The 55189-nt window shown below is 37.3% G+C and overlaps 2 protein-coding genes across 2 annotated transcripts; one reads left to right on the forward strand and one right to left on the reverse strand.

The window, feature by feature from the left end:
- Nucleotides 1-1307: 1307 nt before the first annotated feature.
- Nucleotides 1308-4194, reverse strand: LOC113229480 (coiled-coil domain-containing protein 130 homolog). Its single transcript, XM_026463079.1, has 3 exons — nt 3868-4194; nt 2473-2733; nt 1308-2069 (listed from the first exon to the last, which is right to left on the reverse strand). Exons 1-3 carry the CDS (start codon nt 4177-4179, stop codon nt 1518-1520), a joined length of 1125 nt encoding a protein of 374 aa, XP_026318864.1. The 5' UTR covers nt 4180-4194; the 3' UTR covers nt 1308-1517.
- Nucleotides 4195-4864: 670 nt separating this feature from the next.
- On the forward strand, nt 4865-35625 carry LOC113229490 (WD and tetratricopeptide repeats protein 1). The gene is made up of 14 exons (XM_026463094.1): nt 4865-5164; nt 9844-9955; nt 20171-20349; nt 21815-22016; nt 23709-23823; nt 25910-26019; nt 26801-27001; nt 28743-28870; nt 29874-30021; nt 30228-30324; nt 31079-31244; nt 32652-32820; nt 33833-33990; nt 34068-35625. The coding sequence occupies exons 1-14, from the start codon at nt 4968-4970 to the stop codon at nt 34069-34071; spliced, it is 1986 nt and encodes a 661-aa protein (XP_026318879.1). The 5' UTR covers nt 4865-4967; the 3' UTR covers nt 34072-35625.
- The last annotated feature ends 19564 nt before the right edge of the window (nt 35626-55189 follow it).

Raw genomic sequence — 55189 nt, forward strand, 5'->3', positions numbered from 1 at the left:
CAGAAGACTACTAGGAGGGGGCAGAAGACTACTAGGAGGGGGCAGAATACCACCGGAATGGTGTGCATTTGGTCCAGAAAGCTGTACTGCTGCGATCCCGGAACCATTTCTGCCATCTCCTGGAGGTGTCACCTCTATCACCTTCTGGGGGTGGTTCGTAGTTGCCTGTTCTGTCTTCTTCAACTTCTCATCCCTAAGGCGTCTTTTTTTGTTCTTTCGAGCTGGGCGTCCTCTGCTCCCGTTGGGAGTTGGAGCCACGCAAGAGCCACTTCGTCCTTCCATATGGATGGGTGCTGTGGTTCTAGGCTTACGGCTCACCAGAGTCCACGCGGCATCGAGGGCTACGTTTGTGGGGTTCTGCAACGTAGAACTAGATATGTGGGCGGGGGCCGCATAACCTTTAGTCCGGGCCACGTCCGCTTGTTTCGTATTTGAGGTAGTACTAGCACCAGCATCGATGCGTGGTTGGCCATTGGGTTTCCCCTTTGGCCTTCCACTCACCGTAGGGCGCAGTGTGTATGTGGGTGTTTGGGTGTTTGTTGGGGCACTTTTGGGTTTCCCCGCCAGTACCGCCGATTTTTTTTGAAGCGATCTATTGGTATCCATCACTTAATAATGTTTATTCATCCTCTTGGCTTCCCACCCGCCACGGAGCCCGCACCTTTGGGGATGTCCCATTCGGGACACCAGGATTACCAAGAGGATATAGGTGCAATGGTTAGGAGCTCACTGCGCGACATCAAGGGCTCGTAATGTGCAGCTGGCTGACTCGATCTTAGCCCGCCAGGTGTTCCACACATCCTTACCCCGTCAGCATGGCCGAGTCCGTCCCCACCTCACCTTGCCTGTGGCCCTCTGACGGGACACGATGCCATTTCTCTGTGATGGCTAGTCACAAAGCTACCGTTTAGCCTGAAATCCGGACCAAAGAGGGCGTGTTGCCTACGGGGTTTCCTTCCCCCGCTCCGGCTCAACCCCCCAGGACTCCTTCATCCATGCGTACGGCGCTCGACTGCGTAGGCATGAACGCAGGAGGGTGTGAATTAAGACCGCCCATTGGCCATGGTCCACCCCCGGTAACACATGGCCGGGCCGCGTTGATCTCTTCGCGCCCTCACTGATAAAACTGAGACTGAAGCTGAGAGTTGTCAGTGTTGGCCCCAGGGTGTACCGGCTCCGTCCTTGGGCGTTCTGTGACAACGTATTATCACAGACCGCTTAAGTACTTTGCACACTTGGAGGTGGAACAACCTTACACCCCATTACATACATACTTATCCTAAAATCGTAGCTACATAACAATAGATACATAACATTGAAAAACAAATCTTGTAGAACATCACTTAAAATATCAAACCTTTGTTGAAACTTTAAGGTAAAGTTATAATTGTAGTAGCATACTCGTAAGCACATTAGAACGAAATAGGTATACAATGTATGGTCAACATCTGTTAAACTATAACTTGAAGCTTGGACTTTAGAAATATGTCAATAAGATAAAGTAGGAAACAATACATTTATTCAGAACTCTCACCACTTGAGCCATAATCACAGACCAAAGACAATACTTTATCATATCTATCACATTTGAGTTCAAACAAGTTATCATCTTTACAGACATTGTTTTCAATTACATTATCTTTCCTCATACATTCACTATGTACTTTTACATCTATAGACTGCAAATCATCTGAATTTAAATTAGAATGTTTCACTTTAATTTCTTGGTCAACTTCAACATTTTTGCTTATGGTATCTAATTTTGGTTTCTTAATCATGATACCTAGGGAATTTCTACTTAATGGAGTAGTTTTGCTTAACGAATCCTCTTTTTTAAGACCTCCGAAACTCGTTAAAAGGCCGCTGGAACTTGGTAGGGCTGGGCTGTTGAGGATTTTATTTCGAGTGTAGTTTTGTTTTTCTTCTATGCTGCGGGAAGGACGGAGAGATAGAAGAGATGCCATATTGCGGTCCTCTTGTGACTCCGGGAGAAGGTTAATGTCGAGTGATGATTTTGCTAGCAGCAAACTATCATTCATTGAAGTTTCCTCTAATTCTTTTCTTCTCTTCTGTGGATTGAAAAAAAAAAAATACAAATCACAAAATTAAGAAAATGAACCAAAATCTTGATACTTCAATACCAGACATACACAAAAAATTTATCCTAAGCATAATTTTACTGATGTACCTTATAATTGGTATAAGGGAGACACAATCAACAATATTAAAAGACTTCCAGTACCCCAGTAGTGAGTATTATGGGTCCATGGGGTGAAGGAGACTACCGAATGTTACAAGTGTTGTGCAGCGTATGCTCAGCTCACCTCCTTTACCGCCTGTAACGCTCGCTTTTCAATGTTACATTACAAGAGCATGTTCGTGGTGAGGATCGCCCTTAGAATAATTTGTACATGTGCTAGTTCACTGTAGTGGGAAATTTTCCAATATTTTTTAATTGTTCAATCAACTTACTCTAAAATTCCTCCTCAAAGAGCAATTGGCCTCATAATCGTCCTTCCAAACAGTCTCGTTCCTGCCAACTAGTCTTCCCAACCTGGGTTTGTCCTGTTTTGCACTATCTTCATCCCCTGTTTTATGTTCAAGTCGGAACATGGCATCGTCAAACAGTTTTTTCTGCGTCTCTTTTGTTTCTGGAACTACTTGGCCATTTTCTGTTGGGTCCCAACGGTTTTCTTGCCTTCTTGCACCTGATACTATAACATAGTCTAGGTTCTGAAATATAATGAATAAAAGTTTATATGTTGAAGAGAAATTGTTCACAAATAAAATATTTCTTTTGCGCACAGGATAGCATTAGAAATAAAATGTAATAAATGAAATGAAGTCACATGATTTTTTATTGACATATTGCAAGCTACCACTATACTTCAACTGGATTGAATAAGGAGTTTAAATATTCAACAGGATTGGAATAAGGCACTGCTTATTGTAAATACTAAAGACAGGTTTTTTCCCCTGCAAATGGCAAACCATCAGTTGTTTAGGTTGGGCTGAACTAAAGGCTACACTATGAAAACAGGGGTCTACTCTTATTCTCCATCAGACAGCAGTCTGAAACAATTTCTTTCAAATAAGTAATTTTTGACCAAGTTAAAAGATAATGTCAAGTAAGAAGCTTCATTCGCACCATGCGTTTTTTAATTTGGTCAAGTATTATTTATTTGACAGTAATTGTTTTGGACGGATGTCAGACGGAGGATGAGAGTACAAGGTCAGGACTTAAAAATGTTGCGATTTTAATTTAATTTTGATTTTAGTGCTTGTTTCAAATAAATTAGTTCAAACATTTTTTGTACTTATAATTCTATAAGTAGTAGGTATTCACCTATGTATAGAATATATATGAGGCCATGAGAACCATAGTGGCCTAACTCATTTTTTTACAATATTGAGTTTATGATTTTTTCCAGTTCAAATTGATCATTTTGATAGAACCAGAAAAAAGTGATACAACGAATTTTCACTAGATGGCAGCATAATCATTGTTATAGATTTTAGTCTGTGATCTAAATTTGAGGTGCCATATTGGCCTAAGTAAGATAGGCCACTATGGCTTGTCCATTGAATTAGGCCACTATGGTTCTCATGGCCTCTTATACAATATATATACTTATATAGAATACCGAATACTTTCTGAGAAAATGTAATCCAAGACAATTGTAAAGATAGACGAGGAACTGAGGAGGGCAGCAACTGAATCTAGGCCACTTTCCCAAGCAATTTTCTCCTGTCATATGTTGTGTTCTGTTTTAATAGTGCCCCCAATGGAGCCGTCTGATTGTTGTTTGTTGCAGGGAGACAAAAACCGGGAACAAGTAGATGAAGAAATAAAGTAGACATACTTACCCCTGGATCAGTCTTGATCTCAAAATGATTATCACACAAGTGACACTTCATTCTAAACTGATACACCGGGGTACTGTAATACATTCCCACTTTTGTTTTCTCTGCATTGTACCTTACGCCCATGCCGATGTGGTTGTTACATCCATCACACCAGATGTTGTAGGGCATTTCAAATCTTATTATAAGAATGCCCATGTGGAGTTTTCGTGCTCTTTCGCGTAAAGCATGAGTTCCGAGAAATTTATTCAACCCTCCGACTTTAGGGTCGTAGTCCGGAGGGTAATAGAGGTTCTGGCCTTTACGTTCTCCCATTTTTGTTGCTGGAAAGCCTGAAATTAGAGCACAATCTTGGATTTAAATTGAATATTGCAGTTACGATTAATTTAAACAATGAATATGCAATTAAGATTGTAATTAAATTTTCTCAGGTGAGTTTAGGTTACTTACTTCTTTAGAATATATTAAAAGTCGTTTTTTACGATAAATTGGTTGAACAACGCTATCACAATTCCTTGTTTTAGGATTTTATCTCTGAATAAAATGAATAACTAAAACAAAATGTCAAACAAAGGAACCAGAAAGAACGATATGAATGAACATCTTGGAATGGAAAATTCTATTAGAGTTGAAATTGTCGGCTTGTCAAATTATCGATATATTTTTTTAGTACATTTATTGACCTATATATTGTGATATGTATACATCTCTGAAGAAAAATAAACTACCTTTATCTATGTTATCGTTTTATATGTACATACTTTTGTTAAAATTTAATCTTTCTAGTTATGAAAAAAAATCGATCTGTAAAATTAAGTGAATGAGCAATCATAGAGAAGAAAAATGTCTGGCACGACAGCTGTTTGACAGCTCCGCTTTATTTTCGAAAGAAAATTGCTTGGTGATCGCAGGAAAAGCTTTTTGTCCTTTCTTTATTAGAATTTCGGGTTGAACTTGCTTGAAAACGTATTTTTATGTTACTAAATTGTTGTTCACGGGTAGGGGATGGGTGTTCCAATGTGCACTATAAATAGATTTTGCAGTGTTTTACGTCTGTGATGCATAGATGAATTGTTTTTAAGTGTAGGTTTCTCGTGGTAAATATGGGTAGAAGAGAGGAGCCCGCTTGGGCTAAGGGCACTATAGGGCTGACAGCTGCTAGGGAGCGAGGTGATGTGACTAGGCAGTTCCAAACTCGCCTTACTGTGACGCGTAGTATGGTGGATAGGCTGGGATTGGAGAAAGAGCTTCATGGACATATGGGATGCGTCAACTGCTTGGAGTGGAACCACGATGGATCGTGAGTATTTTGTACCTTCTTTTAATGGTTCACTTTATGACCTGTGTATAGGTTTTGTTTTTAAGAGACACTAGGATAGGGATATTTGTTGAACATCCATTCGACGTTTATACTACAGCACATCAGATTGATTCGATGTTTTGACAAGAAGAAATTCTATGATATGATGCATCAATATTTTTGAATAAAAAACACTAACTCTGGTGTGCCTCTGTGTTTCAATTTGATATTTTAAGTCATTTAGTGTTTGTTTTAATTGTATTTATAATCCTAGCTTATTTCATTCTTCTGTAAGTGAATAATTGAATATGTATCAAACTTATTTGTCTATATTAGACAGTTTACCTTAGTTTTTTTTTCATCTATAAATGTATGTAATACTGATGCAATACTATTTTGTTAAGTTCCTGGCTTCTCTTGATCAGTACAACTAAACTTTCATAAAAGTATCATAAAATTAAATACATCACTACAGAGACAGCACCACTCTATTGGTATAGTGTTACTCTGCATTCACTATTAAGCTAAGAAAAACGAAAAAGTATTTGATGTTGAAAAAACATCAATGTTTTTAAGTGCTGCATTGAAAAACATCGATGCAAGGTTTCGATGTTTTACATCGAATGAAGGCATTGATGTATTTTCTGAGTGGACACCCCTACTCTAGAATTAGTTAAACTGCATTATTGAATTATTACTTATACATTAAGATATGACTTGTGCTTTATTGATAAGTAACAAGAATTTTTATAATATGTTGTGCTGTTAATACTTAGTAGAATGTATCTATATTGTAGATTTTGCCCAATCAACAAACTGCCTTCTAAATGTGTCATTTATAGCTAAATAAATGACAATGAAGATTTTACAGATATGAATAGGTCTTGATGTATGTAAAAGTCAAGTAATTGTTGTCATTGAGGATTCAAAATTTGGATTTTTCCATTTTTATTGTAAATTTTATAAAAGATTGCTTACTGAATACGCATTCTTGAACACTCATTAGAGCTTTAACAGGGCATTGTGGCTTTCATAAGGACATGTCCAATGTTAACAGTAACACTCCTCTGCACCTTCTTACCCAATGCTGCCCCTAAATGGGTGAACAAAACTCCGTATTGAGAAGGCATAGGCCACAGTCATGGACATCAAAACAGTTTAAGTCAGGAGAATCCTTCAATTTTTTAATGCTTGGCATTGACTTACAATTATATGGACGTCGGGTCCGTGCTAAAAAGTGTCAGCACTTGTAAGGCGCTAAAATCGTATACAGAGCGCCAAACTCCGCTTTAGTCTTGATTTGTTCGACTGACAGCGCTATACTGCGATGACATTACAATTTAAATTTCGAATAGGTTGACTTGGGACATTTTTTTCGTGGTTTTTGTATTAGACCCGTCGTCCATTTATTTGTAAGTCAATGATGCTTGGTCATGGTTTCAAATTGTAACTACGGGTGACCACAACAGATTGATGGTCGCAGTGATGAAGGGCTGCACACAAGTTCTGAATAATAGTATCTCAATTATAATAACTACAAACAGATAAACTTATGAATGCCTAACATACATTGTCTTGACTCTAGGACTTGGGCTATATAAAAAAATTGAATTGGGTCCCCATGGTGCTCGAAATGCTGAAAGCTTTGTCTCTTTGTTTGACTGTACTAAAGTGTTAGGCAAAGTAGCTGCCAGGCTTTGGGTATCCCAGTCAGTCCATTGATGAATGGACTGACTATGAATATTATTTTGTAGAAGAAAAAAAGCACTGGAGACCCACAGACCTGGGGTTTGAGATTAATAAAATTGCAAAATTTGTAGTCTGTACTGAGGAACAGTACCAAACTTTTGGCTTTATGCCTGCCAACACAATGGCAGAGCCGGCTTTTTCCTTGGAGTTTTGTGTAACATACATTCAAGCCTGATCTTTTTTGTTTTTGTGATTCCATCTGTGATTGGACCTTGAACCAAAAACAGACCAAATTAAAGAGTTCTTATCCTCAGTAATTATTACGTGAGGCGCATTGTAAGTTTCTGGAATGAATAAGAAAAAAATGCTATAAATGGTCAGAAATGAATTTATTGTTTCTCAAAATATTCTCCATTAGCGTTAATGCACTTTTTCATACGAATAAACCAATTTTGAAAGCATTTATGCCACTCCTCTGTGACAATCTATGAAACATATTTTTAATACTTCTCGACAGCCTCACCAGGTGATGAAAATCATTGACCACGTAACTGGTTCTTAATTTTTGGAAATAAATAAAAGTCACAAGGTGCCAGATTGGGACTGTTTGCGGGATGGCTCTTAAGGTCAACGTTGTTCACCATCAAAAATTCATTTGTCTGTTTGGCCGTGTGAGAACTGGCATTATCGTGGTGCAAGATGATACGGCGTTTACGGTTATGTTTACGGAGTTTGTCAATAACTTCGGGCAAACAAATGGACGTGTACCAATTACTATTCACGGTACAACGATTCTCCAAAGCAACAGTAGCCATGTGTCTAGTTTTATTAAAAAAAGAAGCAATCATCCGCTTAAAGGCACTTTGCTCGCGCGCCACTTTGGTTGGTTTCGGCTCATTTCGAAAGACCCATACGCTCAATCGAGCGTATGGGCTGCTTTGTTTTGGGATCGTAACTATAAATCCATGTTTCGTCATCTGTTACTATGTCCCACACCAATTTTGACGCCCCTTCGTTGAATCTGGTAAGCATGGCATTGCACCAAGTGACACGATCCGTTTTTTGGGATCCACCGAGAGCACAGCTTTTTCACACCCAAATGTTTGTGTAGGATTGATTGTATTTGACTCATGCCTATGCCTAAAGATGCCCGAATCTCATGATAAGTCACATGCCTGTCTGTTTTGATTATACGGCGCACAGCATCGATGTTCTTGTTGTTCACAGCAGTGAACGGGCGACCATCACGAAATTCGTCCCTGAGATTCACACGACCACGTTTGATTTGATTCTGCAAACCAGCTATAAATAGTCGTCTTGTGTGGTGCTTCATCGCCAAAAGCAGTTTGAAGCCGAGGGAAGCTCCGCTGAGCTGTTACATTACACTTAAAGTCGTAGAGAGAGAGCGTCATCTGTACCGCGTCGCGCAAGCTTGGCATCCTGAACAAGGTGCACCGATTTTTTACTCCAGAGCTGCGATACCTGTTGTATAAAGCTCAGGTCCGAAGCAGCATGGAGTACTGTTCGCACCTTTGGGACGGCTCTGCCAAGTACTTGCTCGATGCCCTAGATGGACTGCAGCGCTACGCCTTCCGTGTTGTCAACAATCCTCATGTAACTGAGCATGCGGAGTCGTTACAGCTTCGCAGAGGTATAGCGTCTCTTAGCGTATTCTATCGCCTGTACCACGGTGAGTGCTCTGAAGAGTTATTCAACCTTATCCCTTCTTCTCCTTTCCATCAGCGGACCACCCGTGCCGGACTGCGTTGCCACAGTTGGACGGTCAGTTCAATACCGTCCCGCACTAAAAAGTTTGGCAATTCGTTCTTATGCCGAACCATCAAATTGTGGAACCAACTCCCGGCGCATGTATTCCCTCCCCTCTATAACATCGGGTCCTTCAAACGTAGTGTGAAGAAGCATTTGGCCAGACCAGCAAAATGATAGTGACGGAGTGAAGATATTTGTGTTTTCCATCCGTTACTCTCATCTCTGGACTGTATTCGCACTTTCCATCAGGCGCGGTGCAGTCGTTTTGCCGAGTCACAATAAAAAAAAGAAAAAAAAAAAAAAGAAAAAAAAAATCATACTACGGAAATTTTCACGAGTTAAATCCATGGTGATGTAGACAACCAATTTCTAAAATGACGCCACAATGTAAAAACAAGTGACAGTCAGATGAAACAAACTGTATTCTACAGCCAAAGAGTTTCATTGTCAAATGTTGTAATTACTTTTTAAATATTATTTATGTAAGTGGCCAGTTCCGGAAAGTTATAGTGCTCCCTATGTACAGATTATTGTGTTCTACAGGGTCAGTTTCCTTGACATGTTCAAGTGGCTCAGGCAACCTGGATGCTGAACGTATCTAAGAATTTTGTCAGCATATTTAGTGACAATCTCAACTTATTTGATTACTTGCATCTCCTGTCTTATAGTTGATACTTCAAGTATTAGATTTCTGTTCTTTTTCATTGCTTCTAACTATTGTGCTTCTAACTATTGTGTATAGCTAGATAAGACACTCGTTACTTCTCGTTCATTACAGGTATCCACTTATATCATAGTTTCCCCAAAGTGGTTCCTAGCGCCCCCCCAGTGGGCGCTGAGGAGACCTAGGGGCGGTAGGGCCTCGGAAGCGACTGGGAACGTTGATGCTGTCCAGAGGCTGCTACCTACCGCATTTCAAGAAAATATCAGAATTATATATTTACACTACACTACATACATATGTAATTTTTTTCCTTTTTGACTTACATCCAACATGCAAACAAACAATAATAAATCATAGGGGATAATTATACAAATTAAACACAATATGTGAAAATTTTATTACATAAATAACAAAATATATAAAACTAATTTTAATCAACACATTGGTTTTATTTATGAACTTACGTTTATGATTTTTTAAAACAAAAATGTTCATAATTATCATTTCTGCCTTGCTTAGCTTTAAATGATAAACATAATTGTATTTTGGTCAACAGAGTCCTCGCATCCGCATCAGACGATCTCCGCGTGATCCTGTGGGACCCCTTCCGCTATAAGCTGTTGCATAACATAGCCACTGGACACACAGGGAACATATTTTCTGTCAAGGTGAGATAGTCACATATGTATATCTTCCTATAGCGCATGATTCCTCCAAAATCAAAGTTATCACAAAACTGAACTTGAATTAATCATCTTTGTAGATAAACAGGAGCTGTTCGTAGTTTAGGAATTCTGTCTAGTGTGTCAAACCAGGGGAAATGGCGTCCAGAGATTGCTGCGTATCACACGCAGCTGTACTTTGAACCAGGTTAATACTGCTTGGGTTCTCCTTTTTCGTTCCCTGCTAAAATATTAACAACAAAAAGGCTGTTCGTCCCTAGCAATGGCGTCCAGTGGCGTAATTGGGGATCATATAATTAAAATGTGGCCTTAATCCTCTCCTGTACAGATAGAGGATTCTACCACTAGTAAGAAATATTGGTATCTTTAAGACCAATATAAAATTTGAGCCAGAAACTTTTTCATGTGATATATCGTAAAAAGAATCTGTTACTAATTCAGTGGCAGCATACTGTTATGGAGGATGAATCCGTTTTATAAATGTTTGATGAACATCGGTTCAGCTATTCAAAGATCATCAGCACTTTTCCCAGATAGTGTAGAGATTTCATTCAAAAGATGAATATTTAACTTCAACGTGTCTGATCGACTTGAAATTTGGCATGCTATGTAAATCCGATGACACTACAATGATATGGTAACTGTGTTTTGATGCTGGCGCCAGGACAGTTTGCGGACCACCCAACTCCTCAACTACTCACAGCAAAGCTCTCGTGTTTGGACTCATTGGATTGATTTCGACGTGTAGTTGACTTACAGATAGTGACTAGGGTCTGATGATGGCATAGGAAGGTGGAAACAGAAATTAAGCTTTATTAAAGGTAGACCCACTGAGTTTACTCGGTGGATTTGTTTCGACGAGTACCTACTAGGTAGATAGATGATGACTGTACTGTCCTTCTAAAGTTTGCTGTTTCGTGTCAGGGTTTTTAAAATTTTCACCTTACACGGACCTTGGGAGCGTTGATCATCACCTTAACAGGCTACGACCAAATCACGTAGTTATATCCCTGTAACATCGCAATGATAACGTGGAAACAGTGGCAATCAAAGTGGCACAGTGATAACAGATACCATTTTACTAACAAAATTAGATACGCTTGCGCTCACCAGTGACTTAAATAAAACTATAGCTAAATGATTGTCCGTCGTTAAATATCCATATGGCATTAAATATCCATTCTTTAGAGAATATTATATAAGTATAATGGCGACGATTGGAGTAAATGCAAATGCAATTGCCTATGTTTAGATCAAAGGTTCCCAAAGTTTTTGTCTTGTCGATCACGTGGTGTTTTTTATCTTTTGCATAGACCGCAATGACCCCATACCTTTCTAATATCTATATTTTCACGAATTCGTCATCGAAAATGTGTTTTTGACGGCTGACTGACACTGCTACTCACTTTGATAAGTTTAACTGTAAAGTGAGAAATTTTATTTAAAAAAAAACCACTCCATTTGTCTAATACTGAACATCTTGTTTGTTGTGAAAGGTTCACCTAAATTAATTGTAAAAAGAAAGTATTAGGGGTTAAAGTATGAAATTGCCGTTTTATTGCAATAGGTTCTTTGAATTTTCATAGAATCTTCATGGTTTGAGGTTTTCGAATGAAACTTTTTTCAAATGGTTTCTGTGATTTTTTTTTTAAATTTGAAACATTTGAATATCGACTTTCAATTGTTTTTGTTATTCAATTTAGACAAGAAAGATGGATACTGCGAAAATTCGAGTGATTTTTGAATACGAGTTCCGACGCGGAACTAACGCGGCAGAAACAGCCCGCAATATCAATGCTGCATTTGGAGAGGGGTCTACTAATGAACGCACCGTGCGATTTTGGTTTAAACGCTTTCGTGATGGAAATTTCGACTTAAAGAACGATGAATTAAGAGAGATAGTGGAAGCCGATCCTAGTCAAACTACCCAGGAATTAGCGGCATGGTTTAACGTTACCTTACCCACAATATTGACTCACTTGCGTCAAATCAATAAAATAAAAAAATACGAAAAATGGGTGCCTCATGATTTGACTGATCTGCAGAAAGAAACGCGTGTTGAAACTTGTGTTGCCTTGTTGAACCGGTACAGAAATGAAGGAATATTGGATCGAATTGTAACATGTGATGAAAAGTGGATTCTTTATGATAACCGGAAAAGAAAAATGCAATGGCTGACCCCAGGTCAAATGCCACAACAGTGTCCTAAAGCAAAACTTAGCAATAAAAAGGTAATGGTAACTGTTTGGTGGTCTCAGCATGGTGTTATTCACTATAGTTTTCTCCGATCTGGTCAAGCAATAACGGCAGATGTCTATTGTGCCGAACTCCGAACCATGTTGACAAATCTAGCAGTAAAACAGCCCCGACTCATGAATCGATCTTCACCATTATTGCTCCACGACAACGCGAGACCTCACACAGCACGAGAAACCATTTTGACCCTTCAGGAACTGCAGTTAGAAACCATTCGTCATCCTCCGTATTCACCAGACCTTGCTCCAACGGACTACCATTTTTTTCGTGATTTGGACAATTATCTACGTGACAAGAAGTTTTCTTCCCAGGAGGCAGTACAAAATGCTTTCACACAGTTTGTGCAGTCTAGATCGTCGGAGTTCTATCGCAAAGGCATTAATAACCTTCCCATTAGATGGCAGCAATGTATAGATAATAATGGCAACTATTTTGATTAAATAAATTTGTTAAAAATTTAAAAAATAAACAACTTAGATTTTTAGTACAAATCGGCAATTTCATACTTTAACCCCTATTATTATGTATGTACGACCTGCCTAAATGGGTTCCACTCTCGTGGACCGACATATCTTTTTTCGATGACGTGAATCCCTTGTAGTTTAGAGTGAATCATCGCTTTAGATAATATCGTTTTTAGAGTTGTCAAATTATTCGACGTCCATAAACTACTCCATACGTTTTAGATGGCTAGCTTTTGCATCACGTGTAAATCTATCGATTCGAGAACCTTTCTGCCCCAAGGGCCATCAGTTCTACGAGCTATGTGCACTGCCACTTCAACTTGCGAATCCTTTGGGCTATGTCAAAGTCACCGGACTTTCGTTCTTCTAGGGATCTCCTCATTTCTGATTCGATCACGTAAAAGAAATACCGACCATTGCTCGCTCCATAGCTCGTTAAGTGACTTTTTTATGAGGTCCATAGTAAGCTACCACGTGTCAGAGCTGTAGGTCATCGCTGGCAACACGCGCTACTCGAAGACTTTTGTCTTCAAGGACTGCGGTATTGCGGACGAGAAGACGTCCTGGAGCTTCCCGATAGCTGCCCAACCGAGTCGGATTCGATGATTAACCTCTTCCTCGAAGTCGGCTCTGCCTAATTGGACGGTTTGTCCGAGGTAGACATACTCGTCAATAACTTCGAGAGTAGAGGTTCCCACTGTTACAGGGGTGGGTACAACATGGACATTCGACATAAGTTTCGTCTTGTCCATGTTCATTTTTAGACCCACCTGCTGGAAAACTCTATTGAGGTCAACGAGCATAGTGTCAAGCTCTTCCAACGATTATGCCATGACCACGATATCATCAGCAAATCGAAGGTGATTCAAATTCAAATTGTGAGATGTACTCGCTATTGATGTTGATGCCGAGTCCTTTGCAGACCAGTAACTTGAAGGCATCTTCCAATGCAGCGGTGAACAGTTTCGGAGAAATGACGTCTCCCTGTCGCACCCCTTTTTGCAATTGGATAGGCCTTGTGTACTGGTCCTGGAGTCGAACAGACAGTGGCGTTTCTGTACAAACATTTCAACGCTTCGATATATCGATAGTTAATGTGGCACTGTTGTATAGACTGCAGCAGCGCCCAAATCTCGGAGTCTACTCTCGATTTCCGTCCGACATCCATCCGAAACAATTACTGCCAAATAAGCAATACTTGACCAAATAAAAAGACGCGTGATGCGAATGAAGCTTCATACTGGATACTTGTCTTTTAATTTTGTCGAATATTACTTATTTGACAGTAATTGTTTCGGACGGAGATCGAGAGTAGATCCCCTCGACCGAATCAAAGGCTTTCTCATAGTCCACAAACGCTAAGCATAATGGCAGGTTAGGAATATATTTAGTAGAAGAGACTCCTTAAAGAGCTCGTCCAGGGAAGTACTGCCACCTTACCTGTTTCTGGATAAGGGTGTAGATGAAATTACATGCACTATTCAATATAGTACTATTCAATTTATGTCTCCGGTTGATGGGCGCAGGGGCGCTGCCCCACAGTCCTTGCGATTTATAGCTCTGAGTGACGCTGCAGCTTTTATGGACAGGCGTGTCGCGTACCAACACTTGTTCGTTCCATCATTTAGTATCATAAAAATACCAATATTTTTTTAATATCAAGTGAGCTAAATAGAACACATAATATAGTATACGATATACATTTTTGGAAAGGCTTTAATATCGTTTGTAAAAAAAACAATTTTGAAATAAAGCCAGTGTCTCTGCCACTTGACCTGAACAAAATTAACCGTATTAATACGGGAAGAATGTGTGCTCTTAAAAAAATGCTGTTGTGGCTCTTGTCTCCTACCACCTGTACGAGGGAAGATCTCGGCCACAGATAGCGCAGGCAGGTGGCAACGTACTATTCAAAGTCAATATAGTCTTAAATGAAGCATCGCTACGATATGAAGAAGAAGAAAATCAAGCTTCTAAATTAAATAATTAAAGACGTAATTGTATCTGTCTACAGCGGTCAATACGTACCCTGTGAAGCCTGGAAGCAATATTACTAAAGCTTTTAATTGTCATTCACACAGCTTAGAGCTTTATTTATTAACGTTTTTTTTCTTAGATATTGTATTAAATAATAAAGATTCTTTAATCGAAATCCACCCATCTCATCCATGACGTGATTAAATCCACACTGCCATGGCAACGAGTAATGGATTTACGCCCACGCGTCGTACCGTAATTGTCGATCGTGTTTATTGCAATGGACGATTGGTGAATTTTTCGCGTATCTTGTTATGTGGCAAGCCATATATATAGGATTATTTGTCAAATACCAACAATCTCGCAGGCCTATGTCACTAACATCATATGCAACGACCAATGTTCCACGACTCTTTATAAAACATAATAAATTTACCAAAAATAAACTTTTTAAGTTTTTATTGAATTATGTATAAAAAGTGTCATTTTTAACCGACTTCAAAAAAGGAGGAGGTTCTCAATTGGACTGTATGAGTTTTTTGTATGTATGTTACGCGATAACTCCGGTATTTGTGAACCGATTCTTTTTTTGTTGAAAAGGGGGTACTTCCATAGTGGTCCCATTTCATTTTGAAGAAAATCATCCACCTCGAAGGGTGGCTGCTCACGCATGAAGATTCATTTTTATAAATAGCGCCTAACTTTAATTTAGGAGCAATTACTTTAATGGTTGATTTTGCTATTTCTCCAATTCAAGGCGTTTTTCTCTCAATATACTTTGAGTAGTGAGAACCGATTTTTATTATCTCCAGTGTCAAGTCCTGTATAGTGGCGAACTAGGGGATATTTCAATAAAACTTAGCAAATTGACGTAATTCCACGTACTTTTGAGGTCGTTATTTTTTAGTACTCTGTACTGAGATTATTAGATCTTTATACGAGGCATGCCTTTTAAGTTTTCGAAGAAAGAACACTTCTAGAACCTTATAGTATCCATTATCAAAATATTCACCACGTCGTTACCACGTAGAAAATTTGTTAAAAGATACAATAAAATAATCAATTTAACTCAACTTGCTCAGAATAACTATCACATTTATAAGTCAAGTAATAAATCGAAGGCTACATGGCAGATTATAAATGAACAAAAAAATTTTACGCCTAAGGAACAATTCACTGAAATTGTGCATGATGGTAAACGTGTTACTAATCCTTCAAAGATTGCTCAACTTTTTAATGACTACTATATTAATATTACGAAATTAAAACATAACAAAAATCTAAACTTCAAATCTACTTGCAAACACAACAGTCCTTCCTCTTTTTTTTATGAAGCCCACTGATCCTGGATCTATTGCACAGATTATTAATCTACTTAAAAACACAACAAGCACGGGTTATGACGACATAAACACTAAAGTATTAAAAAATACATGTCTTACTATATCCCCAATTTTAAGCTACATAGCAAACCTTTGTTTTGAACAAGGAATTTACCCTACCGCACTAAAAACTACAATAATCAAGCCCATATATAAAAAAGACGATAGAAAAGAGTTAAAAAATTACAGACCAGTGGCCCTAATACCGGTACTCTCAAAGATTTTTGAAAAAGTGATACACAATAACCTGTACGATTATTTTGAAAGCAAAAACATATTTGCAAAAGAGCAAAAAGGATTTCGAAGAGGAAAATCAATAGATGTAGCTGTTTATGAGTTTTTGAGTAGGGTGTATTCAGGAATGGATAGAAAGAGGGAAGTCTTCGCCATGTTTTTAGACATGACAAAGGCTTTTGATTTTGTTGATCACAGAATACTTTTAGGAAAACTGGAGACCTACGGTGTTCGAGGTAACTCTTTGTCTGTACTTAAGTCCTACCTTAGTGATAGAATTCAATTAACAAGAGTAAATAGAATCTGCAATAAAAAAAAAAAAAATATAATAATAAATCTGCAATAGAAAAAATATATACATCCAGATCAAATACGCTTATTCATGGTGTCCCTCAAGGAAGTATCTTGGGGCCACTCTTATTTTTAATTTATATTAATGACATAATAAAATCCACACTTTATCCGATGGTACTATTTGCAGATGATTGTACTATACTGTACGAAGACAAATCTAAAATACTTGACAGTCTTAAAGAAGTAGTAGAGTGGCTTAATAATAACAACTTAAGTATAAACCTCAGTAAGACTAAAGTTATGAGCTTTCAACTAACAAAATCCCCCTTGAACCCATTTACTAATAATAACATTGACGTTGACATGACCACTACTACTAAATTTCTAGGCTTGTATATAGACAGTAACATAAAATGGCAATCCCAAATAGAATTTATATGTAAGAAGGTGAATCAGTTCTCATACGCGTTATTTATGTTAAGGAAGAAAGCTAGCCTCGAGGTGGTTCTAACAGCATATCACGGTTTCATAGCTTCAAAATTGCGCTACGGAATAATTTTCTGGGGTAATGCTATAAATGTGAAGAGAGTGTTCCTAGCACAAAAGAAGTGTATTAGAGCAATGTGTGGTCTAAAACGAACAGATAGCTGCAGACCTTATTTTAAGAAACATAAATTACTAACGCTAATGTCTCTTTATGTATTTAATACCGCAGTTTTCATCAGACGCAATCCAAACTTCTTTAATTGTGTTAAGAGTGCCCGTAGGAATAATAAACTTGACAGCGTAGGTGGCAGATCCTATGTAATAGTATTATTGCAATGAGTGCCAAGATTTATAATAAATTACCATCTGACATAAGGAACATTAAGGACATTGTAACATTTAAAAGAAATCTATTTGAATACCTTGTTAATGAAACATTTTACTCTATAAACGAATATTTCGGTAATAATTAAGTGATTTGACATTAAATAAAATTGAGTAATAATTAAGTAAAATAACTATGTTCATCATCCACTTATGTAGTTCGTATGCCTGAAGGTGCAACATAGAGGGTCGCTATAACTTATTTCATACCATGTATTTCAATGTACTGTATCCTATGTTGACGAATAAATGCATTTGATTTGATTTGATTCGTTTAATACAGTTTTCCATTCGCTCGAACCAGTTATTAAAACATTAGTTCCACTCCAAAGTAGGGGTGATCAATATGTTTGTCTTGAAAGCGCCCGACTGCTTGTTCACCGGATTGGCACCTTTGACCACAAAGAGTATTCTTAATGTTAGGAAATGTAAAGAAATCGTTAGGGCTTAGGTCAGGACTGTATGGAGGATGGTCAAGAATGTCTACGTTTTCCTGTACCAAATACTGAACAGTTTGACGAGCGCTGTGTGAGCTTGCGTTGTCATGGTGTAAGATAATGCGTCGCTTTTGGTTAGATTTCCGTAGTTCGACCATGACTTGTGGTAAACAAAATTTGGTATATCACTCTGCATTAATCGTTCTGCGATCTTCAAGTGCAATCGTCGCAATATGACTAGTTTTCGCAGCAAATGTGGCCACCATGTTCTTTGAAGTGCTTCGAGAGCGAATAGCTTTAGTCGGCTTTGGCTCGTCTGGGGAGACTCAGACTGTAGATTGTTATTTGGAATCAGGTTTGTAGGCGTAGATCCAAGATTCGTCACCACTGATGATATCGTATACGTGATTTGACTCTCCTCGGTTGAACCTTTGGAGAGTTTTCTTACACGATCTGACTCAGGCCGTCTTATTATTGTCGAAAAGCAAATGCGGGATCCAACGGCAAACTAGCTTTCTCACACCAAGCGCCTCATGCAAGATTTTCCGAATGGTTGTCCCTGAGATGCCTATTAACGGCTCTATCTCTCGATATGGCACATGACGATCTTCGAGAATTAGTTGTCTCACAGCAATGATGTTTTCTTCAGTGAAGGCGGATTTTGGATGTCCCTCACGAGATTTGTCATTAAGACTGGTATGTGCACGCTGGAATTCTAAATACCAGCGTTCGACAGTCCGCAGAGATGGGGCTTCATCATGGAATACAGATGTTAGCTCTTCAAAACACTAAAGCCGTGTTAGGGTTCTTTTAAAGTTGTAGAAAATTATTGCACTAACACTTTCCTTAGTAAGATTTTATTTTATCCTCCTATCCAATCCTAATTAACTTTCAATTGTTTTGAGATTCTAAATTCAAACAAATTTCCGAACAGTTTCACATAGGATTTTATTTGTCGTGTAGTTTTTAGTAACTTAATAATATAATAAATAAAACCTTGTCATTTTGTTTATTATTTGATTATTAAACTATAGCCTCTAAATCGATTCTCTCTTTGTTACAAATTATCTCAATAAGATGTTTAAATAGATTTTTTATTCGATTTTACAGATGTAGAGATCTACATCTCTATAAACTTCAAATCTCATATGTACCCGTACCCATGCTATGTGCAATTGACTTTAGTAAGTTGTTTAACTCAGCTGCCCTACCAGAACATGTTCTATTTATGCTAGTTTTCGACCTTCTATTCCTCGCCCCGTAAATTTCAAGTTTGTGTTATCTGTTTTTTTTTTAAATCCCCCACTTAGTATTAATATCTGATTTTATTAGTACGAACAAACTTAAATTATAAAACTTATTTACATATATTAATATATCTTTAACGGTGATGGTATATCGTGCTGTTTTGTACTGTTTCAGAAGCCGGAATAGACTAAAGAGCAGTGTTAATTAATTGAATAAAAAAAAGTGTAACTCCCTTGACTAATTTGACATTGGGAAAATTCTTCAAGAGAAGCCTGAAACTTAAAAATAGAATAAAAGTTGTTTAACAACACCTCTCGCGTGCTTTCTTTTGCTACCGCACAGAGTTATCACCGGTTAGAGCAGTCCATTTCAATATTTTTATAAAATCTGACAAATTATTAAAATTCATCGAGCAGTTGTTGTTTATGATGTTAGTTATATAGTCCTGCGAGGTTGTTCGTATTTTACATGTAACTCTACATATATGTGTATAAGTTTGATGGGGAGAAAAATTTCTTTAAGAAAACAAATTCAAATTTTTATTCACCTAGACAACAAAGAACATTGCCTATAGCTATAGGCTTGCTTAGAAGCCTATAGCCTATTTGAAAGAAATACAACCTTGAATAGGTATACATTATAATACAGAGTGCTTCTCACAATGATTATTTTTAAGACGATTCTGTAAAAACATGAATTTCAAAATAAACTTTTAGTTTTTATTTTCATGCAGTCATTGCTGCGTCAGATACACTAATTGGTATTATTAGGTCTTTACTAATCGGTTTTACTTTTAGAGTTTTCTGAATGTCTGATCGAGATAGTACCGTATTAACACTGGCGCCCAATGAGGGCCACAGCTTGAAGTGAGAAGTTCAGTTAGGAACAGAGGTTGCTGGTCATATTTCCACTATGATGATGTTGCATTTTTAAACATAGGTTGATGCTGCGGATTTCTATTAAATTATTTCTACTAATAATAACAATATTAGTGTTGCAACGTTTTGTGGTTAAATTGAATAAATGTTTTTCTTTCAGTTTTTAACCCCCGACGTGATCGCGACGTGCGCAGCCGACAACACAGTGCGCGCGCGCACCGTGTACGGCGACGCGGCGCTGCTCGAGTGCGCCTGCCACTGTGGCAGGGTTAAACGATTGGCCACAGCACCTGACAACCCGCATCTTATTTGGTCTGCAGCCGAAGATGGACTTATATTGTAAGTAATGTGAAGATATCGGATTTATTTAACAACTTCAGTAGTTTTGATGGCAAGAAATGAAATGAAATGACGTTTATTGCAACCAAGGTACAAAAATAGATGTTACATGAAATTTTTGAATAACATGGCAGGGCAAAGCAAAATATTCTTAAATTTAGTTAGACTTATGGGATATTATTTACTCGTAAAATCTATTTCCAATAATTTAGTTAATGTGTGTTATAAATTACTTGGTTACGAACAGGGTACTTAATATGTACGAAATTTAAATACAATGAGTTCTTTTGTAACAGCTCGTTATCTTGCTGTCTCAGACAGAATAGTACCTATGCTTTTTTTTATTAGATGTGCCTTCAGATTGGAGGTGAATAAACTGTTTTTGGCTATTTTTTTTTATATGGTTGGGTGTTTTATCATAAATTTGTATTGCTCTGTAGTATGGATCAAGAAAAGAATACATTAAGAATAAACCCCTCCGTTTCAAGAAACAAAAACAGCTGTTCTTTAGCAACAAAGTACCACTTTACATAGCGTGCACCCAACCTATCATGGCCCCTCGAGTGTCGTCTTCGCATAGGCAAACCCCGCTTTCATACTCCTTCTGCAGGCCAATCAAAGCAGATTCACGTGTAACAACTCCAAAGCAACAGTAGCCACGTGTCCAGTTTTATATATTTAAAAATGAGCAATCATCCGCTTAAAGGCACTTTGCACGCGCGCCACTTTGGTTGGTTTCGGCTCATCTCGTAAGACCCATACTCGATTGCTGCTTTGTTTTGGGATCGTAACTATAAATCCATGTTTCGCCACCTGTTACTATGTCCCACACCAAATTTGACGCCCCTTCGTTGAATCTGGTAAGCATGGCATTGCACCAAGTGACGCGATCCGTTTTTTGCGCCTCAGTGAAATTGTGTGGGATCCACCGAGAGCACAGCTTTTTCACACCCAAATGTTTGTGTAGTATTGATTGTATTTGACTCATGCCTATGCCTAAAGATGCCCGAATCTCATGGTAAGTCACATGCCTGTCCGTTTTGATCATACGGCGCACAGCATCGATGTTCTTGTTGTTCACAGCAGTGGACGGGCGACCATCACGAAATTCGTCACTGAGATTCACACGACCACGTTTAAATTCTGCAAACCAGCTATAAATACTCCTCTTGTATGGTACTTCATCGCCAAAAGTTTGAAGCCGAGCGAAGCTCCGCTGTGCTGTTACATTACATTTAAATTTGTAGAAAATCATACTACGAAAATTTTCATGAGTTAAATCCATGGTGATGTAGACAACCAATTTCTAAAATGACGCCACTAGTAACAGTCAGATGAAACGAACTGTATTCTACAGCCAAAGAGTTCCAGTTTCAAATGTTGTAATTACTTTTTAAATATTGTTTATGTATGTGGCCAGTTTCGAGTGCGCCCTATGTATTATTATAATGATATCTTATTACAGGCAACACGATCTCCGAATGGCACATCGCTGTAATTCAGATACGGCAAACGTTCTGGTGAACCTGCTCAACCACATGGGCCGCTACGCCGAGGCCAAGTGCGTGTCGGTCAATCCACGCCGCCCGTACCAGCTGGCGGTTGGCGCCAACGACTTTTACGTGCGCCTTTATGATACAAGGATGATAAAACTGGCCAAGTTACAGGTAAAGTGTTTGATGACATTCATGACCAATAATTAGTGATCTGTTCTGGCATTGTACGCTTACGTTAAAGAAGGTCCAAAGCCAGTTGATACTATTTAAAATGGATAGTCTGGGGTTTTTATAGAATACCAGGAAAGTTTACGGCTCGCGAGTTGCACACGTCCGTTACGTTGTGCGATCTGTTAGCACGTCTCTCGTGCGCCACATGTATTAGCATGTATTTAACTGCCCGCATGCATCCTGCGTACGGCGCGCGCGCAGCGTATATGCAGCGCGTTCGCGGCGTATTCGCCAGATCTACAGATCCACAAATCATTTACACATTCCAGGCAACCTAACCTAAATAAATTAATAAATAAATAAAACCTATAAATCATTTACACATTCGTCGGCAAAATTTAAATTTACAAAATTTACCTCGTAACTCCAATTTTGACTTACTTTTCAAGCGCAATATCGGGCAATTAATGCTTAAAATATGATTTGCAGACCTTTCTTTGCTTATAAAGGTTTAATCATAGATTGTCATAAAATTATTTGTAGTAATTCTGTGTTTTGTGCTTACTCAAAAGTTCTAAAAGCTTTAGTAGCAATAGAGCTCCTTCTGAAAGAGACCGTCCAGGGAAGCAATACCACCTTATCAGTTTCTGCCGCCAAACTAGTGCTTGTGTGAACTCTAGTGGGTTTGAATGGTAAGGATGCTGGCGAAATTAACAAGCACATGGGACTAGCAACTTATGTCCCAGGTTGACAGGCGCAGTGGCAGTGTCCTTCAGATCTTTGTGATTTAAAGCTCTGTGTGGCACTGCAACTGCTATGGACAGGTGTGTCGCTTAACACCGGGCGCATGACTTTTTCGTTCTCTCACTTGGTAGTATAAAAGAAAAAGTTTACATTAATGGAGGTTACGAAATTGACGAATTAAGCCGACGAACACGAAACGTATCGCCAAAACGATATGTTCCATAATTAATAGATTTAGGCGTTACTTTGCAGAAATTCACGTTAGTAAAAATGGACGTAAAATTCTTTGCTACTTCGCGAATCCAATGAAGGTTCAATCATGCATACTAACTACCCCTGTGTTGCTTATTTTATTCAAGCAGTTAATGAAATAAGGTTAATTTAATTTTCGAACTTAAATTACTTTTCTACTCCGCGAAGGTTAAATCGAGCACTTGTGTTAAATTTTTGGCATGCAATTAATTTTCTCACCGTCCCTCCGCACAAAATTAATAAAATTCACAACACAAGCGCGTTTAAAGTCACAAATATCACCACGAACAATATACCTTACTATTACTAGAGTTCCTTGTGAAAGAGCTCGTCCAGGGAAGTACTGCCACCTTACCTATTTCTGCCGCCAAACAGGAATGTGAGCACTGTGTTCCGGTTTTGAAGGGTAAGGTTGCTGGTGAAATTACAGTCACATGGAACTTGTCAACTTATGTCCCAGGTTGAGATTTAAAGCTCTGAGTGGCCACAGGCCACAGCAAGTGCCACGGACCGGCGTGTCGCTTAACACCAGGCGTACGACTGGTTCGTCCCGTCACTGGATATTATTTATTATTATAAAAAAACTAAATTTTTGTTCTTAGCTGAATATGCCTTCTTTAAAACAGTAAAGTAGTGTAATTGGAGACACTTTGCCATTGGCCAATTCTGTCTGCCATTAAAAAGCTCCCGCCGCAGGCGAGCGCGCCGCCGTCGCGGCAGTGGGAGCGGCAGAACCTGCGCTGCTCCCGCGCAGGACACGGCGACCCCGACAACAACATTCCGCAGCACTCCGTCACGTACTACGCGCCAGGTACGGTGGTCCCTTAGGATACGAATATCGACAGTAAAACGCTACGCAAAATTTCATTAATTTAAGATACTATGTTACTTTAAAGGAAGGTGTGGTTTTTTCACATTTCTTCGCTTCGACGAAATGTGAAAAACACTTCCACGAGGAAAGCAAAATAGTAAAATTCTTTGAATGTAGTATTATTTACTGTTAAAAATAAAATAATGTCTTTTCGAAGCAAAATATCCTATCTATAGTCTGTCTTTTTTAAAGACGAAGTAATATGGCATTTGCAGGGTTATTAGTTTTCGTGAAATTGTTAATAAATCATATGTCGTTGTTGTCGACAGTTTTATCGATAGATACGTAAGGAGGTAAAATTTTGTTAAAATTTTTTGAATTGTGAATGTTCTAATCGACCCCTCCTACGTAAAGTATCGTATGTTGAAATTGCCAAGTTTACAGGGAAGCGTCTTAAAATTGTCAGTTTTATTCGGCAAAGCTCGTTACTCAAATAGAGTGATCATCTAATACATCATCTAACCGATATCTAGGATTTTATAATACTCTATGTGAGGAGCGAGCTTTGTCGAATAAAACTGAGAAATGCTAAAGTCACGTGTTGTGCTTATTTCAGTGAATTCAGAATATTTAAAAGACTCCTCTGTAAACTTGGCAATTTCGACATACGATACTTTACGTCGGAGGGGTCGTAATGATCTAAAGATATTGCCGTCTTTATTCTTATTTTGACAGTTGCCCTACCAGTATCGAAATCAATTTTTATTCATATGTATTTTAATAAGAACTCGCGGATTTGATTATCTATATTCAATTAAAATGAAAAACTTTAAATATGTCTCTTTGTATTTTTAATAGCCATAGTTGTAAATACGGTGTGTGTACGTATATACGAACTTACTAACATTGACAGCTTAAATAACGACGAGTAAAGGGCCGATGATGATTCAATAAAACGAATTCGGCTATTTATTCCATAAGCGTGACAAATATTCAGTCGATAGTCGATAGAATATTTATCGACAGCAATCACTAGCTGCTTGCAGGCGGGCACTTTTAACGCTTTTGCCCAATGAACTGTCATTTCGCTCCATCTTCAAAAAAGTCAGACTATACAATATTTAAAATACTTTCCCTACGTATCGCATAGCCGTGGGACAAACTGTATATCTCAGAGTATGGGGTCTGGTCATTGACTTACAATTATATGGACGTCGGGTCCGCGCTAAAAAGTGTCCGAACTTATAGGGCGTTAAAATCGTATACAGAGCGCCATTCATGCTTTAGTCTTCGTTTGTTCGACTGACAGCGAAGCAAACAAAATTAGACAGTACTGCGATGACATTACAATTTAAATTCAACGTTTTAGCTTTTTCAGGAATATGAAATAATATAAAATATCCTTTACATGTCACTACGTTTAAATAGGTTGACTTGGGACATTTTTTTCGTGGTTTTTGTATTAAACCCGTCGTCCATTTATTTGTAAGTCAATGGGTCTGGTAGTTTTTTCGTCCAGAAAGTCAGGAGCCGTCTCTTTTAGTGCAATTTTTTTTGCAATTTACTTGTGTATTTAGGTATAGATAAGGTCAGAAAGTACCCTTAACCGACGGCGGCGTTTATGAAAACATTGATATGTGTGTTGATGAGGCGAAATATATGTGAAATCAAATACAATTGTAACGCAAAAATGAAGAATTGGAAAAAAAACGCGATTTGAAAATGAAAAAAAAAAAAAAACTAAAACTATCTTATTGCAAATAATAATAATTACTTATCCACTTATAAATGAGAATAAAAATTTATTGGTTCCGTTCAATAATTATTTGAACTATCAAGTTGTGTTTTGTCAATCTTATAGTTTTTTGTTTACGACAGTATTTGATTTCATGTGCGATGTGTCGGAAAAGGCAAGTTCAGGACTGTAGTTTCTGCCTACCACTATAGAAAAAGGGGCGTGAAGTGTATGTATGTATGTTTTTAGTTTGTTTAGTTGGAACCCATTAAGAAACGCATCGCGAAGTCGTTCATATCAAAAGCGACTGTATGCAAAGGGAACAAGACAATTAACTTTTGCTCTAACCAGGTCACCTGTCTATGGAGCCAAATGAACACACGTTCCCGAAGAAAGCGACGACGTACGTCGCCTTCAGTCACGACGGAAACGAGCTGCTCGTCAACTTGGGGTCGGAACAGGTACTCTATACGCCTAAGTCTCCACCAGATTATACTTGATTTCTTCTAGGATCAAGAAAAACGTAAACAAAGCTGCAGAGATTGTAAACCTTTTTCTTCAATCCAAATTACAGTAAAGGAAAATATCATCAGAACTAATGACGTTAACAAATGACGTGATAATATTATACTATTATTGTTTTATAAAAGTTTCCGTTTAATATTTGGAAACTCTGTTTCTTTAAGTTTTTTATAGTGCAAGTCTTTGAAATACATTAAAACTTACTGTATTTTAAAATAATTTACATACTAACGGTAGATTTAAAAAAAAATAATTAAGGTAGTAAACATGTTTGAAAATTTCGTTTCACAGTACATATTTATTAAAATGCTTTGCTTACAAAATGACTGAACTAAATGGTGCCTCATGAAAGACTCAAAATTTCCATCTGCCTAATGTTAAAAGAAAACGAAGTGTAAATTTTTTATAGCGCGTATTGCATCCTTAGTAATAAAATTACGGAATTTGATAATTAACACTTAGGATTTTTTTCTATTTAATATGAAAAGTCATGTCGACACTGGAATGTTAAAACGTCTAACGTTTTACCTTTCCAGGGGTCGATACAATACAATAGAAATACTCCTTATTACACACAAAAACATACAAGACACATGACTTCTTACCTATGGCAATCACATCCAGAAAGTCAAGTAATTAGTGTGATTCTGGCACATTCACTGATATTTCCAGATCTTACCTGTATATTTAATGACCTGAACCTGACTGTGAATATTCCAGGTGTACCTATTCGATATCAATTCAGCACCCCGCCCGGTCCTGGTAGAGAGCTTTATCATCCAGCAGAATCACAGCCACCGTGATGATGATAAAACTGATCAGCCGAAGAACGGCACTACCAGCGCCAACGGCACCACCAGTGGTACCAACGGCACTACCGACCAACTGCTGCCTGACAGGGTCAGAGAGATCAAGGAGATGGTGAGACGTCATTACCAAACAATGCTTACATCATCGAGTACTTAACCAGAAATAGAGACGAAATAAGGGCCGTACATTTCTGGTAACCCGTCAGTGATACATCACTTATAAATATCAACTCTCGTTTGCACTGAAATAAAGACAGCGCCAACAACTGACCTGTGTGTACGTCTCCGTATATTCCAAAAATATTGTGTATTTATTGTAATAAAGATAATATCTCTAACATTGGGGCTGTTCCATTCGGTGGTGTGGGGAAAACAGCAAAACATCTAATTACAAAACAAACGGAATCACATTTCATCGGTAATTTAATATTAAATATGTATTTTTGCAATTTTCGTCCATTATAGAAAAGTTCAAGTTAACTGGTCGATTTGAAGTGGAATGTACAACACCCGTCAATTGTTTGGAATTCGGGCTGGCCAATCGGAGCACAGTTGTCACAGTAATGATATGGCAGAATAGTTTTCAAACAAATTAAATCTGGTTATATACTCGATGGCTTATATAGACTGTGTTTTGGTGTTTTTTTTATTTATTTGGGTCAACAAACAGTAGACACAATTAAAACTTAAAAGTAATTTTTTTTTACAGTAAATATGTAGTGATTGTGTCACCAACACCGTTAACCACTAGTTACTACAAAAAACTGAGAAGTGGTGATGCATTTCTTTTTGTTGGTTGGCCTCTCAATTGTACAGATTTTGTCGTGGGTTGGGTTTAAGTTGCTTTGGTTCTTCTATTTTCATTATCCTTCAAGACGCGTCTTGGTCAATCAAGCTTATTACTCTTTGGACATATTCAAGTTTAGTTAAGTTCTGCTATTGTCGGTTGAATCTAATCCGGCTGGAAGGATCAAACACATCGACCCCTCCAACGTAAAATCGACCCCTCACACGTAAAGTATCGTATGTCAAAATTGCCAAGTTTACAGGGGAGCCTTTTAAAGTTCTGAATTCACTGAAATAAGCATAACACGTGACTTTAGATTTCTCACTTTTATTCGGCAAATCTCGTAACGCACACACAAATAAATAAATAACGCACACACTCAACATAGCCCCGCACTAGGGAAACCCTGTGTCGCGGGGGCCATGGACACACATATAGACAACCACAAATTACACCCAAACTCACGAGAGAAATAAATGTAGGCCATACAAACATTTCTCCCGGCCCGGGAATCGAACCTGGGACCTCTGCGTGGCAGTCCGGCATGGTAACCGTTCGGCCACGGAGGCAGTTGAACACACGTTGAGTATCATAAAATCCTGGATATCGGTTAGATGATCTATTAGATGATCACTCTATGTGAGTAACAAGCTTTGCCAAAGGAAACGGAGAACTTTAAAACACTCCCCTGTAAACTTGGCAATTTCGACATACGATACTTTACGTAGGAGGCGCCGAAATATCGTATGTCGAAATTGCCAAGCTTACAGGGGAGCGTTTTAAAGTTCTGTATTCGCTAAAATGAGCGTAACCCGTGATTTTAGCATCTCTCAGTTTTATTCGGCAAACAGAGTATTATAAAATTCAATTTATCGGTTAGATGATTCATGATGATCAATTAGATGTTCACTCTATGTGAGTAACGAGCTTTAATTTATGTATTTGTTTGTTGATGTATTTTTTGCAGGTAAGTTTGTTTTATCACAAATTTTATACGAGCTGAAGATTGGTGAGCTTAGAGGGACTAATTTTATTCAGTCACATTACATCATAGGCAATATTGCAGGCGAACGACCTGGTGAATAAAGGCAACTACTCAACGGCGGTGGACTTCTACAACAACGCGATAGCGGAGTGCCCGTACTGCGCCATCCTGTACTCCAACCGCGCCGCAGCACTGATGCGAAGGGCGTGGTACGGTCTTTTTTTATACCAAGCGACGGGACGAACAAGTCGTGCGCCTGGTGGTAAGCGACACGCCTGTCCGTAACGATTGCAGTGCCGTTCAGAGCGAGACACACCCTAAGACATAAGCTAAGTTGAAAAGTCCCACGTGTCTGTAATTTCACCAGACCTACGCTTCAAAATTTGTTTAAGGTGAAAAGGTCGCAGGTTCCTGTTTCTGGCTCAAGAGTCATTTGTCACCATTTACCTATTCCAAAGTGAACGGACACCCTTCGTCCCGCACCGAAATTAACTTCCTCACCCCGCTGATTGCCAATTAATTGCTCCGTACAAGCATCCGTTTACTAAGGGAACTGTGTTTTAACCCTCTCCTTGGAGACCCGTGTCTTGCAGTGGGACTTATAGAGGGTTGATGATAATGTTATAAGTTATTATATTTAATTGTAACAAAATGGATGGACGCTCAGCATATCGCACTTGACAAGTAACATAGTATTAACTCAAAAATTACGTTATATTATATTCTATCTGAAAATTGCGTTATGTTAATAATTTATTTCCAAAATTTCGCTATATTTGTATGTCATTCGTATACGATTTAATTTCAAAGCGACAGTGTTGTCCCGTCACGAATAGGTAATATTAATACAACTTAAAACAATTTTGAGATAGTACTATATTGGTTGTAATGTGTGATATATTGATATTAACTCTTTTATTTACTATTCGATCCGGGCTCAGCAGTGGGACAGATAATAGGTGGTGATGATGACGTTTTAGTAAAAAATATTATTTGTAAATTGGTTATTTATTTTGTAAAATATCACAGTGTTTTTACTGCCATAAATAATTTGTAAAAATAATCCACTAGTTTGTTGTTATTGTTTTGATACAAAGATCAAACAAAGACAAAGAAAAAATCCTTCTATCCGGTTTCACTCGAACCAGCGACTTTTCACCAAACCGGGGCCAATCGCAAATTGGTTAATTCACATAATGACCCATGTCACAGGTCCGGCGACACGTACGCGGCCATCAAGGACTGCTACCGGGCTATCAAGCTGGACCCCACGCACGTCAAGTCGCACTTCCGCCTCGCCAAGGCGCTTATGGAGCTGCAGCGGCCGCGGGAGGCCAGCGAGTGCCTCAAGTACTTCAAGGTATGCTGCGGAACACGGCCCCAAGTCGGCTAACTTTAAATCATCGCAGTTGTCCGTCGATAGAGTGTCAATGGCAGACGACCGGTCTCATCCAGACATTTTGTAACACTGAACGCTAATTACTTTAATTCGGACTGTGTAAGTAATTCACAAATCTTCACCATATGTTATCTGGTTGAGAATAAGTTCGATCTAATCGTTTTCAGGACAAATTCCCGAGGCACGCAACAAGTCACGCGGTATTCCTGCTGCAAAAAGACATCACAGTCGCACTCGACAACATCGAACGGCAACCAGATGACGGTAAGTTGCTGAATATAGACAAAGAAGGACAATAGTTCATTACCAAATATACAAAAGAACAACCCGACACCTCCTACGTAAAGTATCGTATGTCGAAATTGCCAAGTTTACAGGGAACCATTTTAAAGTTCTGAATTCACTGAAACGAGCATAACACGACAAAGCTAATCTAATAGATCATCTAACCGATATGTAGGATTTTAATTGTAAATACAAATATAGCGAAATTTTGGAGATAAATTATTAACATAACGCATTTCTTGAGATAAAATATAATATAACGCAATTTTTGAGTTAATACTATGTTACTTGTCAAGTGTGATATGCTGAGCGTCCATCCATTTTGTCACAGAGTATTGACTCTGTGTAACTGTTTGCCGAATAAAACTGAAAAATGCTAAAGTCACCTGTTATGTTCCTTTCAGTGGATTCAAAACTTTAAAACACTTCCCTGTAAACTTGGCAATTTCGACATACGATACTTTACGCAGGAGGGGTCGATGACTCTAGTGAGGTATCTTACCGATTTTTTTATTTCGCAATAAAAAAAAGGCGACATAGCTTTTTCGACTGAAATAAGTACGTCACGGGGAGGTTTATCACACATTGCATGTGATATACTGCCATGAAATAAATAAACCCACATTAAATTTAAAGAACGCGTCTACATTTTTTTGAGCCTGACTTTTCGTTTCTATGCTAAAACCTTTCCCATGAGACTAATCAACAGCATTGTGGTATTTGTACCCGTCAGTTCGTAATTCTAATGACGAGGACAGCCAATCAACGAGCCTCCTCGAACGCGAACTGCGCAAAACAGCATTGGATTACAAGCACCGGTTCGTGGGGCACTGCAACACGACCACGGATATCAAAGAGGCTAACTTCCTTGGACCGGACGCAAATTACATTGCTGCCGGGTAAGTTTGTTAGATTCCATATTGAATTTATCAGAATCTTTATTTATTTAAAAAACCGTGGTGGCCAGAAGCCGTGAGTTCGAATCCCGGGGTCGCATATTCCGGTGTTGTTCGAAATTTGTGTGCGAAATTGAATTTGAAATTATCTTCATGAAACTTGCACGTTGAAGAAGTTTCACAACCCTCTGGATACGTGTGAAGTCCTCAACCGGCATTGGGCCAGGGTGGCCCACTATGGCCTAAACCCACCAGTGGGACGTACAAATGTGTTGATGATGATTTATTAATTTGAAAGATTTGTTGATGTACAGACATTAGTGTTTGTAATTGTTTAGTGCGTATGCGCACTAAAGTCTGTTCCAATCCATTTTCAACAAAAAGTAAACAAAACTGTTTGGTTAACATTCTAAAGGAATTACTCAATAAATGGAATAAGTAACACTTTCACGTATATATCAAAAATTTCAACTTGATATCTCAACACTTTTTCCAACAATATTTATTTGAATAGCATCGTAAAATTGTATTTGAAAAATGGTAGTCCAAAAGTGAGATTATTTTTCATCTATATATCTATGACTTGTCTACGGTTGCATAGTGTTGTACGAAACAAAAAACCATTCAGTTCATTCAAGTAAAGTTTTTGTAATTGATTAGTAAATCTAATATTTCAATCGCAATCGAACGAGCATCTAATTGTAAGGATTTTGAAGGAGGACTTAAAATTAAGATTTTGGAAATTTTAAATATGCTTATATAGGTTATGTTGGGAAAACCTGACCAAATAACTCAATTGAACAAATCGATTTATTCAATTTCATTCATTTTTCATTAATCGATTTGTAGTTGGCATTACAATTGATCGTCACTAAACCGTCTATGGTCGGGTCGGTTACTTGTTTGTTTACATTTTGTTGAAAATGGATTGAAACGAAGTATACGTCCGATTTGTATCAGGGGGTCTACTCCCGATCTCCGACCGACATCCGTCCGAAACAATTGCTGCCAAATAAGCAATACTTGACCAAATGAAAAGACGCGTGATGCAAATAAAGCTTCATACTTGATACTTGTCTTTTAATTTTGTCAAATATTACTTGTAATCGAGAGTAGACCCCCAGTTCCGAATCCGAGAGATGACGGTCCAAAATGTCACAGGGATCATTCTATCTCTAGATGTAGAATACAAAGAACAATTATATTATAGGTTAGTGTTCTTATAGGTTATTGCCTACCTTATAGGTTATATTATACATTATTATTCTTTGGCGGAAAAAATGCGTGACGTCGATTGTTTAAATAACGCTTCTAAACGCTGCTTTGATAGATAGAGGAGACCCGTGTTTAGTCGCGGGACGTATGAGTTGATGATAATGATGATCGTTAACATGTTCATATTGTGTTCAGTTCCGACGACGGCAGCATGTTCATCTGGTGCCGCAAGTCGGGCAACATAATACGCTGTCTGCGCGGCGACGAATCCATTGTGAACTGTATCCAGATGCATCCTTCCATGTTCCTACTAGCCACCAGCGGGATCGAGGCGGTCGTCCGGCTTTGGAGTCCCAGGCCAGAGGTAGGTTTTTGTGTATGTTCTGATATCGACAATCTGTTAGTCAATCGTAAACCGTATGCGATTTGCAAGAAGCAAATGGAAAACACTCTTAAAAAGAATTTAGAGCTTCATTTTTTCTTCCATACAACTTGGGTCCAAAGGTGTACCTCAAGTTTTATCATACATTTTATTATAAAAAATTACGGCGAATTCTTAAAAAAATAAATAGAATTTATTAATCACGTGTACCACTAAAAATATCGTTCGAACATATAAATGACTGGTAACACAATAATTGTACATGGCAATGTTTGTACTTTAAATGGTAGCTATCCAGATATCGGGATTCTTTTCTCTATTACTCACATATACTCTCGGACCCAGTTTGTAATAGTACATTGTGTTTAAGGGCGATTAATAAGAAATTACGAACGAGAGTCTACTGAAAGCCCGAAACCGAAGGCTGAGGGCTTCAATGACTCTCGAATCATTGAAATTTTTTTTTTGGAAATTTGGAACTTTTTTATCGCACGTGCTACATACAATGTTTTTCATCACATTTGCGAGGAAATAAATACAATGGTAATATATTTTTTGTATGAATAAATATCGCTTCACAACGCAAAAATTACAGTTTTTGCAAATGGCGGGTTTTTGTTTTTTTATATGAACAGATAGATGACCTGCTGTTCTCCATGGATAATACTACTCGAACTAAAATGTTGTAAAAGATAAAAACGCTTACAGACATGATATAACAGAAATAATTTTAAAATACTGAGAATGCTGCAGAATTTGAAGTTATAAAATGAATTTAGCAATGTTCAGTTTTTTTCTATACTTCAAGCTTATATAAAATAATTCAGATTTTTCGAGCATTAAAACTTTTTGCCTTATCGTAACGTACGGGAGAAGTACGGTGCAATGAAATAAAGAAATCGTGTAATGGAAAAGCCCGTGAGCGTAATTCAGCACATTGCCGCCGACTTTGCCTGCACGTATGGCGCTGCTTACGACAAGTGTGTGGCCGCAGGACGGGTCGTGCGAGAAGCGCGTGGTGCGCGACGCGGGCGCGGCGGCGCACGCCAACCAGCAGCGCATGCGCAGCGACCCCTTCGAGGCCATGCTGCTCAACATCAGCTTCGCGGGCGGGCCCGACCGCGACCTGCACTCGCCGGCCTGCCGCACCACGTGAGTGCCCCCACCTCCCCCTCCCCCTCACCCAGATATCTTTTTATTTTATTTCACTATACATTTCCGCGTTCCAGGTAATTGACGTCGTCGAAGTCCATCGACACTTATTGGGTTTGATTCATCACATTGTAAATAACATTTTATATCATTGTTGATCTTTGTTCAGTCTCGCTTTCGATTTGAAGCATATCGAAATGCTCTAACCTCTACTCGTGACCGGCGAAAGGGTGCGCTTCGGTAAACGTGCCTAAATATTTGGCAAAAAGTAATAAATATCATAGTTGAAAAATGTTGAAGCTTGTTTTTATTCGTGTTAAAGATCAAAATACAGTAACCTGTAACTGGCGTTTTGGTAGCTGGCGGTCCGATAGTTGACACGTCTGTACGCGGCATGCTCGTAGCTTACATACCTGCGGCTAGGGGACCTATGGCTGGCATACCTTTTATGTACATATACATGCCAATTACCTTAAACCGACCTGTCACGGACAGCCGGGGTGCCAGTTACAGGTGTGTGCATATTGGACTGCACCATTAAACATCGGTAAACGTCGAATGTGTATTGCGTGGACTGTAGCGATACCTTTTACTTTTCAGTTAATGGCAAAACAAGTGAATGTTGTAGATTGTGTTTATGATGGAAAGGAGACAAAGTTGGTTAATTAGTATTTATTACGGTATGTGTATAGTGGTGTAATTCAATTCGTTTTCGCTGTGTTATTTATTAATTTTTGCCTGCACTAACTATGCGACCCTAGTGCGAGTTCTCGTTTCCTATAGAATGGTGCCAAGTTTGTTTTTTTCAATTTAAATGATGTCAGTAATTAAAAATGATGATTCGAATAGTTAAACTAATAAACATACTGTTTATAAAGGGTGTAACACAGTTTCATAATTGCAACCACGAGCTCTAATGTGGTCCGATCATTTTGGGTGAACTCTGTATAAAATTCTTGAAGGGCCTCATTCTTAAAGCGAAAAGATTATGAAATAACCATTTAGGTTTGTTATTTTCAATAACAGCTGTTCAAACATGTTCAAATACTTTGAATTTTCCATAAAATAAATCTGCAAAAAAGTTTTTACTTTATCTATCGACCGCTAGGGGCGCTACCCTATTGTGCAACGCCTCTAGCAGTCAGTAGAATAATGAAAATTTTTCGATACACTTTGTTTGAAATTGCTAGTTAAGTAATGGAAAGCTTAGCTCGCCATCTTTGCTTAGTTGAAGTTAAAGCTCCTTTTATGAATCTCACTCTGAGAATGAGTCCCTGAAGTTCAAAGCTACCCAATCTACACTGTTATGTTAATAGCAATTTAAGTTTTTGGAGTAAACTCAAAATTTTATTTTTAAAATTCCTTTAGTTGTCCGAAGTTATTTACCTGTGAATATATTTTAATTGTAAATAAAATACTAGCATATTATACTGGCATCATTAAAATAATGATTAAAATTCCAAATTAATGATGTTTAGTTCTCATCACAATGGAGTGCCTGAATTTATTTATTTAATACTACGTTTCGGCATTTCCATGTTGATAATCATAATTTGATAATCATAGAATATTGATAAATCAGTAATTCATCTTTATACATTAGTGAATTTAGCAGCGATTATAAGAATAAAGAGGGAATTAACATGACTGAATTATTTATATATTTCTTTAGTTGAATAGAGTGAAAATGGTCATTCTCATTTGTATCACTCTAAATATCATTTATGTGGCTTAAAATTTGTAATTAACTACACAAAATGGTTCAAAAAGAAGATTTTAAAAAAACATTCACACTTTATAACACCAAATTCAATTCCTTTGGCTAGTCCGCTTCGATAGCCCATTGCGGGCTAGTGACTGATCCGAACAGGCAGTAAGTAATTTCACTGGATGATACGAATAGTTTCCCGTATCCGAGTTGCAATTACCGCCACCTGGTGAGCAAAAATGTTACCACGTGGCACCTGTTGCTATGCTCTCGGGTCTTGCATATATACATACCATCATACATGCCAGAGTTTTCTGGGTACTTTTCATCGTCGATTTCCCCCCACTTTTTAAACGACTTCTCGTTTTGTATTTAGTAATGTAAATAACAATTAGCTTATATTATTAACTCGTAATTTGGAGCAACGAAATTGACGTTTTTATTAAGCGTTATTACAACGGGAATGACCATGTTTATCAACATTTTTGTATACTTAGTTGAATTACTGGGCATTCATTATACTGTGGTAAAGCTGTGATTACACTAGAGTTTGCGTGATTTGTATTGCACAAGTGAGGTTTTCTGGTCGGTACAGTTAATTTTTAGTGCCATTTTCACGTAGACAACCAGCTTGTAAAAGTGGACCAGTTAAGTTTGAACCATCGCCATGTGGATTTTCCAAGAACTGTTTATTACTACCTAAATGTCCACACAAGCGCTATCATTTCACGGTTCATATGTAACTTGTCATTTTACATGGTGCTCTTATGTTATTTACGGTTAGTTTCCGTTAAAATCTTTAAAATAATTATTTCAAATTATTATATTGACTATGTTACTATTAATAATAATTATTATTATCCTTTTAGAGCTTGTTTTAACTGTTTGTCGACTGTTTTAGTAACAATCTTCTATCCTGTACATGAAAATTCATAATAATGGACTTGTGCCTGATCGATTTTTAAAGAGAGCGATTCTTTCTAAAGTCTGTTTTTTTTTGAAGACGGAGTAAAATGACAGTTCATTGTGCAAAAGTGTTGCCCGCTTGCGAGCAGCTATTGATTGCAGTCGATAAATATTCTATAAACTATCTACTGACTATTGGTCATGCTTATAGAATAAATAGCCGAACTTGTTTCATTTGAATCATCCATTTTTCATCCAACCCATTATTCATCCAATTACTCCAGTAACAGTTCATTTGAATTGTCAATTTTTATAAGTTAATATACACATACACTGTATTTAGAACTGTGTTTATGAAAAATACAAAGAGGAGACATATTTTGAAGTTTTTCATTTTAATTCAATATAGATAATCAAATCCGCCTATTCTTGTTAAAACGTATATGAATGAAAATTGATCTCGACTTTAATAGACCAACTGTCAAAATAACACTAAAGAAGGCAGTAACGCAATTAGTAATTCATTCATCATCAATTCATTCAGTCATTTTTGTCAAAATTTTATCTTACTCATCACAATCTATCGATAAAACTATCGACAACAACTACATAACTATTTAATTATTTTATGAAAACTGGCAACCCTACAAATGGCATTTTACTTCGTCCTCAAAAAGAACAGACTGTAGTTCAATCGGTCGGTCTTCTAGTTCATCTAGTTCCTTAAATCGTCTTGTCCTTGCTCAGACATTGAACGAACCCTCCAAACTAGTTGTTTTATTCACATGAAGCACTACGGACTTCTAGTACCTATTATGAGGTTAATAGTACTCTATACTAAATATTTATACATACAATTTGTATGGAATCGGTATTATTTGGTTTCCTTCAAACTTTACAGATTTAAGACTGTCATTCTAATTAAATATCCTTTTTTTTTTTTCAAAACAATAATAACGTAATTTTAGTTTACGCTCGCATAGTTTGAAAGGACAATGGCGAAATCATTGTTAAACGAATTCTTTAGCGTTTTCAAATGTCATAATTACAAGTCATATCTACAACTGTCAGTTTCTTAGTTTCTTAACGTTAAGCGACATCTAGCCACCAGAAAAATGATATTCTGGTGGCTAGATGTAGGTGATAGGTTCACATTAAGTTAGTTCACGTAATATCAAATGTACTGATTCGATCGATTTGCAATAAAAGATCAACTACTTTATTGCATAAAATAAAGTAGATCTAGAATAATCTGGTATCTGGATAATCAGGATTTTCGACTCGATTATTTAATTTGAACTAATTTCAGCTGTAATTGTCTAAAACTAACGCCATACCTGCCTATAATACGGAGGCGCCGAAATGATCCGACTGAACTTTGAATTGAAACGTCAAATCGACTGTGAACTGGCAATCGGTACTATCTCAATTTTGACAACTTAACAGGATGAAGAAAAAAAGTGTTTGTGACATTTATATAGCATCTGGTTTATTAAATAATAATAAATAAATAGCTTTTAATATTTTTATTACATGTATGTACACTACATATTTTTATTTATTAAACCAGATGCTATATAAATGATTTTTTCTTCAAAGTTGTCAAAATTGAGGTGGTACCGGTTGGGCAGTTCGCTGTCGAAATGTTATTCGCGAAACCTATCTTGAATGGTGAAATTTTGATGAAATTACAGGCAAATGGGACTTGTCAACCTATGTCTCAGGGTTACGTCACATTGGCAGTGCCCCTCAGAGCTTTGCGATTTAAAGCCCTGAGTGGCACTGCAACTATCATGGACAGGCTTGTAGTTTACCATCAGGCGCACGACTTGTTGTCCCGTCACTTGATATTATATATATAGTATATTATTGTTATAGGCTTGTTGTGTCCCACTGCTGGACAGAGTCTTCATCCTTTTTCCATTTGTGCTAGTTTTGGTTTGCATCTGGCCCGTCGTTTACAAAATTAATATAAACTGCCGCGTCTCCGTTTTGACCTGAGCTAACTATTGGGGCCGTGGGGGGTCAATATGACCGGGACGACATACCTAAGTTTGCGATGCTCGTTCACGCCGCCAACGGCAAATGACCGAATAAAACTAAACGAAACAAATGTTATCTGAACCACAAAAAGGTGGCGACGGCATATGAACACAATCGCGCCGAGGCTGCCCGAAGTACTTTTGTAATCGTGAAAATAGAGAGGGCAACAAATCCTTGAAACAAAAACAAAATTTGAAATTTACTATGAGCTTTTTGGTGAAAAAGAACACCTTTATGAAACTGCACGTCGAAAAAGGTTCACAACCCTCTGAAAAACTCCCTAACCCGCATTGGGCCAAAGTGCCCAAGGACTGACCTAAACCCTCGCCTGATAAGAGACCTATGCCCAGCAGTGGGACGTACAAATGTGTTGATGATGATGGATTTTTATTTGCACGATCTGTCAAAACATAAAAGGCACGAGTCGTTTTTGTAGGTCAAATATTCTGTATCCTTCTAAAGGTTAAGGGAAGTCGGGAAGTTTTTTTTTGTGTTGTATTTGCGCGCCGGCGCATCATTTAATCTTGTGTTAAAATAGTCTTTAGCGATGGCTGTGTTTTATTCGAGGCGAAGGGTAAATAAGTTCTTTAGTGTAGTCACAGTTTGTGAAAATCGCGCTGTAGAGATGACAATGGTTCACATAACAATAATGTGTGTGTATAGAAATAAATTTATATAGTAAAGTATGGTTACCTCGTTTGTTGAATTGACGTCAACTTTAGCATCTCATTATGTCTGTTATAAAGCGGTTTTTCATTGTCATTCGAGAATGTCCTAAGAAGCAGTCTGTAAAACATCAATGTCAGTCACCTGTGACAGTGTAACATATTGCAAATTGTTACTGACCAATCAGAAACCATTATTGAAACCGTATTATTGGTCGATTTATATTTTAGTCATTAAGTCTGTAGCTCTAGTGAAAAGGGGTACAAGTCAACATACGCTATAAACATATGACATTAAGTGTCAAGTGTTTTGTCGCATTTCCTTGTAAAGATGGCTTTTTTACTCATACCTCTTCACTAGAGCCACAGAATTATTCTAAAAGTTCCGTATGATATCATTTAAAACAAACGAGTCAACCACAACAAAGTAAGTTTGTATTAAATTAAAATAGTTATATTTATATAGTAACACCAAAATAGCATAAGATTTTTAATTCCCTTAAAAAGTTACAAATTGTACTAAGAATTTAGGTCACATAAGGCCCGTGTCTTGATGAAAATTAACACCGAAGTGAAGACGAATAGCACCGAAGTGGACAGGATTTTCTATAAACTTTGACCCCCTAATCTTTCACCGCTCAGTATAGGGCACGAGCGGTTGAAGATGTGGCAGACCTTAAATGGCGTTACTTATAATTCAACTTCAAGTAACATACATAAAGTGAATAATATTTTTGGTAGCAGTAGAGTTCCTTGTGAGAATTCGCCCAGGCAAGTGCTGCCACCGTACCTGTTTGTAATGTAAGCGTTACAGCGTTTCGGTTTTGAAGAGGGCTGGTGAAACTACAGGCACATGGGACTTGTCAATTTTATATTTCAGGGTGACTGGGATAGTAGCGGCGTTGAATCTGTTGTGGGTAGGCGTGTCACTTACAATCAGGGCACAGATTACTTAATAGTTACAGATACGTAACGTAACAGATACGTCAGTTCGAAGAAAATCGATAATACCTACGCTATAATAGCCTACTAAATCTGACAAATGACACCAGGCGCTCGCTACGAGGAAAAAGGAACACAAGCACGCTCTCAGAGAGGTGAAACTAATGTTGCCCGCCGTGTGCAGTCGTGCGCAGCCGAATGCTCATAAAGGAAGGACTTGTATGAGCGCTTGTGCCGACGTCGGTACACTCAGCCGTAGGCACTTATCGCGTAACCTTGAGCGAGTGATGGAGCCTTGACGAAGCGCACGACTTTTCAACATTCGTATTATAAAAAGAAAATTGAAATCAGAATGATTTCAAATAAAAGGCAAAAAATCTAGCCACTACTAAATAGTTACGCCGAAACAATTTTTCTTTGTGTTCGTGAGATTTTTGCATCTATAGTAATAACAAACTAGTGGAGGTTTTTCACAAAAAATAGATATGCACGGTAGTAAAAAGATCATGGTTGAGGATCATATTCAATATAAATAAAATTTCATAAGCTAAAGGTCCTTATTGTTATTTTTTAAGTTTTTATAGAATGTCAGGCTGTTTCACCACCATGGTATTCAATTATTTTTTGTGAAATTACTCCACTAGTTTGTTATAATTATTAATACAAAGATCGTACACTAGAAAAAAATTCCTTCGATCCAGCTGGATTCGAACCATCGTCTTCTAGCAACCCGTGCTAGACGCTATGCCAACTAAGCTACGGAACATACCAACGGATCTTACGGATTCTTCTATGTGCTTGTTGCAGATGTTTGTTTTTGCTTTTAACGATTATCCTTATTATTAAGTATACTCGGTCTATACCGATATCTTATCATAAGTGACGCCATTTTGAGTCTAGGTTCTGGAAACATCCAGAACTATTGGGGGAAAAACAATGCATCACTTAAAGGTTCAATTCAATTTGTACCCTTACCAAGTCGCGATTATTTTCTACGGACTTCTTTTAGAATGTTAACGGCAGAAGTCAACACTAGCGTTTCAGGGTTCAATAGTAACTTGTCAATCTTTAATTGCGTATCATTCTGGTTTTATGCCTCAGGGTTCTCCTTAATCCATTGCGGCAGGTTATGTGTTGGACCGCACGTTGTATAAGCTTTTTTTTAATATGAGTTACAGTCGCATCTGATGCAGCTGTTTCTAATGACGTCGTTTAAACTTGACACGTTAGTCAGACAAACGTCTCTTGAGGCTTTCAAGCGAAACTGATTTAGTGTTTCTATATGCTTGTCGTAATGATAAAAATGTCCTTAAAGGTATGCACAGACGGAATACAGCCCGACTGCAACACAACAGCTAGATTAAGTTCGATTGCAATGTGGGTGCAGTTGGTACGATTGCAACCTAATCCGCTTGCATCTAAAGACACATGGGACTTGTCAACTTTTGTCGTAGAGTGACGGGTGCAGTGGCAGTGCCCTTCAGATCTTTGCGATTTCAAACTCTTGAGTGGCATTGACTGACTCGTTCGTCCCGTCACTTGGTATGCATCGAGTATTTAACCAGAAATGGAGACGAAATGTAATTTAATTTGTTTGAAAACTATTCTGCCATATCATTACTGTGACAACTGCGCTCCGATTGGCCGGCCCGGATTCGAAACAATTGACAGGTGTCGTCAATTGTTTCACTTCAAATCGACCAGTTAACTTGAGCTTTGCTATAATGGCAGAAAGTTGCAAAATTACATATTTAACATTTAATTACCGATGAAATTTGATTCAGTTTGTTTGGTAATTAGATGTTTTGCTGTTTTTCCCCACACCACCGAATGAAACAGCACGCCATCTTTATTACAATAAATACAAAATATTTTTGGAATATACGCAGACGTACACACAGGTCAGTTGTTGGCGCTGTCTGTATTTCAGTGCAAGCGAGAGTTGATATTTATAAGTGATGTATCATTGATGAGTTACCAGGAATATATGGCCCTTATTTCGTCTCTATTTCTGGTTATATATTCGATGTTGGTATCATAAAAAAAACTGTTATTTGAACTCAATGGCCCAGCAGCCAGCACTATGGGGGCTAGATAAGGAGATATCGGGTTCAGTCCCGCTAGGACCAATTCAGATTTTTTTTTATATTGCGTCTTATCTGGGTGTCCTGAAGTTAATATCGTTATTCTGGTAATGAAAGAATTCTTTAGTGGAGCAGGTAATACGTGTGGTTTTCTATTTCGATGCCATACTTTCTCAAACTCGTATCCTATAAAGAATAATTATTCAGGAGATAGCAAAACTTTCTATTTGTTTTAAATTTTTTTTTAAATTTTAGCTAGTGTGTGAACATGAAGGATATATGATGTGATATTACCCTGCAAAGTTTGTATATACAATCCATTTTTTGCATTTCAGTCAATTGTTGTGCTTTAAGATGATTTAGTACACATCATACGAGCCTGAGAAAGTATGGCGACGATTTGCAAGTTGCTTTGCAGTCGGGATGCAGTTGCTCTAACAGCATTTTTCGTGCCTTCACCTTCCCCTGTTCTGCAAAACTATTTACCATTTCGTACTTGCTTTTGATTCCTTGCAGTCAGGACATTTCTCTCGAATAGTAACGTATCACTCTACGGCGTCGATACTTCCAAATATAAAAAAGAATTGTATGTATTAAAGCTCGACGTAGAATACTTCTTTACTCGTGTACTTTTAAGGGTCTTTTGCACTAGCGATAGTTGAACCGCTTTTCTCATACCTTGCAACGCCCCCTTTAGCGTGAATGGAAGCAACTCCTAAGGTAAAAAAATTATTTATTTATATAGTTCCATTTATAAATAATTTATTGTTCTGTTGTGGAAGTAAATTGCGAATTTCTATCAAAATAACTTCCATTAGTGTTGTACGTAAATTACCCTTGTGTAAATTATCTATCGATGATTTTGACGTGGCGCAGCGAGCGAAGTTTTCTTGGCATCAACGCAAATTGCTCAATTTACGATCGAATTACTCGGCTACTCCGCAACAAAATACATTTCTATTTAAATGCGCAGAATTACGAAAAAAAGAAAAATAAGGAAGATGGCTGCGTTTCGACAAAATCAATATCCCGACTAATATACAGGGTGGAAAAAATCTATGGAACATTAATTTATTTATTTTATTTAGGCACTTCAACAGGTAGCACATTATTACATTTAACAGATTGTATATTGTATTTTTGGTCATTGGTTATAAGCAATTATAATAATATTTACTTCTCACTAACATAAGTTACTAATCTACAAAGAGATTTTAAAAAAATTACAGTACTTGAAGGGGAACTACCTTACATGCTTAGGATAGCTAATTTTATTTAAGGGGAAGATACTTCTATTTTTCTTGATATGAATAACTGCATTCACAAATTTGGAGGCTAGGTACCTGAGCCCGGCTCAGGTACCTAGACCTCCTAGGCCCGGCAACTAATAAATGCAAAAAATTAACATTCACTAAATTTTCTTGCGCGTTTTAATTGTAAAATTCAATGTTTATTGGAGAGATTTTATCCTTAGCATTGATCTTATCGATTACTAAAATAAATTATAAAGTGTTTATTTATTTATTGCATTCTCAGTTGGTTCGATTTTTAGCGCAGGTATGCTTTTCAAAAAAATTACAATATGCAGTTAATCATGTTGACAAAAGTAAAAAATTTTTTCCTATAAGTAAAATTAGCTGTCTTAAGCATTTAAGCTAGTTTCCCTTCATGTCCCATTGATTCTTTCCACCCTGAATATAATTTCTAAACTTATTTTTTTTTTCAAATCATCTGCTGAAACCTTCGCGCCGATTAGAATATTTTCTCGGGCATTTATATTTTTAAAATACGGTGCCTGGACCTGTTACAAATAAAGATATTAATTAATAATCAATACAAAAAAGCGGTTTGGCAGCTTCCTAATGCGAAAGAGGACTTAAACAAAGAGTGTAAGATAGCCTTTGTAATATACTTGAATAGATAGTTTGTATACTAAATATAATATGGAGATATCTTTATTTATATACTGGAATATGATGATTATATATACATATATTTGTGCCGCTATTCGAGAGAGGGGGGCTGGCCAGAGATACGGAACTAACATTTCCTGAATTATTTTAAAAAACTAATTTTTTGACTCTTTGAATTGAATTAAAATTTATAATAATTGACATAATTGTTTTCATAATAAAATTTTACTAAAATGATTTTAAAAATTATGTAAAATAACTAGTTAATTGATATAAAGATCAAACAAATGCAAAACAATTCGATCGATCCGATTGCACTCGACCCGTATTCATATTACGAATTTGAAACTTTATAAGGCTTTTTGTCATTGCGCCATCCGAGAGAACTTTTGAAAGTTTCTTGACTGCCTGCCTCAGCAGGTACTTTTACAGCTACAATATTATGGCATTATATTGCGGAGGTAACCGGCTTTGGGGTACTACTCTCAAAGTCCGTCAACGAAAAGACGGTCCTGTTCGAAACTGTCAAACTGTTACAACAAAATGTTATTACATTAATGTGTTACATCCGTAGTGGGAAAACGGATTTCGTGCTTCGACATCTGGTTCGAGTGTAGTCGGATCTTAAAAATTTTTTTTCGTGTTTGTTTCATCTTTGTATTAATAACAAACTAGTGGAGTATTTTCACAAAAAATAGATGTATATTATGATAGTAAAAACATCATGATGTTCAATTAAAAATAAAGAATCTAGTTAATATTAAAACATTTTTTTAAACAGGCTATTCCTTTGCTCATGTGAGCCTAGTCGATCCAGTGGATGCTCATTTAGTGCTAGTTTTAATTTAATGGCGCCAGCCCCTTATTTCCATGTGGCGGAGGCTAGAATAAGCTCACGTAGAAAATTTAAGAGCGCTTTGCCAATATTCCCATTTGTAAAACAACACTCGATATTTTTTATCTTGGATAGATGTTGTTAAATTAAAGATTTGTTAGTATGTATTGTGTTTTATTTTAAATTAACACCTTATATATAAATAAGAAAAATGCAAAAACAGCAAATCATTTAATGAAATTAACTTTCTCATAGAAATATAAATAATTAATTCATTAAAAACAACAACACTACACATGTGTTTCACTATATAATAACAAAGATTTAGACGATCAACATGTAAGCAAACTACACCACAGAGATGAATTAAATAATTACAAAAAATAATAGAGTAGAAAGCGTGTGTGCTGTGCTGCTACGGTAACTAGTCCACTTGTTATCGTACCACTTAGCGAGATTTCAAAGACAGTCTAGATTTTAGGAGGTGAGATGTGGGGGGTCGCCTCTCGCGTACCGCAATCCGCGCGATGAAAATTAATATGAATGAAATAAGAACAGGCGGAGAAAGTTTGACACGGATCCGATGTCTAGAATAGTTGCATTAGAGCTCCTTGTGAGAGTTCGTCCAGGGAAGTACGGCCACCTTACCTATTTATGAAGCCAAGCAGTTTTGAAATTGTGAAATTATAGGCACATGAGACTTTTCAACTTGTGTCAGGGTGACGATGACGGGCGTAGTAATAATAAATAATAACAAAATCATTTATTTAGATAACATGGTGGGCCCAAGGTGTTAGTTACAAAATCACTTAAATCTAATGTTAGCACATGTACACAACTACTTATTTTTAAGTATGGACAATCAAGCCGATTCTCGATCATGGCCAGGATGCTGTTGGGGCTGGCCCGAATCCTGCGTGCCAGGGATGTGCATCGTTTACGCATCGTGGTGTAGAAGTAATCTACGCGTACCTCCGCGAACATCCCTGACGCGCTGCAGGACCGCGGCAACCCCATCAGCATCCCGAATGCATTTTTTTTTTCATCATTGTTGTATTGAACACGTAGAGAACTGTACTGTTTCTGAGTGAAGCTAACCCACAGGCTGCTTGTGTAGAGCGTCGTACAATAAGTTCTGAACTAAGTGGCAGTGACTCGGCCTTTGAGATTTAAAGCTCTGAGTGGCACTGCAACTGTTATTGATTGACGTGTCACCATCAGGCGTACGACTTGGTATTATAAAAAAAAGTTGACAAGCGCCCGAAGGCGGTGCGGCGAGTCGTTAAAAATCTGGGCAATTTGCGAATTTTGGGATTAGTGTGAATTTAATAACGGACTTCGGTTGAAAACCAAAATTTAGCTGAAAAAAAAAAGGTTCTCTGTAGTCACTTGTACTTACAGAACTATCTCCATATAAAAATTTGTTATGCAGGTACAAAGTTAGATACGACTCATCCGAAGAACAGAGGCCTATGTGATTATATGGTGAACAGAGAATACTCGTAAGTACGTTATGAGAATAATTTCGTTATTCAAACTATAGACTATGTAAAGGTGTTTTTAGATCTTATTTCGTTTCGGAAATGTAAAATCGAACAACGGTCGATCTGACATCAACAGCGAAAAAGAACGAAGGAAATGTACTATGTCCTGAGAACAAGTAGTTTTGCACATAGATCTTTATCTGTAACGAATTTTCTTCGTAAATAATTCGTTACAGACTTTTATTTTAACCTATTTTCAGGATTTTATATGATCGGATAAAGTATATCGTATCGTGTAACAAATTAACACATTCTTTGGACAATGTCCTTAGGTTTATCGTATATTTTATATAAGACCGTTATGTAATAGTAAATGCCTAAACCATTTGATCTAGAAAAACAGTTTTTCTCTCTACTCCTCCTTAAAGTGCTATGACGATGATTTTCAGCCAATCCGGCAACAGAAACACAGTTGGCAAGGAACACTGTAGCGCGTGCCTTATTCTAGCGTGATTTTGTTTGGCAAGCCAGATAAAAAGTCGTTATTTAGTCGGTTCTAGTCGCAAAAAACTAGATTTAGTCGGTCCGCTAACTAACTTGACTAATTCTCAAATTTCACGACTAGAACCGACTAATTCACGACTTTTTCTGGGTGCTATCAGATCAAAGCTAGGAGCTGTGGTTCTCGAGACTAAAAAATGGCGCCGCCGGAAGAAGCTTATTCCAGCTTGGACAGTAAAACACCTTAATAACTTCAAAATGGCGGACTGACTAAATCTGGTTTTTTGCGACTAGAACCGACTAAAGAGTGACATAGCCAGATAATGGCTAGTTTAATTTAAAAAACTCGACCATAGTCACGCTGGAATAAGACACGCCATTGCAGTCATCATAAATGGACACTAAACACATTGTTTGATACAAGCACTTTAAACATAATCGCACAGACTAGGAAGTCTCATCAACGCATAAATCCTGCAAAAGAGGAATGTACCTCAAATATGGGAAATAAAACATGATAAAAACATTTCCAACAAAATATTATTAAACAATACAGGATGAAAAAGATAAATTACAAAATTGTAGTAAACTGTCGAACACGGTGTTAAACCATGCATCGACTCTAATCGATGACAGTGATGTATAACGATTGATCGTGGTAATATTGATGTAATATCGATGAATCGTTAATCCATCAATGAAATGATAGGTTAAGGGAATCTTGGTATACATTATACCAAATCTATGGCTAGAGATCTCATGGAAAATGTTTATAAGGGAAAGTCTTAGGTCAAAGCATATATAGATTCCATTTTTATCCTGAAATGATACCTGTCTAAGAAACAATTTTAATACCCTGTATGTTGTAATTTTTAAGCTTTTTATTGAATGTCACAATGTTTGATCTCCATAATATTCATCTATATTTGCGAAATTACTCCACTAGTTTGTTATAATTACTAATAGAAAGATTGAACACTAAGAAAAATCGATCCGGCTGGATTCGAACCAACGTCTTCTAGCAAACCGTCAGGCGTTATACCTACTAAGCCACGGAACAAACAAGCGAACCTTACTAATTTTTGCAGTGTGCTTGTTGAAGGTGTTTGTTTTTTGGTTTTTAACGACCTTTTTTGTCGTACGCCATCTGTGATTATTGTTATTTTTTTCAGTGATATGGCCATTTCTATGTTTTCTATATATTTTAAATAAAAGAGCTCGTAGAAGTGATTTTTTCGGGGTGCAATCAGGACTACGCTAGGTTCTCGAGATTGCAGAATAACTTTGTCGCAGAGCGGTAAGTAAAACCTTGGTATAATAATTAGTGTAACTCCATACGGAGCTGCGCGTTTGTATGTGTGCACGCCCGCTGCACGCCGTGTACGGACGCACACATTCGTATACTCTCGCAGTGCAGTCAAGTTGCATAGCGTGAGTCGTCACACGCGCGATCCATTATAGAATCGAAGCGTTCACTCGTTTAAAAAATAACATCAAATAGACGTGTTTGTGCTTTGAACGAGCCTTCGAATTCAGAATTGTTCAGCATTGAATTTCTATTTCGTAATCATACTCCCATAATTATATTATATAAAAATACAAGTTGAAACGCGTTATTTCCTTGTGGAATGTGATGTTAGGATCTATTTTATGTTTGTCTGACGTATTTTTACACTCATTTACCGCACATTTCGTCATTTTTAGCTAAAATTCTGGAGCTGTTCGCGGTGCAAGTTGACCTTGAGCACTGAAGGCCCGCCCGCTCGTGTAGGCCCATTGGGAGCGCTTCAATTTGCCTCACTTAGCGTGGGCGGGCTAGGTTTCTATGCGTTATTATTCTAAGTATGTAGGTATAAATATAATAATAATGTGACAACCCTACGCTCCGACAACCTGATAATTTCAAGATGGTGATTCAATGGGTTTTTTAAAAGATTTATTTATTTAGGGCCTTTGATCATTATAAATACGTGTCAAATTTTATATACTGTACTCGATTACTGTAACGCTGAAACAATACATGCATGTTAATTCAAAGTTAAAAAGAAAAATCCAAGTTTTATGATGATGATGGTCACTCAGTCAGATGGAAGTCTTTGTAGAACCTCGCAACTAGGAGAGGGAACTCTGCCTCCGTTGGCGGATGGTCAGCGCCAACGGTGGTGGAGTTACCAGGCCCAGATACGTCCGATGATCGTGCGTAATGGTTGGCGAAGGTGTGAATGCTTCATAATGGTGCGTTGAACTATGCAAAGATGGTGTATCGTGATTAGTCCATTTTGATGGTGGATGATTGACAGTGCAAGCTGATTCGGGCGAACGTTATGCATTTGAATGATGTTTGATGACGAAACGCCAAAATGCTATGGTGGAAGTACATACATCAAAAATAGGTGTGTGGTTCTTCAATTTAATCTTTCGTCGTGTTGAATGATTCTAGTGGCAGTTCTTTGTCTTTACAAACATCCAGATCGTCTGGTGTGGACTGGTCGCTTGCATATGGGTGATAAAACAACCCCTCTGAAAATCAGCCTTTTCAGTGTTAAATTAAAATCCTATTCATTTTCGGAAATTAAACATAGCGAAGGGATCTCAAAATGTTGCCTCCTGATTAGGTTATTCCAGCTTGTACAGTGTTTTACTGTTTATTATTATAAAACGGTGTATCGACAAAGTTGGTACGAATTTCAGTCTTCTATGCCAGCTGACACGATGAGTTACAGGGTACAGTCGAGGGAACATAGAGCTTGGACCCTTTGTGGGATCGTTGTAGTCGCAAGCGGAATATAGTTGAATTTAAAACCTTTAAGTGAAAATTTGACGCACTCCCGACCCTGTATCTAGGTGTTTCCGCTATTATCTTCTTCTTCAGTTTGATATTGCCGGCAGGAATCGGAAACTGTTTTTCGATTTGTATAGGTAGTAATTATATGGTATTTCTGTCTTCTTGGATACGGTAAAAAAATGCCAACAACTGTAGATTACATTTTGTTTCGAATTGTAATAGTTATTCTTAGTTATTATTATAACTTTAAAATCTTCAATCAGCTCTCATCGAGGTATTCCTGTAAAAGAAAATAATTAAATTACCATTTAAGAAATGTGTTATCGGGATCGAAAGGGAAATTCGTTTGTTTACTTTTTATTGCATGATATATAAAAATAATAAATATACAAAGTGATCCAGAACTTAATCTCCTTTTTTAACCGACTTCAAAAAGGAAGAGGTTCTCAATTCGATTGTATCTTCTTTTATTTGTATGTATGTTACGCGATAACTCCGGTATTTGTGAACCCATTTTCATGATTCTTTTTTTGTTGGAAAGGGGGTACTTCCATAGTGGTCCCATTTCATTTTGAAGAAAATCATCCACCTCGAAGGGTGGCTGTTCACGCATGAAGATTCATTTGTATAAATAGCGCCTAACTTTAATTTAGGAGCAATTACTTTAATGGTTGATTTTGCTATTTTTCCAATTCAAGGCGTTTTTCTCTCAATATACTTTGAGTAGTGAGAACCGATTTTTATTATCTCCAGTGTCAAGTCCTGTATAGTGGCGAACTAGGCGATATTTCAATGTAACTTAGCAAATAGACGTAATTCCACGTACTTTTGAGGTCGGTTTTTTTAGTACTCTGTACTGACATTATCTAGAATTGTAGTTACATTCAACTGTTGTATAGTAAATCTATTACATGACAAACAGGAAATATTTCCTCATAAACAACTATGAATCAATGTATGTTACATTTAATGTACTTATTTATATAATAGTTATGTGACTTAGTTAGTTTTTATGTACTCAACGATACCTCAATGAATCACGAGCTGATCTGGATAATGGGATAAAAAATCCTAATCTAAACATGAATCTGATCACCAGAAAACATTGGGAAAAATTATACTCCTGCTTATCATCCAGGCATAGTTAATAACTCAAGGGGTTAGCTAATCTCCTTGTAAAAAACATCGTAACTCTGAAAAAGGTCAAAAACCCGTCTTAATGTATAAGATGAGAGTCATATATAGTCCGATCCCCTGGAAGTAGTTCATGTTATGTAAATGACCACGGGTATCAGTTAATTTCTCTTTAATATGAAATATAAGTACTCAGTTTTTTATTCTTGTAATATTATTCATATATTGATCAAATGACCTAAAATCATCGATTATCTAACCAGAAATAGAGACGAAATGTCATTTAATTTGTTTGAAAACTATTCTGCCATATCATTACTGTCACAACTGCGCTCCGATTGGCCGGCCCGAATTCGAAACAATTGACGGGTGTCGTCAATTGTTTAATTTCAATGTTCAATTGTTTACACTTGTAAAACAAATCTGTTAACTTAAGGGCTTATTTAAAGTTTCACGAAGTTATTTTTACTTTACGTACATTAATTTTTTTTTTCTAAGCTGTTTACTGAAACAGCATAAAGGCATTGTAGCGAATGGCAGCAAGCGCTACAAACCTTTTTTTATATATTTTATTATAGTCTTTTTAGCACTTTACTTTTATATTGAAATTCTACATTTAAACATAATTTAAACGTACTTGTTATTGGCGTCTGTTCTTCTTATTGTCACTACTGTTTCTGTTTTGGTTGATAGCTGTACGTTATTTGTTAAATAATTGTAAGTACATTCTCTTTGGTGTTGTTCACTCTTTAACAGCACCCGCCCGAACCCCACTGTCACAGTCCGATAATAATAATAATAATAATAACAACAACATACACACTCAACATAGCCCTGCACTAGGGAAACCCTGTGTCGCGGGTGCCATGGACACACACGTAGACAACCACAAATTACACCCAAACTCACGAGAGAAATAAATGTAGGCCGTACAAATATTTCTCCCGACCCGGGAATCGAACCTGGGACCTCTGCATGGCAGTCCGGCATGGTAACCGTTCGGCCACGGAGGCAGTATAAAGTACTGTAGTAGTAGACACAGGCATTATAAAGTTTTTAAAGTCCAAGTATCATTTATTCATAGGTAAACTAAATTTAGTCTTGAAAACGTAATTTTTTAAGCTACTGCTCGTTCACTGTGCTGACTTTCCTAAGAAGAACGAGCTAGAAACTCTAGCGAACACTCATTTCAAATAAACTTAAAATGCTATGGAATACACTTTGAATCAAATTTGTGTGGAATCGTAGTTTTTCATTTGGTAATAGGACTTTTAATTTAAATACTTTTAATGTAAGTTTTAAACTTAGGAAGTGATTATCTTAATATATGCTCCAGAATCTTATTGTAAAAACGTATACAGTTCCCTATATAAATCGTTTACTTTAGTTAAACTAAATCGTGGAACCATGAGCTTCGACTTAATTCTAAGGTTAATACTATGGATCTTTCTTAATGAAAATGAAAAATAAAAATTAAACATTTTTTGTATTTGTTTGAATGACAAGTAAAAAAAATTGTCATAACTCTTATAAATAATAATAAATTCTAGATTTAGTCCATCTCGTTGATTTTGACTGAAAACCAGCACCTTAGGGAATTTAGGCATTATGCTGAGTCACCTCTGTGACAAAAAAAGATTTTTTTTATTTTTCTTGTTCTATTTAATCTGTCATACTAGTGAATAAAATGTTTGTCTATCTATAATTGTAGTTATTTCCAGATTTTTTTATAATATTAAGTGGCGGGACCAACAAATCGTGCCCCCGATGGTAAGCTACATGCCTATCCATAACAGTTGCAGTACCATTCAGAGCTAAATCGCAAAGATCTAAGGGGCTCTGCCACTGCGCCTGTCACCCCGAGATATTGTTGTCAATGAGTTGACAAGTCCCATGTGCCTGTAATTTCACCAGCACCCTTTTATCCTTCAAAACCGGAACGCAGTAATGATCATATTACTGCTTGGCGGCAGAAATAGGTTAGATGGCAGTATTCCCCTGGACGAACTCTTTCACAAGGAGCTTTACTGTTACTAGCAATTGGTAATAAATTACGAATTCATTGTAGAAGCGAAGAAGCTCTACTGCTGTAGTTGCTTATAGTTAAAAAAGCTAAGTTCCATTTCACCTAAAATTTTGCTGTATTTTTATTAAACACCAGTTTTTACTATCACGGTATAATAATATATATTTTTGTAAAAATACTTCACCAGTTTGTTATTATTATTATTGGTACAAAGATATAACAAACATAAGAAATCCTTTCCAATCCGGCTGGCTTGAGCTAGCGCCAGGTGTCTGAAAAAACACTGGTTCGAGAAAGACAATTGCAGAAATTTCTCCTTGTGTTTATTCGATATTTGCATCAATAATAATAACTTTGCTGTTTTATTACGCTTTATTCCCTGTCAGCTGCGTAATTTTCACTAGAAAACTTATGAATAAATTACAATTTACTTGACACTTCTGGGCATAAAAAGGTGTCTTTGTTTGTTGTTACTCTACGTAATAATTGCCTGTACATGCTATTTTATTTATAGAAATTCATACATATTCTTACATAGTAATATTTAAATCATAATTAATTATAATGAGAATACAAATAAACGTAAGTATCTATACTACCTATATAACTTAAGAGTTGACTACCTCAGCTAAGATTAAAATTTTTTCCACGGGATGTAGGGTTAGATTGCGCAGGTCAAGCGACAGGGACACTGGCTATATGTCAATGTACTCGAGTAGTCTATGGGTTAGATATACACAGCGTACATACACCTCAATACGAGTACATTACAATAACATCTTCAGGATGCTGTTGAGACTGCCACGGCACTGCAGTGCATCATGTTTGCTGAAGCGCGAACAGATGACTTTTATGCCGTTAGGCGTAAAAAAGTGTCGTATCTGCTAAAGCGAGTGCGTGACAGTAGCAATGGCATACAGAGGATGTTTGCCCATCGTTTTGACTGTACAATTTTAAAGTTTTGGGTGAACATTACAACTGGTGAAATTAAGTAATAATTGTGCATTTTCCAAATTTAAATATTTAAATTTTCTGTCAATATCTCACAATTCAATGCAATCATACTAACATAGTTCTAAGGTTTTCTTTTGTAACTAACACCATTATCTTATGGGCTGAATTTAAATGGTTTATTATCATTATATTTCAGAATTTATTGTGTTACTAAATAAATTAAAGCCATTACAAAAATGTATATCGCATACTCATACTTCGACTCATCCGTAGAACAAAGGTCTATGTGTAAGACTACTTGTTCTCAGGACATAGTACATTTCATTCGTTCTTCTTCGCTGTGGATGTCAGATCGACCTTTGTTCGATTTTATATTTCCGAAACGAAGTAAGATACATAAATTCTCAAAATACCTTTACATAGGCCTTAGTTTGAATAACGAAATTGTTCTCGTAGCGTACTTATTCTCTTTCGCTATATAATCACATCGGACTCTGTTCTTCGGATGAGTCGACTTATTCTATTTAGTTCAGTAAATATTAAACCATTGGTATATGAAAAGTTCCCATTGAATACAGCGGTTTGCTTGTGCAATTTCCAGGTAAGTTTGTTTTTTCTATCGTGAAAATTTTTACATCCTCTTATCTCGTCTCGTATCTCAATTTTACTATATATTAGTGTTAGAACGAGTTTAGTATAAACCAGTCGGTTTTAATAGTCTGATACACAAGTTTGCCACTAGATGGCGCTAATGTAATTTCCTGTTCTTTACTTGGTCGGTTTAACTGTCTGTCTGTCATGTCGTCGCACTTTACCTTTTACAATAAAATCTTTTTCAATCGGTTGAATCCTGCTTTATTTCTTACTATAACCCATTGACTTACAAATAAATGGACGACGGGTCTAATACAAAAACCACGAAAAAAATGTCCCAAGTCAACCTATTTAAACGTAGTGACATGTAAAGGAATATGAAAAAGCTAAAACGTTGAATTTAAATTGTAATGTCATCGCAGTACTGTCTAATTTTGCTTGCTTCGCTGTCAGTCGAACAAACGAAGACTAAAGCGTGAATGACGCTCTGTATACGATTTTAACGCCCTATAAGTTCGGACACTTTTTAGCGCGGACCCGAAGTCTATATAATTGTAAGTCAATGTATATTAGTGTTGGAACGAGTTTAGTATAAACCAGTCGGTTTTAATAGTCTGATACACAA

Source organism: Hyposmocoma kahamanoa, unplaced genomic scaffold, assembly GCF_003589595.1.
Source record: "Hyposmocoma kahamanoa isolate Upper Pololo Valley unplaced genomic scaffold, ASM358959v1 62, whole genome shotgun sequence".
NCBI classification, from domain to species: domain Eukaryota; kingdom Metazoa; phylum Arthropoda; class Insecta; order Lepidoptera; family Cosmopterigidae; genus Hyposmocoma; species Hyposmocoma kahamanoa.

What these genes read in the sequence shown, in the direction of transcription:
- LOC113229480 (XM_026463079.1), bottom strand. Translation starts at nt 4,179, where the DNA reads ATGGGAGAACGTAAAGGCCAGAACCTCTATTACCCTCCGGACTACGAC. An exon ending in AGATCAAGACTGATCCAGGG is followed by an intron (nt 2,734 to 3,867) that starts GTAAGTATGTCT and finishes ATTATATTTCAG; the next exon opens with AACCTAGACTATGTTATAGT. An exon ending in CTTTGAGGAGGAATTTTAGA is followed by an intron (nt 2,070 to 2,472) that starts GTAAGTTGATTG and finishes TTCAATCCACAG; the next exon opens with AAGAGAAGAAAAGAATTAGA.
- LOC113229490 (XM_026463094.1), top strand. Translation starts at nt 4,968, where the DNA reads ATGGGTAGAAGAGAGGAGCCCGCTTGGGCTAAGGGCACTATAGGGCTG. An exon ending in TCAGAGAGATCAAGGAGATG is followed by an intron (nt 27,002 to 28,742) that starts GTGAGACGTCAT and finishes GCAATATTGCAG; the next exon opens with GCGAACGACCTGGTGAATAA. An exon ending in GCACTGATGCGAAGGGCGTG is followed by an intron (nt 28,871 to 29,873) that starts GTACGGTCTTTT and finishes CCCATGTCACAG; the next exon opens with GTCCGGCGACACGTACGCGG.